Source organism: Entelurus aequoreus, linkage group LG11 (assembly GCF_033978785.1).
Source record: "Entelurus aequoreus isolate RoL-2023_Sb linkage group LG11, RoL_Eaeq_v1.1, whole genome shotgun sequence".
Taxonomy (NCBI): domain Eukaryota; kingdom Metazoa; phylum Chordata; class Actinopteri; order Syngnathiformes; family Syngnathidae; genus Entelurus; species Entelurus aequoreus.
In genome coordinates this window covers 45,906,658-45,978,746 of record NC_084741.1, presented here as the reverse complement: position 1 = coordinate 45,978,746, position 72,089 = coordinate 45,906,658, and the positions used below count along the sequence as shown (strand labels likewise).

Here is a 72,089-nt window from a genome sequence, read left to right as displayed (position 1 = left end):
TTCTTTGCCCTGATGTGGGATCTGAACCGAGTATGTCGTTGTGGCTTGTGTAGCCCTTTGAGACACTTGTGATTAGGGCTATATAAATAAACATTGATTGATTGATTGATTGATAAACCTGAATATGATCTGCTAAACAGTATTTCCACTCACCTTTGAGTCTATGTATGTGAGTTTTATGACGCTTCAGCACATCACCCTAGTGAAAATGTGTCACTTGTCAATGTCTACACCATCTATTTGTGTTTGTGTTTGATGATTTAGTTTTTTGTTTTTCCGAATAACATTATTTTGGTTATATTTATATAGATGGATGGCGAGAGGGTGCTTGTGTTCCTGTCCTGGTTCACACCATGAAATATATGGGCCCTCCTATGCACATGCATGGATAAAAAAGACAACACCAAGTCATAAAAGTTGTGTCTGGAGTGATTAATGGTCTCGCTCACCTGTTCAACAGCAGAACGTCCTCCATTGTATCTGTTTTTAAATAATTTATTTGGAAACATAATCATTACTGGTGCTATTGTTTATCAATGTTAACATACTGCAAGTGTGGGTCATGTCAGGTCAATTGTTAATAATTAGTACATTGACACAATACATGTATTTGTTATGATATTGAAGAAAATGTCGCTTTGGACGAAAGAAACTTTGAGAACCTTTGACGTAGAGGATGAACGGCATCACATTTAGGTAGTTAACATACCAACAGTCATGTTTTAATCAATGTTTGTCCAACTCTGCCGTTTCCACTCTACAGCTGCTGTGAGAGATATTGCAGATGTTTCTGCTAATGGCTCAAATGAAAAATGGGTCTTTAAAAGGGATCAGCACTCCACAGGCGGAGAGTGTCTTTGGGAGATAATTGGATGATAAATTCCAAGTGTGATGATTTTTATCATATGTTATTCGTATTAATCCCGAAGCCGAGGCACTCTGTTACTGTTGCAATTACAAAGTGTATCACATTACACATATACATCATGTTCACAATGACATTTTATGCAGTACTGATGTTACATCAATTCCTGCAAATCATTTTGCAACAAAACAGAAGTTGTTATTAAATAGTCCGTTGGTTTTGTGTTAGGCGAGGCTTGGTTTCCAACTGGAAACAAATGCTTATACTTCATTTGTATGTGTTGTTTAAAACAGTAAAAGAAAACGACTTTAAACAATAAAATAAAACATTTTAATTTGATGAGTAAACTAAAATACATTCTTGCACACTGCACTGTAAAACCACAGTACAGTGTGCTGCACTGTGGTATCATAGATTTCAAGAGACCATCACTGAAAAAACAACTACAAATAATTTGTCAAACATTATAAATGACTCGCCAATTTGCATGTGCACTATAATTAAGCATTCACGGGTGAATGCAACCGATAGGCGCATTGTTTCCCCCGTCCTAAATCGAATCAACACTGATAACATCAATGGCATCCCTCTTTTTTCCTGCACTTATTCATTCTGCTCTTTTTTTTTGTGATTTTTGCAGTATGCTGGTATTCCCCTTGGTTATCAAACTATCACCCAAATTTGCTTTCCTGTAACACTGTTGAAAATGGAAGGGAGTAGAGTAGAGAAGGAGAGAGGAAAGAGCCTAATTGCTTTAGGCGGTTCTAGTGTCAGGTCATTAATAAAGCCTAGTTATCATCCTGTGACGCCGAGCCAGGAGACCCCCCTCCCCACCTCTCTTATCGCCTATCTACGATAAAAAAAATTTAAATGTTTTCTTCCTCGAAAAATAATTTCGTCCCGGCATCTCGATATTAAGAAATAGTGTTCATGCAGGAGATATTCACAGCATATTGGAAAAGTCACACCAGTGTATATGTGTGTTGATGCATGTTGATGTGCACATTGGTGTGTGTGTGTGTGTGTGTGTGTGTGTGTGTGTGTGTGTGTGTGTGTGTGTGTGTGTGTGTGTGTGTGTGTGTGTGTGTGTGTGTGTGTGTGTGTGTGTGTGTGTGTGTGTGTGTGTGTGTGTGTGTGTGTGTGTGTGTGTGTGTTCCAGTTGGATAAATGTGCTGGAATTACACTGGCCCCTGCTTCATAAACATTGATGGATCTGGGCAACCTGCAAATGCAGATAAGCACTGAGAGGGTAAAAAAAATCACTGGGGAAGTGTTTAACTTCTTCCCTGCTGTATATTTGAATAGGAATATATACACACACACACATATATATATATATATATATATATATATATATATATATATATATATATATATATATATATATATATATATATATATATATATATATATATATATATATATATATATATATATATAGTAAAACCCCATATATATATATGTAAGTTGCATAAAACAAAAATATTCCCTTGTCCGTATCCATGACACGCTGGTAAAAATGAATAACAAAAGTTCTGTGGTGGGGTTGTACCAGGCATGGACTGCAGTTTTGCATAATTTCACACCTATCTGTATCAAAAGGAAACAGTTACATGATATTGACTTCATTTTGCAGTGGTGTAACCTCTTTGGCCACCTTTCCTTGCAGGTAGGCAGCTTTTAAAATCAATTTGGAAACTTGATCCACAATAAAGTCTACATGTTCTACAAGCTTACAGAAATGCTCACTAGTTTTCTATTTAAAATTGTATTTTTTTTATATCTGTAATAATAAAACTAAGTAAGTCCCTCTAAAAATCCAGGTGTTCTGTAGGTAGCTCCAATGTGTGCACAATGTGTACACACGTGTTGTGTATGATGTTCCTTGGCGTTCTGACATACTGTAAGTCATATTCAACCATTAACTTGCGCTTGCTCCCTTGATGACAGATCACTTCCAGCTGCTTTGAAACTGTAGCTCCGTCAGCTGCGTAGACATCTCTGGGCACACAAGGTTCCATATTCCGCAGGAAATCGAGTCACTGGATAGCTGAATATGGCCCACACAATATTTCGACCAAAGCATTCCGGTGTAACTGAACTCAGAGAGCAGGAGAGTGAGGATATGTGAAGGGTTCAAACCAAGTGTCTGGAGAAAACATGAACAGGTGTCACTGAGAAAGAATAAAAATAAAAGTAAAATAACTCCTATTCAATTTTGACTGTTGAGTCAAAATGTCACCATTAGATTGAGGGTCACTGGTTTTTTTTTCTTCTTTTTTTGTCCTTTAAATACAATCGTCCCTTGTTTATCGCTGTTAAATTGTTCTGAGTGTGACTGTGGAAAATGTATTTACGCAAGCTCTGAATTATTAAATATTAATACAATATTTTCATTTATACTGCATAAAAAGACCTGTTTACAACATTGTAAATATGTTTTTACCATTATATGAATCATAGTGACATGAAATAACACCCATATAGTCACCTTTATACTGGTTTAATCCAATATAGTAGAGTTAATGATAGAAAATAAGACCTATACTATATTGGCTTCAGGGTCCATAATCTCATTTAGGGGCCAATACTATACTGTAGTATTCACATTCTGTAGTAGAGTTCATTTAGCAATTGTTATGCTTGAAACTTAGATGTGAAAAATGTATTCACATCAAAGGAATTCCAAGACCAAGTAGGTGTTATTTTTCAAAACTATTAAACTACAAATGAAAGTTAAGCAACAACTTTACATTAACATTACAAAGTACAGTACGAGGAACCGAGCTGATGTATAATAACTATTGCAAGTTAAAGTGCAAAGCTAACATATTCCTATACAGTAGGCTTTTTACCTGGAGCAGAGGTAGAAGATGATGATGTCATTGTTATCAACACCAAATGTTAACACCATTTCTTCGCCCGTGTTGTTGGCTGCAGCCGAGTCGCTAAAGCTGCCAAATGCAGGAGTTCCAGCCGTACGTCTGCACTCTTCAGCCATAAGATAAGTATTCCTGCCACTTGCTTGATTTTTACGCCACAAATATTGCAGCGAGTGTAATCTGCATCGGCATCGCATTTGGAAATGACGAGCCACATTTTAGAGCGTATTCTATGGTTGGGTTTTTGTCATGAAACATTGATGGGTTGCAAGACCATAAGAGCATGTCCGCTTTGAAATCGCCTGTTTTCCTCTGAAGTGCTAGCAAGTACTCGCCACTGGCAAGTGCTAATTCAAACAGACGATTATTTTGTAAATGTGTTTAAACCGGATGCATAGCGTTGTGCTTTTATTTTGAAGCCGGAAAACTGTGTGATTGGTTTGATAAAGTAACTTGACATGGTTTGATGTTGGATTGACTGTTTGCTATAAAAAAGTCTCTTTTCGGATTCCTGCCGACCGTCTTTCATTTCTGTTAAGCTTTTATGTCATTTTACTTACTAAATCAGTCACAGTAACAATCTAAATGTTATGTTATCACTGCACCTTAACCGTAATCTGAACACAGAAGTGAAGCACCACGCGCAGCAGGCGTTTGCTGCAGGGATGTCGCCTTTTGTTTCTTGCCATGGCTTTGAACCTGATATTTCCATTAGGTAGCCTTTCCTTTGTCCATTTCTGCTTGCTTGTGGCTCATCAGTAGCAAGTGAACTGCAGCCAAGTTACCCCGCTACGGCACGGCCCAAGAGTCAAAAAGGACGGGTGTGAGTTATTGCCTGTTAAAAGGAGGTGAGCATCCCGAACAATAATCAGAGGCAGGTGAAACGAATCAGCACCCATGGAAACCAAAACTCAAACCCAGGGGTGCTGAAAACAGAACTGAAGTAGTCAAACTAACAGAACAAAATATGATCCGAGCAACAGATCATAACATGAGTGCTGTTAATGGAATTTAAAGTTAACGTGTTACTACGTTAACATATATATGTGTTTTTATATACTGTATATATATATATATATATATATATATATATATATATATATATATGTATATATTTATATACACACACACATACATTGGGCCTGTCCAATACTTTTTAAACAAATTCATCAGTTTGGAATTTGGAATTATCATGATTAATCACACGTGATTACTAGCTTGCATTTTGTTAATTTGCTTAAGAAAAGACCCCAATATTTGCACTCAAGATGTAATGTTTACGTATTTTGCTCATTTTAAGCATTTGTGGGCCTGGCATGCCTGCGTGGGGCCGGTGATCTCTTGTTCCCTGGGTACCTGCTGTTTTTGGTTGGGCTTTCTGGGTGGCTGGGGCCGTATTTTGGCTCCCGTACATACTGGGAGACAAATTGATTGTACATGCAAACACACATGCATACATACAAACACAAGCAAAGGCTTACGATTATTCATACATACACAAAGACATACATATGTTCATACCAGGGTTGTACGGTACACCGGTACTGATAAAGTACAGCAATACTAATTAATTGAAATTGGTACTATTCCACCTTTCAAAAGTGCCGGTACCGTTCTTTCATCCAAATGCCGCTGTGCGGCGGTGACTCCAGAGCCGAGGCGCATGAGGCTGATTGTGTCAAAACACACACACAAAGGGCATACAAGCAGTAACATCGTGGAGTGGAAGAATGGCAAAAAACGACAATTCTACTGGTTAATAAAGAGGGTGCATGAAACGCAATATGGAGGTATTTGGGCTTAAGAACTATCGATAAAAGTGGCACTTTAAACAGGGAGGCGCCACGCAACGGGGCAATTAGTATTATTAACTTTGCTTCAAACTTAGGTCAACATTTAAATAATAAGCACTCAGATCTGCACAAGGAGTTATAAAGAGTGACAGGCAATAATGTAGTTGTTACACCTGTCCTGCTGTTCGGCTCCTGTGCAGACCTTAGTCGAGGAGTGCAGGGCATACGTTCCCTCCAGGGTGGATGTTTTCATCGAGGGTAACACCCCTGACTTTACGGCAATGGGTCTGCTAAGCTCCGCTTTACGGTCAGAATTTGAGGCCACCTATTCGTGACAATATGGTTGCTTTATTAATAGTTTTGCAGGACACAACCGGGCCCGTTCAACTTTCTACTGCACACTGCACGTGCTCCCTCTCTCGGCTCCCTCTCTCTCTCTTTACTCGCCCACTCACTCACTGACATCACTCAGCCAACACATTACCATTCTTGCAACTACTCTCATAAGTTAAATAGCTCCCCTGTTGTGTAGATACATAGACGCGCACACAGCTGCATGGCTTGATGCCAAATATTAGCTGAGTTAAACTTGCCCAATTAGCATCAACTAATGCAAGTGATATGACAAAATTTTGGAACACATTGCTACAATTAGTTTTTTTATCTTTAACAATGTGTGTTTTACCTGCTACATGGCTTATCTATGTAGCTTTATCCATAGTTTTGTTTTTAGTACTTACTAATAATTGTATTTTTTTAAAAGCACAGACCAGGAATGCCAACCATGAATCATTATGCATTTACTATCATGTCAGTAAATCTTTCTGTTCTATTCAAACCTAATCCTTGATTATGGCAGATATGTAATATGGAAAATTGTAAATTGTTCTTTGAGTGCAACAAGAAAAGCCCAATGTGTTTAATGCCTTTTAATTTATATTTTAACCTTCTAACATTGTTCTTTGAGTGCAATAGGGAACATATGTTTAATGTTTTGTAAGATTTTCTGTTAAAATAAAGCCAATTTTGACATTTTTCGTAGCTCCTTTTATTTGGAAAAGTATCGAAAAGTATCGAAAAATGTCAATATACATTTTGGTACCGGTACCAAATTATTGGTATCGGACAACTGTAGTACATACATACATATGCACACACATAGGTGCATTCACACATGTATAGGTACATAAGCACGCACATACATACAGGAATGCATACAAACGCACATGCGGTACATACATCATCACACATTCCCTGTACAAACATACATACATACTGTACATAAACTTCTGCTCGCATTTATTTATGAGTTAGAATGTATTAAAATAATATACATCTGTCAGCTTTTCTTTAATAATGATTGTGAATGGTAGGCAGAATTCCAAAAAAAAGTGCAGCTCCCCTTTCGGCAAATCAACAACTTGCAATTAAGTAAAACATTTTAACATTTTCACAGCTGGTTACACCAGGCTGTGCCTTTATTTGAGTTTGTTAGTGTTCTCTTGTGTTTAGTGTTCTAGTTCATAACCTGCGCTCTTATTTTGGTGGCACTTCCTGTTGTGTTTGTATGATCATCATTCATGGACAGATGCTGTATCCGTTGTGGACGCCGTCTCTGCTTCAAATTATTTATAAGTAAGGACCGACCTTCCAACAGAAAACGAAAATGGCGTGTTGCAAGATAGAGTGCCAACAACTCTCGGTCAAATACACTGTACTTCTGCTCGTTATCTTGCAGTTTACGACTGAAGAACGCAAGGGGCTGCCATACATTCGCCACCCGCTGCTCCACCACAGCGCCCACGGCGACATCAGACGCGTCCGTTGTCAAAGCCACGGGCGCCGCGGAAACAGGGTGGGCGAGGAGAGCAGCCTCTGCGAGCGCGGATTTAGCCCTATGAAAAACTTGGACTCGCTGAGGAGACCATTCGAGGGAATCGCTTGCCTTTTTGTTCCGTAGGGCACCATAAAGAGACTGCAGGAGGTGGGCAGCGCGAGGAAGGAACCGAATATAAAAATTAATCATGCCCAAAAATTCCTGCAGAGCTTTGACAGTGGAGGGGCGAGGAAAATCTGCCACCACTTGCACTTTTGAAGGCAAAGGGATCGCACCCAGCGACGAAATACAGTGACCTAAAAAATCAATCTCTGACAGCCCAAACTAACATTTAGAAGGATTGACGATCAGGCCGTGCTCGTCAAGACGTGTGAACACCTGTGTTAGGTGTGACTGGTGCTCCTCGGCTGAAGGACTTGCCACCAAAATGTCGTCCAGATAAACAAACACAAAATTGAGGCCGCGCAAAACTCCATTAATCTCTGAAAGGTTTGTGCTGCCCCTTTCAGGCCAAAAGGCATACGCAGGAACTCAAAAAGCCCAAACGGGGTTATTACTGCGGTCTTGGGCACGTCCTCGGCACGCACCGGCACCTGGTGATAACCACAAACTAAGTCTACCTTCGAGAAAATGCCACCACTTGTACTTTTGAAGGCAAAGGGATCGCACCCAGCGACAAAATACAGTGACCTAAAAAATCAATCTCTGACAGCCCAAACTAACATTTAGAAGGATTGACGATCAGGCCGTGCTCGTCAAGACGTGTGAACACCTGTGTTAGGTGTGACTGGTGCTCCTCGGCTGAAGGACTCGCCACCAAAATGTCGTCCAGATAAACAAACACAAAATTGAGGCCGCGCAAAACTGAGTCCATTAATCTCTGAAAGGTTTGTGCTGCCCCTTTCAGGCCAAAAGGCATACGCAGGAACTCAAAAAGCCCAAACGGGGTTATTACTGCGGTCTTGGGCACGTCCTCGGCACGCACCGGCACCTGGTGATAACCACGAACTAAGTCTACCTTCGAGAAAATGGCGGCGCCAGCCAGGCGTGCCGAAAAGTCCTGGATGTGCGGAATAGGGTAGCGATCGTGCGTTGTGATGTTGTTAAGGCGGCGAAAATCCCCACAAGGCCGCCAGGAACCGTCTGACTTGGGCACCATGTGCAAGGGCGAGGCCCACGGGCTATTAGAACGCCTAACGATGCCTAAACGCTCCATAGTAGCAAACTCCTCTTTAGCAATGGTCGATTTAGCTGCGTCAAGACGGCGCGCACGCGCAAAAACTGGCGGGCCCACCGTGGGAATGAAATGTTCAACACCGTGCTTAGTGTCCGCGGTGGAAAAAGCGGGAGTGATTAATGACGGAAAATCCGCCAGCAAACGCTGAAAAACGTCACCATATACCAAATAATTAGCGTGTGTTAACGGTCCAAGTCCCCCCGCCTTACATGTAAAAGTTGAAAAAGACACAGCATCAATCAATCAGCGGTTAGCAACATCAACAAGCAGTCCATTAGCACACAGAAAATCCGCGCCAATAATGGGAACCGTGATGGCGGCGATGATAAAGTCCCACTGGAATTTGCGTCCATGAAAGCACACAGTCACCAACCTGGAGCCGAAAGTGTCGATCGACGAGCCGTTGGCGGCATTCAGCAGCGGCCCGCAGCCACCTGTCGCCCTGTCCGCGTCCGTGGCAGGTAACAGGCTGACTTGCGAACCGGAGTCCACCAGGAAACGTCTCCTTGACGACGAGTCAGCGATGAAGCGCGGCTCGCTTGCTTCGCCGGCGCCCACAGCTGCTACTGAACGCTGGCGTTGGAGTTTCCCGGGGCCGTGAAGGAGCATGGAGGGACACACCGTCGAGCTTTGGCGCCAAAAAGTTGATGGAAGAAGCACTGGCTCGCTTCGCGCCTTTTCCGGCTAGCGACTCCCGCCACTACCGTTGGGTCCGCGTTCTCCATCGTCTGCAAGGGGGGCGCTTCTACGCTCTGCACGGCAAACCGTCTGGAAGCCAGAAGCAACCGGTCAGCTTCTTCAGCCAAGCCCCGGTAGTCGCCGGAGGCCAGAGAAGCGGAGTTAGCCAACACCGCACGGGCCGCAGGTGGTAGCTGCCGCAAGAAAAGATGCGGGAAAATGAACCCGCCCTCCTCGGAGCCCAGCAGCGACAGCATACTGTCCATTAGATCCAAGGCGGTGCTATCGCCCAAACCGGGCAGGGAAATAAGTCTATCTGCCCTCTCAGCGTCAGTTAGAGTAAATCTCCGAAGCAGAAGATTCTTGAGTGCAACGTACTTGCCGCGCTGTGGAGGCGTTCGCAACAGCTGCATGGCGCGGCGAGTGGTCGCCTGGTCGAGGGCTGTTACGACCAAGTAATACCGGGGAGTGGTCGCCTGGTCGAGGGCTGTTACGACCAAGTAATACCGGGAGTCGTCGCTGGCGATTCCTCGCAGGTGGAAAAGTGCCTCGATGTGCTGGAACCATGATGCCGGGTCGCTCTGCCAGAACTCCGGAAGCTTTGTCCCCGCGGGGGATGCAGGTTGCTGGAGTTGGGGCGACATGGCCGATGAAGACACAGCTTCCTCTTCTGCGTGAAACATTGTCGGGGTCACCAATGTGGCAAATGCAAGAAACACAGCGTTGTTTCTTTGAGGTCTTTATTGTAAGACTGCCAACATAAGAATACACAATAAAACACAATATGCAATTTTATGGTGTGCCCAAGAAGGTACATAAAACCACACCCATTCTGCTGAGTGTGAGGATGGTCCTAGTGCCCGCCACAACATATCAATTATAACAAAACATTACATATGGCCTAGAATTTATGTTTTGGCCAGTCCAATGGATTAAGTTAACACCACAGCTGATGTCGTGGGTTTGATTAAATCACTCTTCTCTCATCTAATAACACCCTCACCCCAATGCTTGCAGATAATTCAGCCCCTTATGATTCGCGGTCAGCCATGCCCATCTCACGCGCTCTGCATTTAGGGCTCATGAATAAGTAATGACATCTCTCATCACCTCAGAGCACTGACAGTCAGTCCAAGAGCTTTCATCTGCTCCAGCCCATGTTCCATGTTAATGTTTTTCTTCCTCCCTGATCATGTGACAGACAAGCAGCTGACCCGAAACTGCCATAAACACAACCAATCTTTAAGTACATGACGGCCATGAAATGGAAATATCTTCAAAGATTATTTGGTTTTGATTTGAAGTCCTCCCTTGGCCGTACTTTGAGTTTGCAAACTTAATACAGTGTTAAAGTATGAGATGTAAATGTGGATTATTAGATGTTTATTAAGGATCCCCATTAGCTGGTTGCCACAACAACCCACTGGTCTTCCTGGGGTCCACAAGTTCAATACAATTACAAGTAAAAGCATAGCATTATAACTTCACAATACAGAAACAAATAAAAATAATCAACAAGCAAACAATGTACAGTCTCAGAATATTAGTTACCATATATGTTTGTAAATATAACTAAACAATACAAAACCAAACAAAAATCATCAACAAGCAAACTAATTTACAGACTCAGATAAAATATTAGTTTCCTTTTAAAAATCTGTTAACTTTCAATGGCGGTGAGAGACATCCTGATTATATACATTAGAATCTGTTTTTACATTACAATAACAAAGCTTTAACGTAAAAGTTGATAAAGAAAACAAAATGCGATACTGTGAATTCAATAGAAGGACATACAACAACTACTTTATCCGTGTTAATTGACTGTTTCTAAACAGTTCGGAAGCCATTGACAGAATGCTTTGTTAAAACTGCAAACATACAATTGTCATCAAAGGATCAAGTCCATAAACAGGGCAGCATGGTAACAAAGAAAGTCACCAAAAACCCAACTGCCAATATATGTTTGGTAGTCAATGTAATGTACATATACAGTAGCTTCTGTGATGATGGGGAATGTGTCCGGTTATAATATTTCCTTTAATAATGAAACAGTGAATTATCATAAACAATTACTTTACTCTGGATCATGTACCAAAGGATGCACGTTCTCCCTATCGGCATGTGCATGTGTAACTTTTTTTTATTTTATTTTATTTTTTTTTTATTATGTCCTGCCCAGGTTATTTGGGCAAATCATATAGCAGATGTAGATGCCCATATCGGCTGTTCAGATTTACTTTACAAAAGAGAAGTGTAGGATACTTCTCTTGTTGCCTTACTAGTATTTTGACTTTATTAAATTTATTCATATTATCATTTGGTGCAGCCGGGCCGGAGCAGGAGGGGATAGAAAGAGAGAAAAAGGAAGACAGAGGGGGGAATTGTGGGGACAAGAGGGGGATTAGACAGAGAGACAAAAACAACAACAGCAAACACAACAACAACAACAACAACAACAGAGCAACATCAGCAAATACGGCATGTACAAATATGATGGTAAAAGTAATAGCAAATAAGCAGTTAGCGAAAATTTAAAAAAAATACAGAAATGACAATGAGCATTATTACACTAAAAATGGAGCAATATGAATACCAATAGAAATAGTGCTATTGATAATAAACAATACCAATACTTTACCTTTATTATCAACAATACAATTGTTCAAATGCAACAATACATATACGTAATGACAACTTGAGATACGAAAGAATGCAGAAAAATGGAGGGGAAGAAAGAGAAGCAACCTACATTAACCTTGGAGATTGTTATAGTAACAATAGGTTAAGCTTTGTCAGTGTGCCATGTGTTATACCCAGTTTACCCTAGAGCAACAACGTTAATATATGTTTGATGAAACGTGATTATGTGCATGAGTGTATGTGTGCATATGTACTTGTATATGTACAGTATGTGTATATGTGTGCTTGTACAGTGAATGTATATGTACAGTGTGTGTATATGTGTGTACAGCGAATGTATATGTACAGTATGTGTATACAGTATGTGTGCATGTGTAACTAATGTTGTGAAACTATATGTCACGGCCAGGGCGCATTCCAATGCGCCCTCATTTTTGTGCTCTGCTTGCCGCGCCTCGGGACGAGCCCACGGCCGCGTCACGCCCACATGCCGGCAAGGCTGTGGCCGATCAGCATCAGCGCACCTGGACCTGATGAGAGGGAGCTGAATAAAGGACCAGTGGACCCAAGGATCCTTGCGGGAACTTAGTTTCTCAATGGTGTACCGTAAGCCTATTCTAGCTTGATGCTCTCTGTTTTCCCTCTGCGTTTTCCCTCTGTGCCTGACTTCCTTGTTTGTCCTCCCTCAGTGCCCTCCCGAGTTTTGCCCTTGGTGATTCTTCCGTTGTTTTCCCCTGTGGACTTTGGACTACCTTCCTCGATCCTTGACCCACGCCCGGACACGGACCTTGTCACTCCTCTCCTGCCCTGGACTACCTGCCTGCCCCACGGAATGCCTCGTTCCTTCGCTCTCAACACTTGGTAACACACACTTCAGCTAACTACATACTTAGCCTCACAAACACACACTCTTGGGTTTTGACACTCTCCATTGCCTTAGTTTAGTTTATTAGTTAGTATTGTTTATTATTATTATATATATTGACTATATATAAATATATATATATGATAAATTATTGAACATTACTGCTCTCTGGTGTCTGAGCCGTCATCTTCCCTCTGTTAAACCATAACACTATATACTGTTTATAAAGTTTATTTTTGACTCTGTCAGGGGAAAAAACAGCAGTGACAACTTTAAGATGCACATTAAACAGGATACATTTTCAAAAGATAAATTAGGATAATTTTGGAGAGGGTGAGGCATGGTTTCGGTTGCAATCAATGGAGCAAAGTTTACGCAAAAATTACACCAAAGCACATCCGATTCATATTACCTGGACCAGGGCTTTTTAACTATTTCCTGGCCAAGGTCCCCCCAAAAATTGGGTTTCTAAATTAAATTGGTACTTAAAATAGACATAAATTATGTCCTAAGTTACTCACATAATACACAGAACACATGTATTGATAAATGAATTAAATTGATTGTTGCTAATTTGTATTTAAATGCATTCAGATTTGTGAAAAATATAAATATGTCCAATCATTTATATAAAACAATATTTAATATTTAAAGAACAGTCTAATCTGCCAAAATGTTCACAAAACATGTAGATACAACTCTTTTGAACAAATAAATGACAAAAGAAATTGCATTTGTATAAAAATGTTGGTATATTTTATAAAGTTCATTTAAAATTTGCACGCAAGTAATTTACTGTAATTCATCGAGAATAATCAGAATGCAAAAGTGTGATTCATCTGAATACAAAATGGACTTGTTCGACAGCATAATAGATTAAACACATAAAGTTGAATACAAATGTAGTCTTTCCTCAAATTACATTAAAACATTTGAAAAAAGTTTGTAAAAATGTTTTTTTCATTAAGAAGAACATGTTACCATGTAACATGATAAAGGTTTTTACTCACATAAACTTGTTTCTCTATATTGCTTATGTTAAGAAAGCCAAACATATTTTTTTTACAGTCTTAAACCAGATCATCTCTAATGCAGGCTAAATTGGGGCCCAAAGCAAAGCAGGCTTCATTGCAAAAAGAAATGTAGACTTTTTTATTCATGAGAAATGATTGTTGTACTTTTTTTAGTGCAAAATAACAATTTTATTTAATTTAATGAACAAATTTGCACATCTTTCTTACGCTCGGACGGATCAGGACTGGATCCCAGTATACATTTTTTCAAACCCTGCACTAATGTTGTGCGCCACAGGGGAAAAAGATAAACTATAGATATACTTATCAATGACGGAGCGGGAACAGCCTAGAAACATGCTTTCAGTAAAATTTCATATGAAACACCCTGTCATTCATTACTTAATATTTTACATGCACTTATTCACTTATTCACGCAAAACTGATTCTGGGGCCCTATACACAGCGCGTAATCTTCTCTTATCGTAAGAAATTATATACTGTAGTCCAGACCTGGGCATTCTGCGGCCCGCGGGCCACATCCGGCCCTTTGTACGTCCCTGTCCGGCCCGCGTGAGGCCAATCATAAATTACAAAATACATTTTAAAAAGTATCTATCTCGAGTGTGCAATACAACGGTGCTGCTTTTGTTTTGAAAAGCGTTATTTGTATTACTTCCGTGTGGACGTATGCTCGTGCGCGATTGTGAGTGAATGTGAACAGCGGCAATCACAAATTACAAAATAAATTTAAAAAAACATCTACGTCGTGCGTGCAATACAACTGTGCTACTTTTATTTTGAAACGTGTTATTTATGTGCGTATGTCCGGGTGTAACCTGTGAGTGAAGGTGCACAGCGACAAGTGATGCCCGGTTATCCCCGAGACACTAAAAAGAGAAAAGTTGATGACGAATGGCGTGTTTTCAACAAGACATGGACTGCCAAGTATTTCTTTACATAAATTAAAGGTAAAGCCGTGTGCTTAATTAGTGGTACACAGGTTGCTGTGTTTAAAGAATATAGTGTAACGACCTGCTGAAGTTGATGTTGTGTTCTTGAGTTGTGGAAATGAGGAGTGAGGATAGACGTGCGTGTGGAAGGATCGAGATAAGTTGAGCTGTGTTAGTATAGGTTGCTCAATAAAAGTTTAAAAAGAGCGTCAGACTTGGTGTGCGCTTCTTCTGGACGCTACAATTGGTGTCAGAAGTAAAACTTTGCACATACTGCCGCTGCTTGTGTGAGCATATTGCGCTGCTTGTGTGCTCAGCCTGCTACGTCATCGGGAGGTACGTGCCACAATGTTTCCTGGCGACTTTGTCAAGATGGAACGGGAGGGAAAGGACATTGAGTGGGGACTTAAGGTGCCGGCAGCGACTGCAGATGTCTGTGTGAATCCCGGACGTGAGGAGCTTGTCGCAAAGAGAGAGAGAGAGGGAGGAAGGAGAGAGGCAGCGTCTACAGGTGCAGCGCACGCTGCTTGGCATGGGGGAATTCCGCCCTCAATGAAGACTCCCAGGTTTGATGGCAAGGCGGACTGGGAGGCATTTCATCCCACTTCTGACACCAATTGTAGCGTCCAGAAGAAGTGCACACCAAGTCTGATGCTCTTTTTAAACTTTTATTGAGCAACCTATATTAACACAGCTCAACTTATCTCGTTCTTTCCACACGCACGTCTATCCTCACTCCTCATTTCCGCAACAGCAACGCTTCCTCCTTCTTCGCCAATCACCTTACAGGCGTGCTAAGTTCACAACAAAGAGGATGCAGGATAAAGTGACAGAAATTGAAATTTTTGCATTGTATTATACATCAGGAAGTGTTGTGTAAGAAAGTGTTAAAAATAAACCATCAAAAGCCATCTGCTTTTGTATAAAAATAAGTTATGTTAAATGAAAATATTATTATTATTATTATTTATCTTACGATATATATATATATAATTGAAATATTGGCGGTGTGGCCCTCCAGCAGTGCTCGGGTTGCTCATGCGGCCCCCGGTAAAAATTAATTGCCCACCCCTGCTGTAGTCCTATACCTGAGTAATGTCCTTCCACAAAAGATACATTCATGAGTGCAACTAAATATAGCTGCAGTACATCTTAACTGTCATTTTGGAAAAGAGTGATAAGATGATTATGAATTTTAGAACTTGTAATTAATTCCGAATACCCCGCTGTATTTGTCCTACTCTTCAGTCACCGTTGCCTCGAACATGCCAGCTAGACCCGTTCTCACTGCTGCATATTCATGTCATGTTAAATTGATGGATTAAGTTATCCCTGGCTCAAAATCAATCGTGGCTCACGTTCCCTTATTCTTTTACACTGGACCACAATTCCAGAGAGAGGGTGAGAGAATGAGGGAGAGGGAGGAAGCACTGAGACGCTGATAAGGCCCAGTCCCATTATATGTCATTTTAAACAAAGAGGCAAAGCAGCCTGTGGAGACTCCCTATCAGCTATTAAACAGAGACGTGGCATGCAGCCTGAGATTGATGATTAGCATTTCCCCTCCTAGAATAAAGATGCTGGCCTGGAATGGCGATAAACACCAAGTAAGAAATGTACTCTCGTTCCTCCTTATTTTCCTTCTTTTAGTATGTTGTCTCTGTCTGTGGGACCATCAGCACCCATACGTATAGAATGTGTACCCCCCCCCCCCCCCCCCCCCTCACCTATCTGTCTCTTTTTACAGAAGCAAATAAATGCACAGGCCAAGTGGATGTCCCTTTGTCTCATGTCCTTGTGTAATCTGTTAGAAATGGACAACATGAAATCCCTTATGTCACAGCCAAAGACTTGTAAGTCCCTTCCAGATAGAAGGCAGAATGACACCGAATGAAAGCGGAGTAAAAGAGGGGATTTAAGGAAGGGTTTGATAGGAGCATGTAGGGCCATTGTTTTTTTGTTTTGTTTGGTCTTGGGGTAGGAAAAAACTAATGTCAAGCATTGTGCTGTGACAGTTTTAACACCATGTCAGAGCTGTTCTACAGCTGGGTTCTATGTGAGAAAAAAGGATGTTACCACAATGTCAGTTGTCGAATAGCGACCAGAGTGGAAAATGAAACCTACAAAAAGTAACTTTCCAACTCTCTTCATTTTATGCATACACCTGATTTATTTATGGCATCCACTAGAAGAGATGTGCCAGCAATAGCAAAATATTATTCTCTGAGATATTCTACATTCAGTTAACTCAATGTATTTTTGTTTTTGTTTGTTTGCCTTGAATCTGCGCTGCATTAACAGTGTTCTGATAATGTTTTGCAGGTGTGCTTAAAGTGATGACTGGAGAATTTCAATACAGACACATTTTTCTATTATATATTACGGTTCCCACTTTACATGCCCTATATGTGTTTACAGTAGTTTAGTAGGGCTCGGTGCAGAGGCTATTTAATATTAATTTGTGTATACGTACAGTGAATAAAAAAGCAACGTCTGGATAAAAATAACGAGGATGGAATAATAAAAAAAAACAATTAATTAACAGAACATCAATCATTTGTCTGTAATGTACTATAGCAGGGGTCACCAACCTTTTTGAAACCAAGAGCTACTGCTTGGGTACTGATTAATGCGAAGGGCTACCAGTTTGATACACACTTAAATAAATTGCCAGAAATAGCCAATTTGCTCAATTTACCTTTAACTCTATGTTATTATTAATAATTAATTATATTTATCTTTGTGGAAACACTGATCATCTTAATGATTTCTCACAATAAATATATATAGAAACAGATAAATATCAATATGCAACACTTTATTTTTATATTTTTTCTAAGTGCACATTTTTCAAATTGAACATTTTCAAATTATCACTTCTAAGACAGTCTTGTGAAATCTCAATATCCCATTTTAACTAGCTAGCCACTAACATTTTTTAACAAATCAAGAATTGCTTTGCACCATGTTTGTACAAATAATAACTCATGTAAAATACAAAAGTCAACTCTCAAATGTTTAAATAAATCATGTCACACTTTGAACTGGACACCAAATCTGTTATCTGTTTCTTTGTCCGTTAGTGAAGACCAAGTCTTTAAAATATTTTCTTGGATTTTCAAATTCTATTTGAGTTTTGTCTCTCTTAAAATTAAAAATGTCGAGCAAAGCGAGACCAGCTTGCTAGTAAATAAATAAAATTTAAAAAATAGAGGCAGCTCACTGGTAAGTGCTGCTATTTGAGCTATTTTTAGAACAGGCCAGCGGGCTACTCATCTGGTCCTTACGGGTTACCTGGTGCCCGCGGGCACCGCGTTGGTGACCCCTGTACTATAGTAACACAATCAGTACTGGTATAGTAGGCCTACAATTACAAATGTGTACGTTGGAACATGCATACAAGCTGAATGATGTTCCCCAATTACATGAACACGTGTGTGCAGTCGTTTACATCCTGCAAATGCAGTAACACACATTCTGTAACTCGGAGGCTTCATCACACACACAAAAATGTTGTCACACACAATCACTGCTTTCGTTGCTGGTCTTCCCATGTGGTCAAAAAAGCATCACAAGAGCGCCTCTATTCGTTCACTGTTGGTACTGCAGGACTGAGTGGCAGTTCACTGCTGAGAACGACAAATAATGGTAAACTATTTAGTAAATAGGATTCTATTTAAAAAAAAATGTATGAGCAATACGCAGTGATATTTTGATAAAAAAAACAAAAAAAAGATTTAACTTTTAAAAATTATGAAACAAAACCAAAATTGATGCATTTGGTTTTGTTTAGATGTATTATATGTTATCATTTAGTATGTATATATTTATTCAATTATGTAGTGGTTCATTACCATGGAAAAACATGTGTTGGTATTACTTTTCAGAGACTATGAAAATGTATTACAATTAGCAAACCAACGTTTGAACTAATACTATTAATAATGAAAATGAAAAAAAAGTGTTCCTTGCATGGGAACTAAAGCACTGCGGAGTAGGAAAGGCCAGAGAGATTGTTAGTGCACATTTCTAATTTCCCTGGTCTCATTACTGGAATTGGCCCACATGTAGTCATAATATACCTCCAAGTTGTCACCGCTGACATAAGGACCAGGTGCCCTGTGGAAGAATGGGTGTGGGATTACCCAGATGACAGGAAATGAGAGCACAAAAGAAAAATCACATTGCTTTGATCATCATTATAGTTGCTCAATTAGACTTAATAGTCTTTGCCTAACAGATGAGGACATGCTGACAATGGGAGTCTGGGAGAAAGAAGGAAACAAGACACATGTTGTAATGCTGACAGATATGCAGACATTGAGGGACATTGTTCCCTTAGAAATCGTACTCGGAGCATTTCATTAAAAACACCGGCTGTCAAAATATGTGGCGATGTATTTCAGCACATTAACATGTTTTTGGCAGCAAAAGTAACACTTAATGTTGTTTCTTTCCTTTGAAACTGAAAGTTACTCACATGTGAGTTAAAGCGATGGCTGGCCCTTTTAGTGAGATGCATTTTAGTCAAATGATATGCATAATGGATTATTCCTACTAAATTATGAAGCATAACACCTGCCATTCTATGATGTTAGCGGTGTTGTTTCATATAGTACTTCGGGAACCTCGGAGCAAAGCTTGTTCAGTGGTCCATGTATTGTGATTGTCTGGCACAGGATCATTGTTACAAATATTTGATAAAATAAATAATTGTTATTACATGATGAGGATACATGCGCATTACATGGTATGGAGACTTTAAGTCGTGACACTTGACACAAATACTAAAGGTCACCTGAGTCCTTGTTTCCTATCCTGCTTTTAGCACTCGTGTCCCTGGTTTCTGTTCACTAACACTCAATACATGTGTAGTGCAACATGGTACTTTTGTGTGTTTGTGTGGACACAGAAAGCATATGAGAGTTATTTTTTCATCTTCTTGTCCTATATCATTCCATCACAATTGTACTATATACTGTAATATATATATATATATATATATATATATATATATATATATATATATATATATATATATATATATATATATATATATATATATATATATATATATATATATATATATATATATACATATATATATATATATATATATATATATATATATATATATATATATATATATATATAGTGGAGGTTTCTGTGGTTTATATGACGTTAGGTCATATATACAAGCCTGTTTCGGGAAACCTGCGAAACAGGCTTGTAGGCATGATATAGCCTCTGTGTTTTTTCCTGACCTAACGTGTATATATATATATATATATATATATATATATATATATATATATATATATATATATATATATATATATATATATATATATATATATATATATATATATGTTTCCAGTTATCAAAATTGTGTCTGTGTACACAACTTATGCTTTAAGAACAAATGAATATGTTTTTTCATGCTAAACTAAAAAGTGTGTCTCAAAATATCTCGATATCTCAAAATTACCCTATATACCATTTGCATTGAATGGCAAAATCTACTGTATCACGGGAAAACAAATCATTTTAACCTCCTTACGGCCAGTGTCCACTGCAGCGGACACTTTGCAAAACAGGGCATTTTAATTCTAAAAATGTGTAACCAAAAACAAATGTCCACTACATGGGATGCAGGTTTGCAAAATAAGATTAATAGTGAAGTCTGGAAATGTGCCACCAGAAAAGAGTTGAATAGCCCTGCATTTGAGTGTTCCAGTGGTAATCATCATTATGTTGCGGACATAGAACACTTGACATGCTTGTCCAGTATATTGTCCTCACCTCTTATTGGTGATTGGCAAAAAAGAAGGATCACATTAAAGCTTTGCTCTCAGGAAAAAAATATACTCCAAAAAAAAACAAAAAACATATCAGGCTTGACAATCCCTCTTCACACATCGCCTGACTCCGTAGGTTGTTTGTGTTTGCAATGTGGAATATTACAGTTGTACAGTTGCCCAAGTCCAGCAAAGCAGTGGTGAGAGACGGGCATGCACTAGGACAGCTAAGCACTTGTGTTTGCCACAAAGATCTTTCTTGTCTTACAACTGACTGTGTCCTGCCCAACATGTGGCTTTGGTTACAAAAGCAGCTCTCTAAGCAGGAGCCCCTTCATCTCCCTCGGAACACCGTGGACAAGGCAGGGTGCCTTCCAAACATGATCTGAAAAGGGGCTTCCTCTTTCAAAGGACCGTGGATGTACAGGGCTCACAGATTCCTGCGTTAGCTGCGATATTGAGAAGCACATGGACAGGCCAGACAAGAAGAAAGGACAAGGACAAGAGGAGCAGAAGCCGCTTAGATTTGATTTCAACAAAGAGACGGGCAGCTTTCTCAGATTTCAAACTTTCATTTGAAAATTTGGAATGGAACACTAACGAGCACATCCCAATCACTAACCCTAATCTTGCCCTCATCATAACAAGCATGCATTTACAGGAGTACTGTTCCTCAATTTACTGTGACAAAGCTCTTAACTCAAAACACTTGTATTTGAAATTAACATCTCACATTGAAATGAAATTAGGTCAATTTAATTGGTGCTTAACAAGCTTTTTAAAAAGAAAAACTATTTTAGATTTTGACATATTGCCAATGAATACATTAAAATGTACTGCATTACTAACAACTACAGTACCTTTATGAAGTAATGTAATAGTAATGTACAGCATTTATCCTGGAGAGCGGACTTTTACGGCATTTCTTTTAGCTGCTTCTGCATCAAACACCATCAGCAGTTTCTCCATATTTTCATGGATAAATGTCAGCCAATTATATATTATTTTAACTTTATTGGCTGGCATTAAACCCATTATGCTTCAGCATTGTGCAGACTAACATTGCTAAGCTCAAATTGCTTTGCCAAATTGGTAACACACTGTCATGTTTTTCGTGATTTCTGTTTTTGATTCAATAAAAATCACCCACTTCCTTTTCTCAACACTGTCCGTCACACTCACTTTCTTCCTTCCAAGCATGGAAAAACAAAGTTGTGTCCATCTCTAGCTATAAGTTAATGCCAGCGAGTAAGAACAGATGTTTTGGATGGTGTGTACTGCAGTGTTTAAAAAATGCATTACATAATAACGGCCTGAGTCCTCCCGTCTTCTTCTATGGTGTTTACCTGCAAGCCCAAGTCTAGTAAAACTGCTTCCAGGTAAACTTGTTGCAAGCCCCGCCCACAGGCACCTGCCCCCCATTTCAAATTACTGCCATTTATTTGAATCCGTTAAAAAGAAAGCGATGTGAAAAAAAAGGAATGAAACTGTAAAAAAGACAACCAAATGTGAAAACAATCCAACACAAAAACAAAAGTGTAGAAAAATATGAACATTGCCATCGAAAACATGTCACGATACAAAAATATCCACAAAAAATGTTTTGTCAATGTTTGTATTTATTTGTTGCCAAAACTTGTTTCGGTGCCAATACAACTTTTTTAACAGTGTCATTTTTTTTTCCGATGCCAAATCTTACTGGCAGCGTTTTGGCTCCATACTTAATAACCTATCACTGAAAACATTCCAAAGGCGCTGCAGTCAACAAACTCCTTCCACTGCGCTGACTACCAATGCTGAGCTAAAACAGCTAATGAGCGCGCATGCTTTCGCTGACGTCACGCTTCACTTGGCAACAGGCACCACCTTTAAAGGCACAAACTCAAGCACTCTTCTCTCATGAAACATCTCTCAACTGCATACGCAAGATATCCATCTATCTATCCATTTTTTACCGCTTGTCCCTCTCTGAGTCGCGGGGGGGGCTGGAGCATATCCTATATGAAAGTTAAAAAAGTAACATGTTAATTGTTTTCCCTAATAATTAATTACATCTATTAATGAATAATTCCAATAGTAGTATACTTTTTTTTATGGGAAAGTAACGAGTAACTAATTACTTATTTTTTCTAAGTAATTTCCTAACACTGATGTACTGTGACATTTGCTCCGCCAACTAATGAAGAGGATAGTGGTAACTCAAATTTTTGCTTGTAACTTTAAACATAACAATTAGCCGAGAGACAACTCTTAGCTCAAAACATTATTAACATGAGGTACCACTGTAATGTACAAAAGAGCCACTAAGGTTGAATACAAACATATTTGTTTGCATTTTTAGACACATTTTTTCATAGTAAATAATGAAAATTCAGATACTTTGTTTTAAGGTGAAACTATCAACATAGTTTAACCGTTATTTACTTTAATAGCAAAAGTGTATACATAATTTAAAACTGAGAGGCCACACTGTTTTCTAAATGCTACGAATTCGCCTTTGAGCATGACAATTAATCCCCCAAAACGATGTGACATACTACTGGTATTAACTAGAGATGACATGTATTGCTCTCTAGAGGGAGCAAGATAGGAGCGACATGGCTTCTTGGTAGAGCGGACATGCCAGCAACTTGAAGGTCCCAGGTTTGATTCCAGCTTCCACCATGCTAGTCACTGCCATTGTGTCCTTGGGCAAGACACTTTACCCCATGCTCCCAGTGCCACCCACACTGGTTTAAATGTCGCTTAAAGATGTAGATAATGGGTTTCACTATGTAAAGCGCTTTGAGTTTCTCAAGAAAAAGCCCTATATAAATATAATTCACTTAACTTGAAGAGCCATTGAATTAAAAGAGCCGTTCAAAAGACTGACTCGTTGTTATATTTGTTATATTTCTTTTTTCAGAAGTTACTAATTTTTATGAAGGAAATAATCATCATGTTTCTATGTTTCTTTTAACTTTGGTTTCTTTTGTGGATGTTTTCAGACAGTGTGACTCTAGTCCAGTCGAGTCCTCTACATCTATATAAACGGCTCGCAAACGAATGGCTCGCAAATGCAAATCGGTCTCTTTGTTTACTTGAAAGAGCTGTTCAAAAGTCTGACTCATTGTTATATTTCTTTTTTCAGAAGTTACTAATTTTTATGAAGGAAATAATCACTGGTATTGCATCATGTTTCTATGTTTCTTTTAACTTTGGTTCCTTTTGTGGATATTTTCAAACAGTGTAGCGCTAGTCCAGTCGGGTCGTCTACATCTATATAAACGGCTCGCAAACAAATGGCTCGCAAAAGAACGGCTCGCAACTGCGAATCGGTTCACTAATTCGCTAGCATCACATCTCTAGTATCAACACTTTTATCACACTAAAACTGAAATATGCAAATGTTATTGTTTGGTTTAAAGAGGCAAACAAAAAGCAAACCCCTTTGACTCTAAGGCTTGGAACACGAGTAAAAACAAAGGGCTTTAGTTGATTGACCTATCCACCGAGTCACCTGTCAATCATGCGTACAATCCATTTCCTCGAGCTTAAGTGTTTTTTCTTTGTGTGTTGAATATGTTTTGGAACACGGTGGCCATTGATTGACATGGGCGCGGAGGCTAGTAAAACACTACGGTGGTATGAAGCAAACAACGGTCCAGTCTGTCACCCAGCCTCAGATGTTTGGCCTGAGGGGTGATCCTGCTTTAATAGTGTTTTAAAAACCCTGACGTTCACTCTCGGTTTAATCTTTTCTCGCACATTCTTTCTTTGTTTCATCCATGGCTGCACTGAATACATATATTAAACACATAATTGTACATACGCCAAACATTTATTTCTCTTAAACATAACAAGACATATTGGTTCATTTAAATCTTTAAGCCACCTTAACCATTGTCTTTCTAAGGCATATTCATGTTTCAAGCAAATGTGCTCTTTTCTGACATTTATGAAAGAAACAATTTACCTAATTAAAAAAAAAAAAAGCTAATTATGCTAACATGGCCTCTCTTCAGTGCATTACTCACAGTTTTAATACAAACAATCATTACAGTGACATATTTAAACTTGTCTAGGATATTGAGACTTGCCTTTCCCCCACGTTTAAATAGTTAGAAGGCATAGTATGGCAACGTATAGTGTGAGTCACCACTTTGGACCTTTCTGCTACCGAATGAAAACAATAAAGAGAAAACGCTGCATGTATAAAATGTCCTGACACTTGTGTATTTCCAAAATGTCATATGGATTGATTCAACACTGGCAATACAATTTTAATCAGCGGCTATAAACTCAGGTGTTAAAGCGCGGCAGCAGCCCTCCAGGCCATAAGAAATTGGACAAGGCACCAGGAAATTGTGTCTCCCCCAGAAACAAGTGTTTTGTGATTGTTTACCCCATGTCTTTAAATTGCATTTCTTCCTTTTTAATTTAAGCACCTCAGCTATCGGACATACGAGAAAAGGGAGGGGTGAGAAGGTAGAGTGGGGGAATGCTTTTCTGCTCCATTTACCTCCCCTTCCACCCACCTCAACATTAACCAAATCTGATGTCACCCCTGTCAAAGGCAAATGTCACGACCTGATACGATCAGTCTACAGGACACTCTGACTACAAAAAAGTAGGAAAAGACAGTTTGTGGATGTTAGGTTTATGTTGCTCCAGACTCGTAATTACAAAATCTCTATAAAAATAAAAACATGATGACAGAGAGAAAACAATAATGGTACAGTTTTCTAAATGAGGTAAATTTGTCATGCAGGGCCTTTCTTTATGAGCTGCTGATTACACTCTGATAGTAATTAAGCAGTGTGTTTTACTATAGTATAGTACAGTTAATAGATCTGGGCAAAATATGGCCTGTTAAGATATTTGAGCCGGCACGCTAGACATTTCAAAATATTTTTTTAGACCTTTAACATCGAAACTGTAACCACCATTATGATATGCAGCGCAAACTATAGACAGTATTTCAATGTTTGGAATCTGCACTTTTCAGTGATATAAGAGTTATTACGGTTATCTAAGTCATAGCCGCTGCAGACAGACGAGGCACCAAGCAGAGTCGGCGGGTTTTGTTTACATAGCAGCCAGCTCGGAACACGGGTGTCATTCACACTCACATTCACACACTACGACCAATTTAGTGTTGCCAATCAACTTATCCCCAGGTGCATATCTTTGGAGGTGGGAGGAAGCCGGAGTTCCCTGAGGGAACCCACACAGTCACGGGGAGAACATGCAAACACATTGAAAGACCCCGAGCCCGGGAATCGGCGATCGAACCCAAGACATTTGTATTGTGAGGCACATGCACTAACCCCTGCATTTTTTACTGCTTGTCCATTTCGGGGTTGCAGAGGTGCTGGAGCCTATCCCAGGTGCACTCGGGCGGCAAGCGGGGTACACCTTGGACAAGTCGCCACCTCATTGCAGGGCCAACACAGATAGACAGACAACATTCACACTCACATTCACACACTTGGGCCAATTTAGTGTTGCCAATCAACCTAAGCAGGTTCATGTCTTTGGAATTGAGGAGAAGCCGGAGTACCCGGAGGGAACCCACACAGTCACTGGGAGAACAACCACACTCCACACATAAAGACCCAGAGCCCAGGGATCGAACCCAGGACATTCTTATTGTGATGCACACAGACTAGCCCCTGCACCACATTTGTTTTTCTACGAATGGGCCCACTCTTGCCTCCCCCCCAGTCAAAATAATTGCCCAGGTGTAGAACAGATAGATAGATAGATTGATAGATTGATGTTTATCTACTGGATGACTTTATTGGAAACTATTAGCTTTGTCCACAAGAGGACGCCTTTTCATCCCTTCTTTAAATGGGCCTGACTGTAATCTGAGTTTATAACCACTAGATGACAGCACATGATTTGTTATGAAGAGCATCTCTTCTGCAGTCATTGACTACATTTCTTGACTATAGAGACAGGTCAAAATCCCAAACATTAAGGCAGTGGTTCTCAACCTGGGTTCGATCGAACCCTAGGGGTTTGGTGAGTCGGCTTCAGGGATTCAGCGGAGCCTCCGCCGCGGAGGTCAAAATACACCCGACTCATTGTGTTAATAAAAACTTCTCCCTATCGGCGTATTATGGATACCCTCAAACAATGTTCCCTCTAATTTTCCATATGCGTGAGCAAACGCAAAAACTCCTTGAGCATTCAGTTGAGCACATGTGAGCACACCTGTCCCAAACCTAACTAAATAACAAATTAAATGTTTTATTATTATAATCAAATCACAGCTGTCATATCCATGAGATTATTTCATAATATAAGTGTTTTGGCCCACTTACAATGACAATAACAAAAAATATTGTTTTTTATGAGCTGTGTACTAGTATTGTATGTCTGGGTGGAAAACGAAGAAAAGGAACAGACTTTGCTGTGAAAATAAATAAATCATTTTATTTTATCGTTTAAAATGACATGAGAGTGGCACTTGCCAAGTTGAAGCCAAGTATATCTGAACTGGTCTCTCAAAGCAGAACAGCAGAAGTCACACTGATTTGCAGGTGTGTAATTTGTTGTGAGTTCATGCACTGTGTTGGTTTTGTTCTTTGAACAAGGTGATGTTCATGCATGGTTCATTTTGTGCACAAGTAAAAAAACATAACTTTGCCTTGAATTTGAAAAAAAATAAATATTTTTTTCACTGAAGAAGGGTTCGGTGAATGCGCATATGAAACTGGTGGGGTTCAGTACCTCCAACAAGGTTAAGAACCACTGCTTTAAGGTATGTGATGTGGTACAAAATTGACATAATGTGGTATTCCTATCATATATCATGTTTCTCACGAATATCTACAACCACAGGGTTGTGGGCAATCAGTTTGGATTGTGCAGCACCAGGCAGTCCAAAAAAATACAATCCTGGTTCAGATGCTTATAGAGGGTCATATTAAGATGATCTGTTAGGATTATAGTGCAGTTTAGGTTCATCCTAAAATGTCATCTAAAAGCTGTGATTATCCTTAACTTTTTGTAAATATATAGTGTAAAATATGGTGTCAGAATAAATTTAGAAAGAAATAAAGATGGCCAGATTGGAAAAAACACAGATTGATACCAACATTTATCACCCACCTGTAATCAGGGGCGTAGCACTTAATTCTGAGATTCCATGCACAAGACTACAAAGGGCCCCCCATCCCACCCTGAAATCAATGTTGCCTCATACATGCACAGTTGGTATGTTTACATGCACTAAAAAAACGAATGCAAGAAACCTAATTTGGTTTCTAACATTTTAAAGATGGGAATAACCTACTTAGACTAGAATTTATATAAACAGCCACAATGTTTTGGGTTTTGTTTGAAAAAATAAATAAAAGTTAGGTTTTTTGTGACAAAAAGGTGTCAATTAATTCAATATAAAGTTTTGATAATATGAATTTAAATAATCATGTAACCTTAACGTAATTGGGGGTTAAATCACCAAAAATGATTCCCGGGCGCAGCCACCGCTGCTGCCCACTGCTGCCCACTGCTCCCCTCACCTCCCAGGGGGTGATCAAGGGTGATGGGTCAAATGCAGAAAATAATTTCGCCACACAATGTGTGTGTGACAATCATTGGTACTTTAACTATATGGTATTTTTTTGGTCATAAAGAAATACAATCATGTGTGCTTACGGACTGTATCCCTGCAGACTATATTGATCTATATTGATATATAATGTATATATTGTGTTTTTTATGTTGATTTAATAAAAAATAAAAAATAAAAATAATAATAATATTTTTTTATTTATTTTTATTTGTTGTGCGGCCCGGTACCAATCGGTCCACGCCCCGGTACTGGGCCACGGCCCGGTGGTTGGGGACCACTGTATATATATATATATATATATATATATATATATATATATTTTTTTTTTTACATACCGGTATGTATATATTTTTTAATGTGCTTATATCTGTCGCTGTGGAGCATGCCCGGTCGTGTGGAGGATTGTACGCATGCGCACAAATAAGACAGCCGAATCGTGGCTCCTTTAGCATCTTGAGCTAAAAAGGCTGCTTGGGGTGGGGGGGCGGGGGGGACGGCGCCCTGCGTAAAGATAGCAAGCTAACTTCAAATAACCCCCGCTAATCCCGGAGCTAGCCATCATCCCTCCATGGTGTCCAAGAAAGGCAGATAGCGTTTATAACCCCGCGCTGCCAGCATAATTAGCCGCCTTGCACGACACTGATTGGGGTGCAACTGGAGAGCCTCCCTTTGTGGGGGCATTATTATCATCACTGTTGTGATTTTTTTTAATTTTTTTTATTTTTATTAAAGTAAAGTCGACCATAATTTGTTGTCAAGATGAGGTTACCAACTCACAGGCAATGTACGATGAAGGGAGATGGGAAGAAGATGGACCAAGCGCCGCCGTTCAGAAATCCTTTTGTACACGTTATGAAATTCTCCCCAATGGAAAAGGCAAAGGTAAATATCAGGCTTGTGTTCAACGCTATCACGGTTATTTACATTCGCCATTGCGTGTGTCCTAGTCAGCTGTGTGCGTGCTAGCAAGCCGGCTAACATTAGCTACATACATGTTGCATTCTCTGCCCTTTTTCTTGGCTTACAGATGAAGGGACTACGTCATATAGTGTTTGCATTTACCTAACTTGTGCTACACAGAAGTGGATAAACAAAACCGTAATAAAACCCGGTGTAATAATTACGCCAAACAAAATCGTTACCGTGACAGTTAAAAGGAGCATGGCCGTCCATCCACTGTGGGCCTAGCTTGTTGCTCCGAAACAAACAGTCATTTTAATACACATTTGGGTGATGCCTTCCAGAAACGACACTGTCAATTACTCACTTCTGAGATAATATTGCTTTGTATATTCCCATGTTACTTCATTGCACTGTTGATGTATGCATCCCGTTCAACACGTGTAACGTAAGGATAGGTGACAGTTCACATTATGCGCCACTTAAAACCATGCGTATTGTTTTAAAACACCTCTATGTTTAAATAATACATTTCATTTCCATTTAGCAGAAGACCGTTACAAAGTTGCTTTTGTTTTCTGTTACCATATGGAGCTTCAACTGTTTCCAGCTACCTGTATTTAGAATAACATCTTGGGGTGTAACAATTCTTTTTAACAATGATTTGAGTCAGAACTCATCGCCGATACGATTCATGGGCAACATTATTTTTTTAAGAACAAAATGATCTGAAATTTTCAGTAACTTTTTACAGGGTTCGTACTGGTGCCTAAAAACCTTGAATATGCTTGGATTTTAATGTTGTGTTTTCAAGGTTTAAAAAATGCTTCAATTTTGGGTGAAGTACTTCTAAATGCTTGGAAATGTTCATCATATTTCTCGGCAGTCCGACTCAATAGGCTAATTATAGAATGGAATAAACTAAAATAAGTTTACTTAAAAATGAAAGCTACACGCTTGATCTGTTGGCTTTGCACGAGCCCTTACATTAGGTTGCTGTCATACGGCTCTGTGTCGCCCCCGAGTGGACAGTGGCGCATCGGTCCATCATGCCGGGAGTTTGTCGTTTTAATGAACAATGGAAAATGACAAATGCAAACTTTGGATAAAATGTGGACAAAATCCACGTGTAGTCTGCTGCAGAGTATGCAAAAAGAAAATCCAGCTTTTCGCAATGTCATATGAAAGGTAAGCCACAGAGATTACTAGCCCTACAAGTTAACTAATGTTAGCTAAAGTTTTGTCTTCTAACCTGTTGGTACATGCTAGACCTAAACTGTGAGATCAGCGATAGATTACATGTTTATTACGGACAGTTATTACGAGCTATGAAAGGAAAAAAGCAAGCGTTTGTCAATGATAAATTATAATGTTAAGAACTTCCCTCGACTAAAAATCGATTTGTTATCATAGCCACAGTTATATGGCTAGATATGTTTAATGAAAGGTGACTGAGGTGTTGTGAAACAAACAAAATATTTTCCTTTAATTTATTATCCTTATATTAATGTGGAACAGTTTTGTTAATAAATGAGTGAAATTGACATTTTGAGGGTGCGTGTATTTATATCGCATTATGCAGTTTACAAGCACAAATACGGTGTGAATCAATCCGTGCTGTTTGATGTCATTGAGTGCTGTAAGTAAGAAAAAGAACAATACATTTGAAAAACAACACAAATGGAGAACTGTTCGCAAACACCAATAACATTGAATAGTCTACAGAAACACTGCTTCATTTTCTATGCTCCATTCAGTTAATGATAACTGCTGGTTCAATGTTAGGCTTAGATTTTAGCAGATTTTCCGTATTTTTCCTACAAACAGCATTTGGTGACCTCAAACAACAAGTCTATGGGTTGATTCACTCAGGTTTTCGCCTTTTGAAAGGTACTGGAAAAAACTGATCTTGAAAGTCCTTAAAAAGTGCTTGAATTTGGCCATGGAAAAGGAGTACGAACCCTGTTTTAGCAAAAAAAATCAACCAATGTGACTGAAATAAATACTGGGTATAAACACTAAAGGTGAAATTTCCGATATACTGGTTATACCTTGTTAGGCAATTAGGTATGGATGAATTATGGATACAATCAAGCAGGTAAACATTTAATTGCCAATGTATTGTTATTTGAATCATACTTTAGGTTGAATAAACATGAGGAAACCTTTTCTGCTTACATTTTTAACATTCAAGCAATTTTCAAAATAACTACAGCAACCAACATTTTAACAGTAGATTTACCTGCTAAATAAAGTTCCCCGACCCAGCCATATCTGTTCTCTGCCTTGACGTTGCAGATAACGGAGAGGGCGCCCCAGGTGTGTGAAAACATTCCTAATTTCCATAGCCTCCTTTAGCCATTTCTTGTATTTATTTGTTTCAAATGATGGGTGCCAGTAGTTGTGTTCTGGAAGTCGGTCCATCGCTATAACTAGCTCTGCTGTCACTTTCATTGTGTCGTTCACATCCTTTGTGACTTAAGTTCTGTTGCGGCTTTATATTGTTGTATTGACAGGGTTTCCGCGGGCATTCAAATTAATTAAAAGACTTGGATTTTGCAAAAATTAAGGCCCTAAATGGCATTAAAAACATTATATACGGTGTCCAGAGGCATTAAAAAATAATACATTTGTAGGACTGAGCAGATACTAAATATGTCAATCAATCACAAGATAAATCAAAAGGCTTTTCCATTCTTTTGTCACTAGGCGTGTTGTCTTCTAAAATTATGTCATGTTACTTCTGGAGCTTAGCTTGTTTCATACACCATTCCTTTATTTCAGCCTCCAGTTCAACATACGTGGGCTAACTTGTCTAACATTAGCAACGCTCGTGACACAGGCACCTCGCGTTACCTACGGTGGCCCAGGATGGACAACCTAGGCAATTCTCACAACAGATCTTTCACTGACATTCCCACAGTAAATGAATTAGAGTTATTTCAGCTGTCTGACACTCAATAAATAACTTATCTACTGTACCGATTTTAAACTGAGGGTGTAAAATACAATCTATTCAGGATGTTTAATTGACTCAGCCTATTTCTAATGCATCTAAAGGGCTTCTATTGGTGGGGATGTAACAGTAATATGGGGGCGCGGTATGAATCAAGCGGGAAGTGAAGTGTGTTCGTAGTCAATGAGAGGAATTGTTTTTTGGAAATTTCCTGGAACATGTCAACATCTATCTATAAACTATTTGAGTTATGTAGCTAGCTAACAAACGGATACCCTGGCGAAAACATAACCTCTAAGAGAGTGGGTGGAGCCTGTTAAGCTGCACTCGGCGGAAGGCTGCGTACACCCTGGACAAGTCGCCACCTCATAAACTGTCATACAGAAAATATATTTGAAGCCAGTGAAGCCAAACGTCAGTTTGTGAGTTATTTACATTATTAAAAGTTACATTTTTAACTTTTCTGAGAAACAGCATATTCCAGACTAATATAAACACGTTCACTGTAGAGGACACTGCTTCTCGGCAAGTAAAAGTTAAAAGACACTAAAGTGAACATTGTTTTACACTTGTCTCACTGGATGTTTACATCGTCACTTTAAAGACACGCAACTGTAAGTTTAAATTTTTTAAATTTTTGCTGTAAACAGTGGATGTCCCTGCACAATTTGTTACACTTAAAAATCATGTGTGCAGTAATAAATATGATTAGAACATTTGAGCATTATGTTTGTGTTCAATTACAGCAAGTGTGTTTATCCTAAACATCCCTGCCACTTTGTTGCACACTATAACATGTTTAAGTCTTTTTCAGGGGCGGACGTATACCACAATAATATTGTACCGTGGCCTTGATACTGTGATATCGTACCATGAGTTTTTGATACCGTTACATTTCTATCTATTAGCAATTTACCAAATACCAAATATCATTCCATCACATGACATGCATTTTTCTAAAATGTTTAATCATCCATTTCCAAACACATGCATCATTTGCATTCCTAGTATGACGTTCATTTATTATTCGGAAGAAGCTTTTAATTTGTTTTATTTTTTTTAAATTGTATCCTGATTAAATAGACGTATATTCCAGTTTGTGGTAATTACAAGGTTTATTTTCAGATGATATGCATTTTTACAGCATGTTTTAAAGAGATCAAATTGAAAAATGACTCCTAGGTATATTACTTTAATCAACTAATTCAGAATTGGATTATTGCAGTTCCCCTTTAATAATTTTGATTAAAGGTGCAGTGTAGTAATTGACAGGCAAAACCTTTTAATTGGCTATTGTCTAGGTATGTCATGGTATGAACATTTGTTATCATGGTTATTGTGACAAATTATCAGAGTTATCATTATTATCGCTGTATTTTTTAAATGTCCTCAAATTTTTCAAAAAGTATTCATGCTGAAATATTTTCTACTTAAAAAAAAAAACACAACACATTCAAAATTATTTCCTTTTTAGGAGAAACATTACCTCAAGTAGACATTGAATGTGCATATGAAAGCAACAAAAGCATTGTAAACTAAGTAATATGCCCCCCCCCCCCCCCCCCCCCCCCTCCAAAAAAAGTGAAAGATGGCACTTTATGGACATTAGAGATTCAAAAATAAAAAGCAATGTAAGAATTTTGAAAGACGGCACCTGATGGCCATAAGACGTAACTGCACTTTTTGTCCATAGAGATAAAAATTGTGTTTATCGATGAGATCTAGTCTTATAAATAGGGCTGCCAATTATGGCCAAAATAATAGTTTAGATTATTTTTTATCAATATTGAAATCATGATGACTGATTGTTAGGTAAAGCAGTGTTGGGGGTAAGGTGTGAACGTAATACCATCATGTAATGTCTAATAAAAAGGCAAAAAATAAATGTTATCATATTTAATAACGATTATTTGTTTATTTTTATTATTAATATCAGCGTGTCAGCTTTTTCTCATTACGTGATGTTTTTATATCTATTTTTACATTTTGTTAGAGGGCGGTATTTGTTTATTATTGATTTATTTTTTTTAAGTTATGTACATTCATATGTCCTCCAATGGGCTCATCACTCATGGCATGGGCCATAGAGGTCTGGTGCATTGTGAGCTGGGCGGCAGCCAAAGGCAGGGCACTTGGCGGTCTGATCCTCGGCTACATAAGCTCGCTCTTATTACGTTGACCATCACCTCGGTGGGGGGGAAGGAGCCCGAGCTAGTGCGCGAGGTGGAGAAGTTCCGGCTCTATATAGTCGGATTCACTTCTACGCACAGCAAGGGCTCTGGAACCAGTTCTCTCGAGAGGGGCTGGACTCTCTTCCACTCTGGTGTTGCACTCAGTGAGAGGCGACGGGCTGGGGTAGCAATTCGTGTTTCCCCCGGCTCAAAGTCTGCGCGTTGGAGTTCAACCCAGTGGACGAGAGGGTAGCTTCCCTCCGCCTTCGGGTGGTGGGGACGGGTCCTGACTGTTTGTGCTTACGCACCAAACAGCAGCTCAGAATACCCACCCTTTTTGTATTCACTCGAGGGAGTACTGGAGAGAGGTCCCCCGGGTGATTTCCTTTTTCTACTGGGGGACTTCAAAGCTCATATTGGCAACGACAGTGAAACCTGGAGAGGCGTGTTTTTTTATAGGACTTTTGTGCTTGTCACAGATTGTCCATAACAAACACAATGTTCAAACATAAGGGTGTCCATATGTGCACCTGGACACCCTAGGCCGCAGTTCCATGATCGACACTGTACTTGTGTCATCGGATTTACGATCACCACCTGGTTCAGAGTTGGCTGCAATGGTGGGGGAAGATGCCGGACAGACCTAGCAGGCCCAAATGCATTGTGAGGGTCTGCTGGGAACGTCGAGCAGAGTCTCCTGTCAGAGACCGTTTCAATTCCCACCTCCAGAAGAACTTTGAACATGTCACGAGGGAGGCGCTGGACATTTAGTCCAAGTGAACCATGTTCCGTACCTCTATTGTCGAGGTGGCTGATTGGAGCTGTGGCCGCAAGGTGGTTGGTGCCTGTCGTGGCGGTAATCCTAATGAGCCTGATGCCGTCAAGCTGAAGAAAGAGTCCTATCAGGTCTTTCTGGCTCAAGGGACTCCGGAGGCAAGCGGACAGGTACCGACAGGCCAAGCGGTGTGCGTCTTCAGCGGTCACTTAGACAAAACTCGGACATGGGAGGAGTTCGAGGAAGCCATGGAAAACGACTTCCGGACGGCTTTGAAGCGATTCTGGATAACCATCCGCCGCTTCAGGAATGAGAAGCAATGCACTGTCAACACCGTGTATGGTGAGGATGGTGTTCTGCTGACCTGTTGTGGATTGGTGGAGGGAATACTTCGTAGACCTCCTCAATCCCACCAACACGTCTTCCTATGAGGAAGCAGTTCCTGGGGAATTCTGTGGTGGGCTCTCCTATTTCCGGGGCTGAGGTTGCCGAGGTAGTTAAAAAGCTCCTCGGTGCAAGGCCCCGGGAGTGGATGAGATCTGCCCGGAGTTCCTTAAGGCACTGGATGCTGTGGGGATATCTTGGTTGACATAACTCTGCAACATCATGTGGACATCAAGGGCAGTGGTTTCTCTCTTTAAGAAGGTGAGCCTGAGGGTGTGTTCCAACTATCGTGGAATCACACTCCTCAGCCTTCCCGGTAAGGTCTATTCAGGTGTACTGGAGAGGAGGCTACGCCGGATAGTCAAACCTCGGATTCAGGAGGAATAGTGTGATTTTCGTCCTGGTCGTGGAACTGTGGACCAGCTCTATACTCTCGGCAGGGTCCTTGAGGGTGCATGGGAGTTTGCCCAACCAGTCTACATGTGCTTTGTGGACTTGGAGAAGGCATTCGGCCGTGTCCCTCGGGAAGTCCTGTGGGGAGTGCTCAGAGAGTATGGGGTATCGGACTGTCTGATTGTGGCAGTCCGCTCCCTGTATGATCAGTGTCATTGCTGGGTCTGCATTGCCGGCAGTAAGTCGGACCCGTTTCCAGTGAGGGTTGGACTCCGCCAAGGCTGCCCTTTGTCACCGATTCGGTTCATAACTTTTATGGACAGAATTTCCAAGCGCAGTCAGGGTGTTGAAGGGATCCAGTTTGGTGGCTGCAGGATTAGGTATCTGCTTTTTGCAGATGATGTGCTCCTGATGGCTTCATCTGGCCAGGATCTTCAGCTCTCACTGGATCGGTTCGCAGCCGAGTGTGAAGCGACTGGGTTTGGAATCAGCACCTCCAAGACCATGGTTCTCGCCCGGAAAAGGGTGGAGTGCCATCTCCGGGTTGGAGACGAGACCTTGCCCCAAGTGGAGGAGTTCAAGTACCTCAGAGTCTTGTTCACGAGTGAGGGAAGAGTGAATCGTGAGATCAACAGGCGAATCGGTGCGGCGTCCTCAGTCCTGTATCAATCTGTTGTGGTGAAGAAGGAGATGATCCGGAAGGCAAAGCTCTCAATTTACCGTTCGATCTACGTTCCCATCCTCACCTATGGTCTTGAGCTTTGGGTTATGACCGAAGGAACAAGATCACCGGTACAAGCGGCCAAAATGAGTTTCCTCTGCCGGGTGGCGGGGCTCTTCCTTATAGGTAGGGTGAGAAGCTCTGTCATCCGGGAGGAGCTCATAGTAAAGCCGCTCCTCCTCCACATCGAGAGGAGCCAGATGAGGTGGTTTGGGCATCTGGTCAGGATGCCACCCGAACGTCTCCCTAGGGAGGTGTTTAGGGCACCCAAACGCCTCCCTAGGGAGTTGTTTAGGGCACGTCCGACCGGCAGGAGGCCACGGGGAAGACCCAGCAAGGTTGTCACTTCAATCATTGATTTGTTGTTAAATATTCCCTCTGTTGTAATTGTATTGCATGTTCGAAATAAACTAAAACTAATTTACTAACTAATCCTTGTAGTTACTAGCGCGCAGCGCAGTCAAGTTTTAAGGTGGTGAAAAAAACTGTCTTTTATTGATCAGTTCTTCCAACTAAGACTTTCTTTATTCCGTGTTTAAGACATTTGTGAGCTACTGGAGCTCCGTTCCCCTCTGTGCACGGAGGAGGAGGAGGGGGACACAGCTCTGCAGCGTACAAAGTGACACTTCAGCGTGAGTCACATTGTCCATTTGGTTATGGTTTATGTTTATTTTAAACATACTATACTTTGGATGGATTTATTTTGGGAGCAAAATGCGATGAAAGGATTAAAGTCGGTATTTGCACGTGTGCTACTTTTTTTAGACCTATTTTTAATGCTCGCACTATACAGTTTTGTTACGTCCTCAACATCCGGTTTTGGCAATGCTGTTTCAGTGATCAAAGTCTTTTTTTTTGGCGGCCGAACTTTCGGTGCATTACTTGTCAATAGTGCGCATATGATAGGCAACATATATCCATTCATACATTATATTACTTTAATTTGCGTTCACGCAAAAAAAAACACACTTTTAAAGTGTGGCAGCTTTTAATTTTTATCTGTGGCTGGCCGCCACGATCAATTACGTTAAGGGGAAACCCTCAATGTATTTAATTAAACCATCTAAAATAATAATAATAATGTTTAAATTAAATAAAAAGTGTTGGTGTGAATTTTAAGTTTTTTTATTGTAATATTTTTCTGCAGCCCTCTTTTGCAGTATAACTAAAACATATAAAGCAGTTAATTATATTTGTTCTACATTATTTTTGTTGAAAATGATAACTTGTTTATACTGTCAGATAAGAACTGCCGTCAGATAAGATAGCGCTCTCCTACTAGTGTGTACTATCAAGACAAATATTGACAGAAGATAAGCATTGGCATTAGACGTGGTCTAAGTACATTTTTAAATTGCTATTTTTGTATTTGAATGGAGACTTACAATGTGTACCCAAAAACCTATATATTTGTGTTTTTGCTTATGTACATGTTTAGATATAGTTGTTTGATTTACAAATTCTACTTTATCTATTACTTGTTAAATGTCTAATGTCATGGTATTACTTCACCTCAGCTGGATAGCTAATTTAATGCCAGACAATGTGCTTTTATCCTCCTATTGTGTTGAACTGATTAGATACTCGATAAGTACGAGATGGTCAAAACTTGGGAAATATATTTCAGTCAGTCAGCTTTTGGCCAGACTAATCTTTAAAAAACTACTACACCGAGACTTGAGGCAATTATGTCCTTCCACTTAATGGGAATGTTTTGTTTTAGCATGACTACACCCTGAACTTCACCAGTGACAAAACATGAATTAATTGAATTTCATTTAATTGAAAAATGAATACAATAGGATCAGTTGTATATGTATTTAATGTATATTTTTCCTCTTATCATTTACAGATAGCAGTAATGACAGTCACACTATTCCCCATCCGTCTACTCATAGCTGCATTTATGATGCTGCTGGCTTGGCCCTTTGCCTTTCTGGCCTCAGTGGGACGCTCAGAAACAACCATTGAACCCCAGTGCCTCTGGAGGAGGTGGGTACCCAGCTGAATGTGCATGTTTGAAGTGAAAATTCTATTTCTGTACTGTTCACAGTGGGTTTTGACACATAATTATCAGGAACCGCAAGGGAACTGTGGCACAATAGCCAAAAATGCAATCTTGCTTTCATCACTGACATAAATCAGATATAAATACCACTTCAATTAGACGCAAAATGACTTAACAAAAAAAGTCAAATGAGGGTGGTTTGATTTGAATTATATGTAGTCAGATTCTTAAGGTATGTTCTACAAAATGTGTTCTTTTGACATTCTATGGATAAGTGTTTTATATATTTACATTTACAATTTTAATAAATGAGACACTCAAACCAAATCCTCTCATTTTCAGATTGGTTGACATTATTCTGAAGATCATCATGCGGGTCATGTGGTTTGCGGGTGGTTTCCATTGGATGACTGTAAAGGGGCGAAGGGCATTACCTGCCGAAGCACCCATTATCACCCTGGCACCCCACTCTTCTTACTTTGATGCCATCCCTGTCACCATGACAATGGCCTCCATTGTCATGAAAGCCGAGAGCAAGGATATACCCCTGTGGGGCAGTGAGTAACCATACACACACATACATCTTTTTTTTAAATGTAAAAAAACAGGTACTAAATATTTTTTTACATAGTAACTGTTTGTAAATACATGCCAATGAATTGGAAAATGTTATGCGAAAGGATATGGCTTTCTGTCTTTCATATGCATTTTAAAAAGCAATTGATTGATTATCGGAAGTGATGTCAACATACGTTAGAGATGTGTGAACACATAATAATTAAGTCCTATCTGAAATATTTTTCTTAAAATAAGCCTTTTTTTTTGTTACTTTCTAAAATAGTTTTTAGTGTAATACGGTACATGTCTGTATAACTTGAGTCCAACTTTATTCTGACAGATTTATGGGAGGACACAAATGCTTTAGTTGAACAAGTTGAATCCAGAATAGGCATTAAGACCTGATCAGCCACAGTGACGTGTGTAGTGTCTCTCAGGGTTGTAGTTGCAGTCCTAATCTCTTTCCGTCAGCTCACAGTTGGAATCAATTACCGTACTACTTTTCATCAAGCCCCATGCCTCATTTACTTTTCCTAAGTTACCCTTTTCACGACTCATGGCTATTGTAAACATTTTCTCCTTTTGTGGGTCAACTTTGTTTAGGTCTCAAAGGCAGGTTATGAATTATTATACACCATGGAAACTATAATTTCTGCTCTGTGCTGATTAATTGTGATACTCTTTTTTTTTTTTTTTACCGCTCAAACGTGTTCTTGTTGTCGTATGTTTACCGGTGTTTGTTCCAGTGTGTTAATTATATGAACAATCAGTCAGATGAGAGATATTGGTATAAAGACAAAAAACAATTATTGCATCTTGAAAATAATCAGAATAATTGTTTTAGTCAATGTGATTTGGTGTTTAGTGTACGACATTGGTAATTGCGTTCTCAATTCTTTCTGTCTTTTCCTCCAGCTTTAATAAAGTACATCAGGCCAGTGTTTGTATCACGGTCAGACCAGGATTCAAGAAAGAAGACTGTGGAAGAGATTAAACGGAGAGCCCACTCTGGAGGAGAATGGCCTCAGGTAAATGTATGAAATGATCAAAAAAGTCTGCACTTTTCAGTTCGAAATGATGATTGAGAATGTTTTGAACTGAACATTCATTCAAGGGCTGCTAATTATATGGGCCAATGTAAAGAATCATGACATCACACTGATAAATTCGATAGCGGTTTAAAAGACTATTGGGCACCTCGAACTGGGGGTTTTGACCCTCTATTTTCTACCGCTTGTCCCTTAACCAGTCCAGTAAAATCCTGTTTCAACAGTTTAATTTCTATGTACAGTCGTGGTAAAAAGTTTACATACACTTGTAAAGAACATAATGTCATGGCTGTCTAAAGTTTCCAATCATTTCTACAACTCTTATTTTTTTGTGATAGAGTGATTGGAGCACATACTTGTTGGTCACAAAAAACATTCATGAAGTTAGGTTATTTTATTAATTGATAATGGGTCTATTTAAAATGTGACCAAATCTGCTGGGTCAAAAGTATACATACAGCAATGTTAATATTTGGTTACATGTCCTTTGGCAAGTTTCACTGCAATAAGGCGCTTTTGGTAGCCATCCACAAGCTTCTGGTTGAATTGTTGATAACTCCTCTTGACAAAATTGGTGCAGTTCAGCTAAATGTGTTGGTTTTCTGACATGGACTTGTTTCTTCAGCATTGTCCACACATTTAAGTCAGGACTTCGGGAAGGCCATTTTAAAACCTTAATTCTAGCCTGATTTAGCCATTCCTTTACCACTTTTGACGTGTGTTTGGGGTCATTGTCCTGTTGGAACACCCAACCTCCGGGCTGATGATTTTAGGTTGTCCTGAAGAATTTGGCGGTAATCCTCCTTTTTCATTGTCCCATTTACTCTGTAAAGCACCAGTTCCATCACCAGTCTTAGGCGCAGTTGGGTGTTCCAACAGGACAATGACCCCAAACACACATCAAAAGTGGTAAAGGAATGGCTAAATCAGGCTAGAATTAAGGTTTTAGAATGGCCTTCCCAAAGTCCTGACTTAAACGTGTGGACAATGCTGAAGAAACAAGTCCATGTCAGAAAACCAACAAATTTTGCTGAACTGCACCAATTTTGTCAAGAGGAGTTGTCAAAAATGTCTAATCCCCCTCTTGTCCCCACAATTCCCCCCTCTGTCTTCCTTTTTCTCTCTTTCTATCCCCTCCTGCTCCGGCCCGGCTGCACCAAATGATAATATAAATACATTTAGTAAAGTCAAAATACAAGTAAGGCAACAAGAGAAGTATCCTACACTTCTCTTTTGTAAAGTAAATCTGAACAGCCGATATGGGCATCTACATCTACTATATCAGGGGTGGGCAATTAATTTTTACCGGGGGCCGCATGAGCTACCCGAGCACTGCTGGAGGGCCACATTGACAATATTTCAATTAAATTTTGCTCAATAATATTTTTGATATATACCGTAAGATAAATAATAATAATAATAATAATTAATAATAATAGTAATACTTCAACATAGTGTGTGTAACAGCATTCCATGACTAATATAAATAAATTAACATTAATAATAAATGACAGTAAAATAAGCACACGTATGACTGAGGAGTCATAGTGTAACTTTGTGTGGTGTTTGAGTTGTCCGACTTTTTGTGTGGCCGTAAACGCACCAGTGGTTTAGTCTGCGTGTTGGTGACAGATGACAAGTTGGTTTTGGCCTGGTTTGTACGGCAGAAAATGACTAGTTTTTCGAGATAGAAGTGTTTTACTCATGTTTTTGGTGTGGTTATGTCCGAATATAAACAGTTTTGCTCAATAAAGTGATCGATATAATTCCTGTCCTCGAAGCATCTCGATAGACGTTACAATAATTGAACGGTGTTCAATTGAACGGTGTTGACGAACACCGTTAAAGCCGCTTGTGGTCACTGTCACTCAAAGTTGCATTGCATAATTACATAGAATAAATATGTTTATTTTGTTTAGAATTCAGATGGGATTTGATTTGGTGCGCGGCATATATTTGCTGCGCGCAGCAGACGCTTGAGCAGTGCGCATTTGCGCAGGCACGCACCTTAGAGGGGACGTTGCTTTGCAGTCCCTGTCTTTTTGAAAACACGCCATTCCTCATCAACTTTTCTCTTTTTAGCGTCTCGGGTGTAAACCGTGCATAGCTTGTCGCTGCATGTGCACCTTCACTCGCAGGTTACACACGGACACACGCCCATAAATAATACTTTTCAAAATAAAAGCAGCACAGTTGTATTGCGCGCACGACATAGATGTTTTTTCAACTTTATTTTGTAATTTGTGATTGCAGCTGTTCACATTCACACACAATCACGCACACGCATACGTCCACACGGAAGTAATACAAATAACGATTTTCAAAACAAAAGCAGCACCGTTGTATTGCACGCTCGACATAGATACTTTTTAAAATGTATTTTGTAATTTATAATTGGCCTCACGCGGGCCGGACAGGGACGCACAAAGGGCCGGATGCGGCCCGCGGGCCGCAGAATGCCCAGGTCTGTACTATATGATTTGCCCGAGAAGCTGGGCAGGACATTATAAAAAAAAAAAAAAAAAAAAAATGTAACCAGAAGCTTATGGATGGCTAATACTTTTGACCATGACTTAATCTGACCCTCGTTTACTCTTGTTGTATAATTGTACACTGAGAGGATCATTTGTAGTCCTAACCCATTCGACATGTTATACTTGTTTTTCATGCAGATAATGATTTTTCCAGAGGGAACATGCACTAATAGATCCTGCCTCATCACTTTTAAGCCAGGTAAATGTTCTTTATTTGGTCATTGTTTCTTTTTTAGCTTTATTTTCTTTCTTCAGTTTTTCAGTTGTTGTGGTTTAAGATGTACCATATCTGAGCACTAGAAACAAATGGTGCTTTTATAAAAGAAAGCACAGTATACAGTAGGTCAGGGATCACTCTATGGTTAGAGTCCAAACCCAGATGCTGTCCAATACGGACCTGGACCTATAATGTAGAACTGTAGGAATTTACGTTTTGATGGAGTGCCTCCATTTTCACCTCCATTTTTTACAGACTTTTTGGTACTGGTAGATCAGATCAGAAATTCCACTGACCAATTACTGCATGCGAGTTAAGCCATACCACATGATACTACTCAGCCAATCCAATTGTTCACGCCAGACACTAAACATGGCGACTCTAAATACAAAACAGATGAAAGACTAACAAAGAGAAGCAAAGCGAGTGACAAGAAAGAACGAGTGATATATAGTATTTGCGTGTATTCCCGCAAAGGGCTTCTTCCCGGAAGTTAAAGCAGTGGCGGTCAACCAAGCCAAGATGGCTGTTGTACAGCAAGCAGCGTGCGAAATATCGAAGTACAAAAGAGGCTTCATTCTTCCTGCAAAAAGCTGATACGAGCAAAAAATGTAACTATACAATGGAATAGATTTGTTGAGTGATACCATACCATACCAACTTTATTTATAAAGCCATTTAAAAACAAGCACAGTTGAACAAAGGGCTGTACACCACAAAGAAATAGAGGCAAAGGACAGACTAAAAAATAGCATTTAAAACAGAAATAAAAATACACATTGAAAAAACAAATGCAAATTACCCTAAGAACAATTTGTTAGATAAAAAACAGTTTAAAAAGTTAAAAACAGTAACAAAGTTAAAAGCTAAAAACAGTCTAAAGTCTCATGCTGGGTTAAAAGCCAGTGAATAAAAATGGGTTTTAAGAAGGGTCTTAAAAGTAGCCAAAGAAGGGGCCTGTCTCACAGGGAGAGGGAGATCGTTCCAGAGTTTGGGACCCGTGACAGAAAACACCAAGAGACTATACGTCGGTAGTGTTCCCAGACAAATTTAACTATTGTGCTCCAGGCCCCATTCTACACAACAAAACCAATGAAAACTTGGAAAACCATGAACGTCTACAACTTTGTGTGTGGCTGTGTCAAAGAAATCTGTATCAATGCTCTCCTGGAAAAAACATGCATTGTTTTTGCTTGAGTAAGGTTGCATTTCATGATTTTAACTCTGTGTCTACTGCAGTGTTTGTTGCGGTTGCACATGTCGTTTACGAGTAGCGCGTTTTTCTCCGTCTTTATCAAAATATAACTATGGATGTCAACATCGTGTATGTGCTGAAAGCTTTGTTTATAATTACTGCCTTTGGTAAAAGCTTGGGTTTTGCTCACGTTTGCTTTCTTTTATATAGGCCCAATCCCAATACACCCCAGTGCCCTACTATTTTAATCTATCCCTACATTTTGCGCATTCCCGTGAAGGTAGTGGTGTCCCACTGACTCTTTGCATGTTGGGGTAGTGGGCATAACGAGGGGTAGGGGGTATGCATCGAGCCCTTCAGAGTGAGGCATTTCCGATGCTGACTTGCTCAGGTAGGGGCGTAGGGCCAGAGAAAAATACACAATTTTTGCATAAGTTATATAATATATTACTTGTTAGTTTGGAACATTCGTTTGTAATTTTAGCCTGCTAGCCACGCTGGCAAGCTAAAATACTAAATAATACTAAAATACTAAAACTTTAAAGCTTGCGAATGTGAAAACATTAACGTTACATACCTTAAAAAAATTAACAAGAGACAACAGTCGTACATGGCGGCTTCTTCTCCGTATAGTTATTCGTTTAATCGTCAACCGAAGCATGATGAATGTAAAAAAAAAACGATCTCGGCCGTTAACTCCATTGTTGTCGGGTTTGTTGTGTAATGGTGGGACTAGAAAGTTGTACAGTACACAGCTACTGATAAAGTACTGTGATATTGATAAATTAAGAAAGGTACTACTGCCTTTGGAAAACACCCGTAGTTATATTTCAACCACATGTGCTGCCGTGTGGCGGTGACGTTGCTGAGGCGCATACAATCATAATAATTGTCCAAAGGAATAATGACAAAATAACAGCAATTCTACTGGTTAATAAAAAAGCGTGCATGAAAAGCAATATGAATTTGGGCTTCAGAACTGTCAATAAAGATGACGCTTTAAACACAGAAGTACCGCGCTGCTTTAAAACATGCCTCGCCAATGGTGTCAATACAGCATTAAAGTTAAAGTACCCATGATTGTCACACACACACTAGGTGTGGCGAAATTATTCTCTGCATTACCACCGTTGCTTCAAATTTAGGTTTAAATAACAAACATTCAGACCTGCACAAGGAGTTTAAAGCGTGGCAGGTAATATTGTTAACGGCTTCCTCCGTGCACATATACAGTAGATAGGAGACTTGCGTACACCAGGTTGGCTCGTGAAAAATTATTAATGCAAGTGAATTGACTGAGTTTCGTAACAAATTCCCACTTTTTCATTTGTGTTTTATCTTTAACATTGTGTGTTTTACATGCTACGTGTCTTATCTGTATATTTTTAGCCTTGTTTTCAGTGTTTACTAATTATTGCGATGAGGTGGGGATTTGTCCAGTGTGTACCATGCCTTCCGCGTTTGTGCAGCTGGGTTAGGCTCCAGCACCCCCCGCGACCACGTAAGGGACAAGCGGTAGAAAATGGATGGATGGATGGATGGATGTATTTGACTGAAAGCACAGGTCAACATTGGCAACCATAAATCATGAAGCATAATACAATATCAAAGCTTTCTATTCTATTCTAACCCAATACTTGATTATGGCAGGCTTTATCTAATATGTAAAATCATTGTAAACTGTTATTTGAGTGCAATAAAAAAACCCACCAAAAAAAACCTGTGTTTTAATGCCTATTTAACTTTTAATTCTAATATTGTTCTTTGGGTGCAATAAGAAACATGTTTAATCATAAGTTTTATCATAAATGTTTTGTTAAAATGAAGCCAATAATGACCTTTTTTGTGTTCTCCTTTATTTTGGAATGTATCAAAAATTATTTAAATACATAATGATATACATTTTGGTACCAAAATATTGGTCTTGGTACAACTCGAGGTGGGACGTATGTGCAAACGTAACTATGTAGTTGCTTATGTGCCTGAACATAAACTATGCAGTGACGTAGCAAGTGGTGTCCCAAATCCTTGGGAAGATTACAAAGCTCTAACCCTTTTTACTTCATTTCGAGGGTGTAGTGGTAGTGGGTGTGGGCTAGTGGTAGTGAGTGTGGGCTAGTGGTAGTGAGTGTGGGCTAGTGGTAGTGAGTGTGGGCTCGGGGTAGTGAGTGTGGGCTCGGGGTAGTGAGTGTGGGCTCGGGGTAGTGAGTGTGGGCTCGGGGTAGTGAGTGAGGGGGTGTATTGGGATTGGGCTTTAGACTCACCAATTTTGTGCTTTTTGAAACACTTGTAGCAAACCTATACTGTACATATCAAGGTAATACTTAAATGGGAAATAATACACATTAAAAGTTCAAAACCCAAAACCAATGAAGTTGGCACGTTGTGTAAATCGTAAATAAAACTTTCATTCAATTGAATACACTGCAAAGACAAGATATTTAATGTTGGAACTGAGGAACTTAATTTTTTTTTCCGCAAATAATCATTAACTTAGAATTTAATGGCAGCAACACATTGCAAAAAAAATTGGCCGAGCTGCATTTTTACCACTATGTTACATGGCCTTTCCTTTTGACAACACTCAGTAAACGTTTGGGAACTGAGGAGACCAATTTTTGAAGTTTTTAAGGTGGAATTATTTCCAATTCTTGTGTGATGTACAGCTTAAGTTGTACAACAGTCCGGGGTCTCCGTTGTCGTATTTTACGCTTCATAATACGCTACATATTTTCAATGGGAGACAGGTCTGGACTACAGGCAGGCCAGTCTAGTACCCGCACTCTTTTACTACGAAGCCACACTGTTGTAACATGTGCAGAATGTGGCTTGGCGTTGTCTTGCTGAAATAAGCAGGGGTGTCCATGAAAATGACGTTGCTTGGATGGCAACATAGGTTGCTCGAAAACCTGTATGTACCTTTCAGCATTATTGATGCCTTCACAGATGTGTAAGTTACCCATGCCTTGGGCACTAATACACCCCCATACCATCACAGATGCTGGCTTTTGAACTTTGCGCCTATAACAGTTCGGATGGTTACTTTTCCTCTTTGGTCCGAAGGATATGACGTACACAGTTTCCAAAAACAATTTGAAATGGAACTCGTCAGACCACAGAACACTTTTCCACTTTGCATCAGTCCATCTTAGATGAGCTCGGGCCCACGAAGCTGATGGCGTTGTTGATAAATGTATTTCGCTTTGCATAGTAGTTTTAACTTGCACTTACAAATGTAGCGACGAACTGTAGTTACTGACGGTGTTTTTTTTAAGTGTTCCTGAGCCCATGTGGGGATATGCTTCACACACTGATGTCGCTTTTTAATGCAGTACCGCCTAAGGGATCGAAGGTCACGGTCATTCCAATGTTGGTTTTCGGCCTTGCTGCTTACGTGCAGTGATTTCTCCAGATTCTCTGAAACTTTTGATGATATTACGGACCGTAGATGGTGAAATCCCTAAATTCCTTGCAATAGCTAGTTGAGAAATGTTGTTCTTAAACTGTTCGACAATTTGCTCATTCATTTGTTCACTAAGTGGTGACCCTCGCCCCATCCTTGTTTGTGAATGACTGAGCATTTCATGGAAGCTGCTTTTATACCCAATATTGGCACCCACCTGTTCCCAGTTAGCCTGGTCACCTGTGGGATGTTCCAAATAAGTGTTGGATGAGCATTCCTCAACTTTCTTAGTCTTTTTTGCCACTTGTGCTAGCTTTTTTGAAACATGTTGCAGGCATCAAATTCCAAATTAGATAATATTTGCAAAAAATAAGAACCTTTTCCAGTTCGCACGTTAAGTATCTTGTCTTTGCAGTGTATTCAATTGAATATAGGTTGAAAAGGATTTGCAAATCATTGTATCCTTTTTTTTATGTATGATTTACACAACGTGCCAACTTCACTGGTTTTGGGTTTAACATGTCAAACAAACCTTTATTGAAGTGATCACTGCAAACACATGCATTTTTCGACTCTGCTCTCTTGGACCATAGTGTGAGCTGCATGCTTTCCTCGTCGTCGTTTCGTAAAATCTTGCACTCTTCCGCCCTTTTTGATTACGTCTCGAGGAACTCTGAAGAAACGTTTATCTTTTTTGCGATGTGAACGATTTGTACAGCCGAAAAAAACAAGCATAGAGCATTTTTTCTTCGAGAAAGGTTAAATGGCGTGAGTACCCATTGAAAACAGAGCTAGCTTGACCACCACCAGTATTCATTGGGCGGGACGTGAGCCAGAGGTGACGTCAGTAACATCCCAGCCATAGGAAAAGAAGAGGGAAACAAGCAAGATCTACTTAGAGACACAACCGAGGCAAGTCGGCTACAGAAAAAGGTTCCCTCTCGCCCCTGCACCTGTCGTGGTGGAGAGAAAGAACTCAGACAAGCCAGAGACCGCACACAACTACATCCTCTTAGGGGAGTAAAGTGCCCAGCGAAAATAGAACTTTAATGGACTGATACATTTTTGTTCATCCCTAAGCACAAAAAGCACAAAATCAATTAATCTCATATGTTCATAGACTGTGGCACTAGTAAAACATGGCAATGTAAAAACACAAAGTATTAGACCAAATGGACTCACTCATGTCTGAACCAGGCACACAAAAATGTCAACAATTAAAATGTGTGTACTCTTGGTTTTTATACCATCTTTGTACTTTGTGTACTGTTTTCTAATCAAAGTATACTGTCTTTGTCTTTTAGGGGCATTCATCCCCGCTGTACCTGTGCAGCCTGTTGTGATGCGGTACCCAAATAAACTGGTATGATTCTTCATATCTTAATATTAGTTGGCGCTGCAGTTAAGAAAACACCCTTTTAATAATACCGGACTAATGTAGATACTAAGGCTGACTTTGACTAAGGATTTTCAAAGTCAAATTGGATTTGTTAGATTTTGGCCATAATCAACGATCACTCGTGTTTGCTTTCTTTTTTTTAAGAAAGAAAGAAAATTATTGTGATGGTATGTAATACTGTATACTGAATGTTCACTAGATGTCAGTAATGTCACATGGATGTAGAGCTGTAGAGCATTAGGTAGTTCTTCCAATGTTTATTCAATATATGTATACAAATATTAGTCTTTCAATAATTTGAACAAAACAGAGATCTCATTGGTTAGATCACTTTTTTTCAACTCGTAAAGGCTAATTCACTCTGATAAACAAACATGGTAGAGATTGGATAGTTCAGTGAGATCCTCAGCTGGTAAAGCAGAAGACATCAAACCTAATTTGAGGAAGTTGGCTCGTTCTTTGTGGCTAGAAATGCAGCTAATGGGAGCAAGCAATTCTAACTCTAAATTACTTTAAAAATGCATTAAAAAACAGTCAAAAATACTGTACTTCATTAACGTTCCGTAACCTGTATAATATTCAAGCTGTAGCGACATTGTTACTGTAAGCGTAGTAACAGTTTGGGATGCTTCGGTATTAGCCGTAAAAACTAGCTTCGGAAAGAGATAAGCTAGCTTTTACGTTAACAAAAAACACGTTTAAGTTTGTAATGGACAACACAATGCGATAAGACACCAATCTTACTGACTGAAATACGTGACCAATCATTACGGTATCTGTAAAGTATTAGCCCGCATTTCATGTTTTGTTTGTACACAGCTAGCCAGACAGCGTATGTAGTTTTCATAACACGCATGACATACTGCGATCGATATTAAAGTAACTCACTTGATGGACAGTTGTCTGTCTGGCCCAGCTGGACGGAGACATTTTTCCGGTTTATTTGAGTAAACACTCCATATCGAAATAGCTTGGCTTTTTTTTTATTTTTTAAAAGGAGTCATTTTATGATTTTTTTTTCTACATTTAAAACACTTCTCTCTGGTCTCCATAACATGTAATGGTGGTTCTTTAGTCAACATTTTGCATTGATTATGTTTTATAGACCGTCTTCAAGCTGCTTTTCTAACCGTCTCTTTGGGATGCGCCGTTTTGTTGGCGGTCTTCTTTACATGGCTCCACTTCGACAACGTTTTCTCCCCACCAGCAATGTTGTAGTTTTAAGCGCTTCCATATTGAGTCTACTGACAGATATAAGTTTGAACTATAAGCTACTTTGTATTAGAAATGGAAACAGTGGTAGATGCATGTGCATATACAAACCAGTCTTTGGAGAAAGTATGAAGGAAGTCAAGATTGTTTTATAAATATCTCGCCATGCCTCAATGGTTTGATTTTAAATGTACGGCTCTTATGCAGATCCCGAATACACAAAAACAGGTACCAATATTAAACAATATTTGAGTTAGTACATGCACGTAACCATTTTTCTCACTAAATATATTTGCAAAGGTACTATTGACATTTCACGCGATGTTGGTAACAACCCAAGTAATGCATACATATAAGGAATGTAGAGCCAATAAGATCAGAAATTAAGTTGCGTGTAATAATGTCAAATGACACTGGGAAAAAGTATAAACACACCAGCTAGTATTTATTAATTATGTTGTACAAAAGCATGTGTTTGCAATGACAGCTTCTCGATGCCTCCTCTATAGAGAAACTAGTCACATGCATTGCTATGGTGTAATTTTGGACCGTTCCTCCACACAAGCAGTCTTCAAATGTTGAAGGTTCAGTGGGCTTCTTTTATGGACCTTGAGTTTCAGTTATTTCCATAGATTTGTGATGGGATTCAAGTCAGTTCACTGGCTGGGCCATTGTAGCAGCTTTATTTTTAATTGTGTACACCAATTGAGAGTTTCCTTGGCAATGTGTTTAGGATCATTATCCTGCTGAAATGTCCACCCTCGTTTAATTTTTATCATCCTCGTAGATGGCAACACATTTTTGTTAAGAATGTCTTGATACCCATTCATCCTTGCTTCAATAATGTGAAGTTTACCAGTACCATTTGCTAAAAATCAGCCCACACTATCATGTTCCCAACCCCGAACTTCGCTGTTTGTATGTTGTTTTTAGGGTGATGTGCAGTGCCATTTGTCCTCCAAATGTGGTGTGCATTATGGCATCCAAACAGCTCAATTTTGCTCTCATTAGACCTGACCATATTCTCCAAGTATTTAACTGACTTGTCCAAATGTTGTTCGGCACACTATAAACAAGGTTTAACAATGTAAATGGTAAACAAATACAATCAAAAGTTTGTTACAATGGAGCATATTGGAGTCGCTCTATTCTGCCTATAAAGCCCTTAAAACAACATTCAAACACCTCCATTAAGGTTTTATATACATGATGTGAGGAAATATGTAATGTATTAACAAGCACATTTATAATAGCATTCAATATTTACGTATTTTGATAATTTTAAGCATATGCTGCACATTAATTTAAAAAACGCATTACGATGTTTTTTTTTTTTTAACATCACTTATTGCTGCTCACTGCTGAAGACTTGGAGAGCCAAAAAACATAATAAAACATCACTTACTGTGCAAGGTCTGCTGTCATTTGGATGCCGACTGCTAGGATGTTCACATATTCCCATTTAAATGAAGAATGGCTCGTAATCCTCGCAAAGAAAAGGGGGGTGGAACCAAGTGTCTTTTTATGTCGTTCTCACCATTCCAGTCCGAGGCGTTATTTATGATCTAGAATAAAGTTTGACGAGCAAGGAAACGAGGAAGCAGCTGATCAGTCGACTATGTCAACATTGCACACATCTCGCACACTGAAAATAGTTTGTCTGTGTTAGTGCTTATAATAACAATATCACTAATAGTTTAACATTCAAGTCACGAAATGTAAATGAAGATTTGTTGGGGTTTTTTGGATGGTTATTTATTGGGTTTTATGGGCAAAATAGAGGACCTTCCATTGGCTCCGCTGTAAGCAGACTTTTATGTACGTTTATTTACAAGTTAGAATGCATAGAATAAATATGCATCTGCTGTCACGTCTTTCATGATAATTGTGAACGATAGGCAACATTCCTTTAATTTCTGAGCTTATTTGTTATACTTTCTTTTGTATGTATGGACTACTTGGATTGTTCCCAACATTAGGTGATTTTTTTATGCCAACAGCACCTTTGAAAATATATTTAGTGAGAAAAATGGTGACTTGTTAAATACTTATATTCAGAGGCTGTATATCTTAGTGAAGGGATGTTATGTACTTTCCTGTATTGGCCTGTAACGCAATTTAGAAAAGACTGTTCAAAATGTACTTGAAGTGGATGTTGATGTATTTCTATTTTTTTCAAGGACACAATCACATGGACTTGGCAAGGGCCTGGAGCGTAAGTCATTTTCTTTGAATGTACAATGCCACAGTCTATGGCATTTTTCAATACAGCCACAGTTATGTACACATAACCAACAATCTTAATTTTTTGTTACAAGAACATTGTTTATCCGAAAAATATTACTTACTGCCTTTACTGCTGTATATTTAGTTTCTTTACTCGGTTACCTCACAATCTAAGCTTTGCATTTGTTTTTATTCATTACTTCTTTTAATCCAGGTTTGAGATCTTGTGGCTGACACTCTGCCAGCTACACAATGAGTTTGAAATAGAGGTAAGTGTAAAACCATTTGTTTGTATATACACTACCTTACAAGAGTAAGTACTCCCCTCACATTTCTGCAAAATATACTGTAAGTCACCACATAGCTTGTATGTCTCAACCACTGGCAATACAAAAGAAGAAGAGTACACTCCTAACTGAAAATGTCAAATTGTTCCCAAAGTGACATTATTTCCAGCACAGCCTTATCTCTTGGACATTGTGTTCTATAGAATTTCAAGGGGAACTGCACTTTTTTGGGGAATTTTGCCAATTGTTCACAATAATTATGACAAGAAGACAAAAGTTTTTCGCTTTCTAACTTGTAAAAATCGGCTCGTTCTTGGTGGCTAACAATGCAGCTAATGGGAGCAATACATTCTACCTCTAAATCCATTTAAAATGCATTCAAAAGCCGTCAACAATACTGCATTCACTTTACGTAACCTGTATAATAACCAAGCTGTAGCAACATTGTAAAAGCCAACACTGAGGAACTCTTTTACTAGCGTAGTAACACATCGGCATGCTTCGGTATTTCCGTAAAAGCTAGCTATGGCAAGAGATAAGATGGATTATATGTCAACACAAAACGCATTTGAGCTTGCGATAAGACACCAATTTATACTGACTGAAAAACATTAACAATCATATTATAGTATCTGTAAAGTATTAGCCCACATTTCATGTTTTGTTTGTACACAGCTTGCCAGACAGCGTATGTACTGTAGTAGTAATAACACGCATGACGTGCTGCGTGTATCATATTTAATATTTAAAGTGTGACCCACTCGATGGACAGTTGTGCGTTGGTTCCAGTTGGCAGGGGAGTTTTTTTCCCGTTTATTTGAGTAAGCACTTCTTTGTCGAAATAGCTTGGCTTCAAGTTCCACATTTACAGCTTCAAATCAAGCCAACCTCATTCTCTCAACTTCCGTGTGCTCCAATGTCTCACCCTTCCTTCGTGCTCGCTTCTATAAGCAGCAGTTCATCCTCCGTTTATTTTAGTTTCAAAAAGACAAGATTTTGAATCCTCATTTGACCAAAAATAGTCGTTTTCGTTGTCAATTACAAAGTCTGCCATGATTAGAAAACACACTTGTTTTTTCCCGGAAGTAGGAACACACAATGTTGTTGCCTGAAGTCGGAAGTGCGCTGCTATGAAAATGGAAATCAGTGCGTGGAAGAAATCTGTTCCCGCAATGATTAAAATGACCAAAATACTGTAAATATTGTATACATTACATTTTGTTATGAACATGTCTGCTACTATATTATATATAGACTTTCAGTGTGTATATAAAACATTGATGGAGGGTTTCGAAGTCGCTTTGAAGGCTACAATGCATTAGGCGCATTTTACAAGCGTTTATCATCTTTAAAAGCCTGAAAAAAAAGATGTGTTCTTGTCTGTCATAATGATTGTGAATAGGCAAAATTCAAAAAAAAAAAAGTGCAGTTCCCCTTTAACGCGTTTCCTCTGAAATGTGCTTCCTCTCCTCACTCTTTGTGCTATTGGATGTTATGCCCTGTACGTTCTAGCTTCCAATCTACCAAAGGTGCTAAATGGGAAAACAAAGAAAAGATCCTGGATAACCTCTATTAAAAATGTAGTTCATTCCTCTGTCTTCTACTTTTGTTTACCTGCAAGGGTCAACGTACTGTGCATCCAGAAAATATTCATAGTGCATCACTTTTTCCCCATTTTGCTATGTTACAGCTTTACTCCAAAATGGACTACCGTACGTTCATTTTAGTCCTCAAACTTTTACACACAAAACGCTATAATGTCAATGTGACATACTTTTTTTTTTTGCAAACGCATTAAAAATCAAAAACTAATATATCACATGTACATAAGTAATCACAGCCTTAGCTCAGTACCTTGTTGATGCACCGTTGACAGAAATTACATCCTCAATTCATTTTGAATATATTGCCCCAAGCTTGGCACACCTAATTTTTGGACAGTCTCGTCTATTCGTTTTTGCAGCACCTCTAAAGCTCCATCAAGTTTGATGGGAAGCTTCAGTGCGCAGCCATTGTCAAATCTCTCCAGAGATTAAAGTCTGGGCTCTGACTGGGCGATTCAAGGCCTTTTGCAGAGTTGTCCTAAAACCATTCCTTTTGGCAATTGTGTTTTCAGTACAACCCGCTTCATATGTTATTTTTAAGGAGTAGTACATTTACACACAAACGATGTACACTGCTTTACATAATATCACTGTGTAATTTATTTAGTGTTGTTCTCTGAAAAAAGTATTCACAGAAAATATAAGCGTACTAGCTTATGAGGCACTTTATGCATCTCACACAGCAACCACTTTTTTGCTGTACAAATTTGTAATTCCTGAAGTAAGTGCAGTTGTCAGTTTTCCTTTTCCGTAATTACAGGTGTATTTCTGGATTAGTCTGCATCTCATAGTTCCTCACATATAAGATATGTCTATTCCTGTTAATTTCCCTGCATTAATTTCAGATCTTTTAAAGGGGATAACAGTGTTTGACATTACATTATAATATATTAAAATAATTTATTGAGCATTCTCTTTCCTCAGTTTCTTCCAATTTATACACCCTCTGAGGAGGAGAAAAGAAATCCTGCTCTCTTTGCTATCAATGTGAGGCGTGTCATGGCTGAGTAAGTACTTAGTGTTGTGTATTTTTATTTTTAACTATTGTTTATAAAGGTGGCAGGAAGTGTTAATTCAAGTAAGTTGTAAATTCAGAAAACAATCATGTATACATCTACTTTAAGGTTTTACAGCTAACCAGTCTACACCAAATGCTACACTTGACCTAAGTTTTACAGCAAAGGTATTTGCATGCGTTAACCCTTTTATGATCAAAGCAATGGATTTTATTAATGTATCTGTCGCTCCATTTTTTGACCCTTTTTGCTGTTTTTTAAAATTATTTAGTTAGATTTTTACAACATAAATAAAAATAAAAATAAACTTTTGCAGTACTTTAGACACCATAGCTTTTTGTCAGTAGTGGGCTTGTGAGGTAACTGCAACTTTTTGAGAAATCACATTTTATAATATTACAACAGTTGGAGGAGAAGGTGTTCGTAAAGGTAGGCTGTCTGGCCTCTATTACTCTTATGTAGACAGGAAATAATGTACAGCACTACAAGCCGATAAGAAAGAAAGAGATAAGCTAGCTTCTACGTTAACAAGAAACACGTTTAAGTTTGTAATGGACAACACAATGCGATAAGACACCAATCGTACTGACTGAAATACGTGACCAATCATTACGGTATCTGTAAAGTATTAGCCCGCATTTCATGTTTTGTTTGTACACAGCTAGCCAGACAGCGTATGTAGTACTGTGTGTATCATGATCGATAATAAAGTAACTCACTTGATGGACAGTTGTCTGTCTGGTCCAGCTGGACGGAGACATTTTTCCGGTTTATTTGAGTAAACACTCCATATCGAAATAGCTTGGCTTTTTTTTATTTTTTAGGAGTCATTTTATGATTTTTTTTTCTACATTTAAAACACTTTCCTCTGGCCTCCATAACATGTAATGGTGGTTCTTTAGTCAATGTTTTGCATTGATTATGTTTTATAGACAGTCTTCAAGCTGCTTTTCTAACCGTCTCTTTGGGATACGCCGTTTTGTTGGCGGTCTTATTTACATGGCTCCACTTCAACAACGTTTTCTCCCCACCAGCAATGTTGTAGTTTCAAACACAGCCTTTCCGGTCCACAACTGAAATTGGAAGTAAAACCAGTGAAAGGCAACATGATTAGCGGTCAATGAATACATTTTAGCAGGTCTAGATATTGTATATTGAAGATTTGTTATTGTCTTTATTTTGCACAGAGCCTTAGGAGTCCCCATTACAGATTATTCATTTGAGGACTGCCAGCTTGCCATGGCAGACGGCCAGCTGAGACTACCAGTTGACACCTGCCTGTTGGAGTTTGCTAAACTTGTTAGGAGATTGGGGTAAGATATCCCAAATTCACGGTACTGGAAACTGAGTTTGATTTTACCATCGTATAAAGAAAGTGTTTCTACATATTGATTACACGTCCCGATATGGTGGCCTCTTAAATAAATCAAATTCCCGGAAAACTAATGAGTCATTGAAACAACTGTGTTGGAAGCAATACATGGATTTATAAAGGTTGTTAAGGAAGTTAAACAATTGACCGATGGGCTAAGATTCTTATTTCTAAATGTTTTGTTTTTCTGAATGATGCATAGTATTGATTGAACTGTATGTCCCATTACAGGCTTAAACCCCAAAACACTGAAAAGGTTCTGCAGGAGTATGGGAACTGTTCCAGAAAGCTGGAAGAACAGAAGCTCTGCTTGGATGACTTGGCTCAGTTCTTGGATGTGCCTGTTTCAGACATGCTACGAGATATGTTTGCCCTTTTTGATGAGGTCAGAGCTTACTGTCCTAGGCTAATTGTCTTATAAGTTTGAGAAATTGTATTTATTACATATTTTATGTAATTCAGTTTTTTCAGTGAAATGATTGCCAGAAAAGTCTTTTTGTGTGCCCTGTTTCCATTATCATCTGTTTGCCTGCAAATAATTTAGCTGAACAGACTGCCCAAACAAAGACTTCCACACATTGGGGACTCAGTCTCTGTGTATAATGGATTTTGAGTATTGTAGAGTTGGAACGCGGTATACAGATTACAGCCAGGGATTTCTTGAATCATTATTATGTTGTGTGTGCGAGTGGTTTATTTGTTATAAACCACGTACAGATCGATGAACAACGCCATATATGTAAGTACATTTAAATACGTACATTTTTGTATATCACCTTTAACAGACAAAAATCCACAAAGTGCTTTCCTGCACAATTGATATATAAGAAAACACGTGCAAGAAAAAAGGCCAATATAAAAACACACTATAACACAATATAAAAAACAACATAAAAATCATAGCAGCCCAAGAGAAGCTAATTAAAAGCCGGAACAGTCTTTAAGTTTGCTTTTAAAGATGTCAACTGAGCGCAATGGGGGCGAAAAATCATTCCAAAGCATTGGAGCAACCGCCTGAAAAGATTGATGACCTTTAGTCCAAGAACAAGTGGGTGGAACCTTCAGCAGATTCTCATCCAAAGACCTCAGAGGCTGGATCAGATCACTGATAAAGGAAGGAGCCTGACTAATGTCTCCTTTCTTCATCCTATCAAACACTGCATAATTCTGTGAGTGTTTGGCAAATTTTCTTTAAGACAGTCTGCATTTTTGTTACATACGTTTTTATTGAGTCCAGCTGCAAAATAGCCCACAACGGGTCAAAAGAAAGTTGATAAAAGGAATGTGTTGTGTAGTGAAGCGCTCGTCTCACACATACATCTACCGTATTTTTTGGATTATAAATCGCTCCGGAGTATAAATCGCACCGGCCGAAAATGCATAATAAAGAAGGAAAAAAACATAAGTCGCACTAGAGCAGGGGTCACCAACCTTTTTGAAACCAAGGGCTACTTCTTCGGTACTGATTAATGCGAAGGGCTACCAGTTAGATACACACTTAAATAAATTGCCAGAAGTAGCCAATTTGCTCAATTTACCTTTAACTCTGTTATTATTAATAATTAATGATATTTATCTTTGTGGAAACACTGATCATCTTAATGATTTCTCACAATAAATATATATAGAAACAGATAAATATCAATATGCAACACTTTATTTTTATATTTTCTCTAAGTGCACATTTTTCAAATTGAACATTTTCAAATGATCAGTTCTAAGACAGTCTTGTGAAATCACAATATCCCATTTTAACTAGCTAGCCACTAACATTTTTTAACAAATCATGAATTACTTTGCACCATGTTTGTACAAATAATAACTCATGTAAAATACAAAAGTAAACTCTCAAATTTTTAAATCATGTCACACTTTGAACTGGACACCAAATCTGTTATCTGTTTCTTTGTCAGTTAGTGGGAAGCCTGGCATTGCATGCTGTTAACTAGTGTGTTGTACTCTGGTGTGTAACTTGACACTGCAACTCTGAGTGAGTCTTGCAGATGTGCATCAGTGAGGCGTGTTCTGTGTTTGTTCTTGATGAAGTTCATGTCAGAAAAGGCTGATTCACAAAGATAAGATTTTTCCTCATTGTTTGCGGAACCTTCTTAATCTTTTGGACATATTTTCACAGCAATCTGGCCTCAAGCTTAATTATAATAAATGTAAAATGTTAAGGATCGGAAATCTAAAGGGAACGTCCTTTCGAATGGAATGCAAAGTGCCTTTTTTGTGGACAGATGGACCAGTTAACATACTTGGTGTTGTTGTCCCAGAGAATCTGGAAGTTCTAGGCTCAGTAAATTATGATAATCGACTAAGAAAGCTGGACAAAATTATGCAATTATGGAAAGGGAAATCCCTAACCTTGCATGGTAAAATGTCTATTGCCAACTCGTTAATTATTCCTCAATTTATTTATTTGTTTTTGTCATTACCAGCTCCATCACAAAACTTTTTTAAGATTCATGAGCGGAGGGTCTTCGATTTTGTCTGGAACGGCAAACCAGAAAAGATTAAAAGAAAGGTTTTGTACAAAGAGTATGAATATGGGGGCCTGAAACTTCTCAACCTTGAAGCTATGTGTCTGTCTTTAAAAGCATCAATTGTTCCAAAGATGTATTTAAACATTGAGTGGTACACAAATGTCCTTTTGGACAAAAAACATGTACTGTATCAATAGAAATTGTATCCTTTTTTACAAGTGATCCCCTCCCAGAGAGTCTGCTGGGTAACATGGCGGGGTTCATAAAGGAAACAATCCACTCATAGTGGTGTTTTCAATTTTATGTGCCAGAAAAAAGAGACGATATTTTGCAGCAGTTAATATGGATGAACTCTAATATTGTAATAGATGGAAAGCCTTTCTTTTGGAAAAATATGTTTGAAAGACGAATCATTTTTGTCAATGATATTATCAATGAGAATGGTAAAATTATGAAGTATGATGAATTTAGAGCTACGTATGGTGATGTTTGCTCAAGCTTTTCATTTTATCAACTAACTGGAGTAATTGGGAAAAGATGGAAACAAATAATTAATTATGGAACTACTAAATTATTAGTTTGTAAACCTAACAAGAAATTCTAGTTGGCAAAAAGGAACTAAAATAAATAGAAAAATATATAATTTTGATTTAATAAAGAAATCTTTGAAGGCTGCGTCATACAACACAAATGGAAAATGGGAGGACTTTTTTGACTGCCCGTTGCCATGGGATGCCATATTCAAACTAATCTATAAAACCACTATCGATGTGCAAAATCGTTATTTTCAAATTAAAATTATTTATAACTTCTTACCCACAGGGAAAATGTTAAAATTATGGAATATGACAGAGTCAGATGATTGCCGATTTTGTTGTCAGGAGCCTGAATCCACCATGCATTTGTTTTGGTATTGTCATATTGTGTCTTTGTTTTGGGTGGAAGTTGAAAAAATGTGTTTAAGGTTTGGTTTGTTTATGAAGCTTAATGTGGTTTCTGTTATTTTAGGAGAGTTCATTGACAATCATGATTTAGTCAATTTAATTATAGTACTCGGTAAAATGTTTATTTTTAAGGCCAAAAACAGATATTCACTTAGTATTACTTTCTTTAAAACATTTATTCAGTATTTTCTAATTTTAGAAAGTTACATGGTTGAAAACGATAATGATGCCAAAAAACATTAAAAAAAAAAGATGAGAAGTCCTCAAAGGCTTGTTTTGAAAGTATAATTATGTTTATAGATTATATGATATCTGTTGTTGTGTTCCCTAATTTGAGTGACCTGGACATAATCTGGACTGTACATAAATGCTTATTTTGAAAATTTAATTTTGTTTATAAATTATATGCAATCTGTTGTGTTCCCTAATTTTTTTCTGTGTACATGAATGAAGGTGTGTGTTGCTGAGTCCGACTTGGACATTATCTGGACTGGACCTGGTTTAAAAAAAACCTTTAAACAAATCTAATTTCATTGACAACCTGGTCTGTTGAAGATAAGGCCCTTTTTTAAAAAATAAAATAAAATAAGATAAATAAATAAAAAACATTTTCTTGGATAAAAAAGAAAGTAAAACAATATAAAAATAATTACATAAAAAATAGTAATTAATGAAAATGTTAGTGGACCAGCAGCCTATACAATCATGTGTGCTTCAGGGACTGTGTCCCTTGCAGATGTGTTGTCTATGTTGTGGGAACCAGAATATTGGTAGCAGAAAGAAATAACCCCTTTTGTGTGAGTGGGTGTGGATGAGTGTGCATGGGGGAGGTTGTTTGGGTTGATGCACTGATTGAAAGTGTATCTTGTGTTTTTTCTATGTAGATTTAATTTAAAAAAAAAAAAAAATTTTTTTTTTTTTTTTTTTTTTTTTTTTTTTTCAGAACAGGCCCGCGGGCGACTCATATGGTCCTTACGGGCGACCTGGTGCCCGCGGGCACCGCGTTGGTGACCCCTGCACTAGAGTATAAGTCACATTTTTTGGGAACATTTTTTGCCAGTCCCTTACAAGTTTCTCGCTTACTCCAAACTTTCTTTCTGCTGCTCGATTGCCGTTTTCTGCTGCATATTTCACTACTTCCAGCTTGTAACCCGCAGTATATTATTTCCTTTTCGGTGCCATTTTTGTTCAGCCCTTCTCCGTTTTTATAAATTACCGCCAATGTTGAAATGATCAATTTTCATAGGTACGGAAGTAGTAGAAGGTAGCATCTTTTTTTTCTCAATGCACTTCTGCCATGACCCGCCCCCGCCAAATTTTTATTGGTTGACGTGTGTGTGTGACGATCGCTGATATACGCCTAGTCTCTTACGTGAATGAGATAAATAATATTATTTGATATTTTACGGTAATGTGTTAATAATTTCACACATAAATCGCTCCAGAGTATAAAGCGCACCCCCGGCCAAACTATGAAAAAAAACTGCGATTTATAATCCGAAAAATACGGTAATTGTGTCATCTGATGTAAACTTAGTGTGTGCATACAGTTGTTCTTGAATATAACAAAAGTGCCACTGCCAGCACTTTGAAAAATATGGTAAAAAAAATATATATATTTCAAGAAAAACGTAACAAGGGATTTAACTATACGAACTATACAGTTATTGTGATCACAGGTATTGTTATAACAATAGTGTTAAGTGTGTTAAATAGTACTCTTAACAATTAAGTAGTTTAACTAAGTTTTATTGAAAAATTGTAACGAGACAAAGTATATACTTTCTTGCTTCCTAAGAGCCATACTATATGTGAGTGTTTATATGTTTATCTTCTGTTTTAATTTGTAAAGGGTTTTAAGTATTTTTGTAATAAAGCAAAACGAGTGTGGCATTACCAGTTTGTGATGTCACACGGGTTAATTTCCTGTTGACACATCCATGTCATATTCCTCCGATCCACCATTCTGTTCTAAGAGAACAGCTTGTAGATTCAATGTGCACAATTGAATAGCTTAGTTGCTCAGACAGCAATGTTTTTATATACTGTACGTTTTGAATGGGATATGCTGTTATTGTCTTGTATTCATGTTAGCATTTAAGATAGCTAACCGGTCATTAAAGCACTTGCTAGCTTCTCCGGTAAATAATCTGTATAACAGATGGGTAAATTTATCAAAGTGTGCTTATCAATCACAGTTTTGAGATAATTTTGATTTAAAACTGTAATCCTAACGGTCAGGAGTTTTACCACAGTTAATTACTAATACGATTTATCGTTACATCCCTAGTAGCAACGTATTAACTGGTCTGTTTGGCTTTTCCTTCCCTTGCTGCTGATTGCCCTCTTTGTCAAAAAGAGGTTTTGAAAAAGATAAAAATATTTTAAATGTTCTTTTATCCATTTCAGTAATATGCATTCTCCAAAATGTTCTGTTTGCAAAACTCTTAATTGTTCTATATTAACAATGTTTTGTTTTAACATTTTGGATGTCTGGAACGGATTCATTGGATTATTTCTTCTGGGGAAAAACGTGCCCAGTTTTTGTGCAATTAACTTTTTGGAACGGAATAATATTAAAAATTGAGGTACCTGTATATCATATGTTTATTGTGCCATCTCGTAAATGCTAATGTTAACTGACATTGTTGCCACCTAAATGAATACATTAAGGGACATGATCACTGATTTCATATTTTATATGTGCTACCTTCACTTTTCTAGCATGAAGAAAACAGCATGGATGTCAGAGAATACGTGATAGCCTTATCTGTTGTATGCAGACCTGCTAAAACTCTGGAAACAATGAAATTGGCTTTTAAGGTGAGTTTTATTTTGGTTTTAGCTAATCTAACTGCTGGTTTGAATCGTTTTCATAAACACTTCTTCAGTAGAATACCAACAATATCCACACAGCTTTTTAGGATCATTTTTGTTTTGTTTTTGGTGTAAAACAAACGGACATGTAATGTTAAAAAAAGTGATTGGTATTCAGTTTGCTTTTAAGGTAGCAGGAAGTTGCTTAAATCATGTCCGTTTTAATTCACACTTTAATGATGTCTTCAAAGTACTTTATGAATGAGGGTCTCATGAAATGTTTTAAATTCAAAGATATTACCACAATTTATAAACATCTAATGATGCTCTAATAAGTCTTTTTTAGTCTCAAAGCCAAGGTAAAGTTTGTGACCGCAACAGTCCAAAGCAATTGATATATATTATGCTTATATGATGTATTTTCCAGATGTTTGAGGCAGACGAGGATGGCGCTATCACAGAGACAGAGTTGGCAGTTATTCTGCAGTCCGCTTTGGGAGTGAGTCACCTCATTGTAACACGACTGTTTGCTGCCATTGACAGTGAAGACACGGGGAAGGTCACATTTGGTAAGAACTAACAATCTTGTATACAGTAAGGCACGGCAAGGTTATTTACAGAGTACAATTCGAACACAAGGCACATCTCAATGAATTTGAATATTTTCAAAAGCAAATTTATTTTAGTAGTTTAATTCAAAATATAAAACTCTTATACAGTGTATTAACGTTACAAGAGCAATTGGTTCCATGATCGAGGTTGTAGCTCAAAACTCGTATCTAAAATCAACGTTGCCCATTGAAAGGAATTTAAATTAATTTAAATGGTGCTTGATCCCCCTAAAACAGCAACATTTTAGCATGTAACATGCACTTCAATTCGATCCTTTTTTGTTAAAAAAAAAACCCAGTATTAATAGGAAAAAAATCTGTAAATATTTTCTTTGTTGAAAATAAAAATGTTAACATCATTAAAACTAAGTTTACACTATTCTAACTCTACTTTGTCAGTGAGTCGATCGCAGGACCACCGTCTTCTGAGACAGGTACTAACAATGTGTGCCACAGGAGTGAGACTAATCACCAGGGAACTATTGTTTTCATATTCAAATCAATGAGATAGTAAGAAGTGGATAGGAATATGTTAGATGTAAGATTCCTTTAAGTAACATTTTTGTCATTCATAAATTGACAGTTTACATATGCGCTTCTTAATGCAAAGCAGGGGGCCCTATGCACATTTGGGGGAGGTACAGAGGAGCCGAGGCATGACGTGTGTATGAGAGAGCGAGAAAGGGGCAAGACGAGGTGGCATTGATGTGCCTCTGTTATTGATTATATCATTTACACATGCACAAACAGCTGTTAAATACAGCAAATGCCAACTCGGAATAATTCCCTGCTCATTGCTTTGGTGCCCCTTCTAGTATGGCACCCCTATGTGCAGCTTATACTGCAAACCTTTTGCAACACTGACAGCATTCTATACATTTACTACACATCTATTTGAATGATCAGAAAGTTAAATACTGTAAACTACTGATCCACAGTCAAAAACTGTAGCCTTTAATTAGTACCTTTTGTTTTAATTCAATTACTGAAATAAAATGCATTTTGTGCGATATTTTCAAATTATTGAGATGTGCCTGTTTATGAAACCAAATGAAACGTTTGGATTTTTTTAAACATATTTTGGTTTAAAAGTTAAACAATGTTCAGTTGTTTAAATGACTGAAGCGTTGGTATATGAGTTTTTTCATCACAAGATAAGTCCCTTTTAAATTAGGTTGTCTGCTTATTTGTTTTTGGCGCTCTCCCATTGTGTATTTGCAGAGAATTTCAGGAGCTTTGTGGAGGAACACATTGACTTTGCAGAGGAGTACCTGTATACAGAAAATCCTGGTCTCAACAGTGGTAAAATCCAACAACAAACAAAGCCAAAACTGTCAATTCACAATGTGCGTGCCACTGCCGACAAAATTACAAATGGAATATGCCCCGACTTCAGCCCCAAAGACCATGACCGCTCAATACATGGACTCTTAAAGAAACACAACTAAAAGGAGTTGGTGGTGTTTGTAGGGGAAAACAAACATCTCTCCGAGAGAGAAGATGTTTTTGTGTGACGCATACTTGGTAGTAGTTGCATTTTTAAACTGTAAGGGACTATATTTCCGTACATACAAATCAGATGTTTACCTTACCCCTTTGCTAGTATAATGTCCAGACAAATTTCTTGGTTTGGGTTCTGCATGATGATCGCAGTTTTCTATTACTTTAGTTACTTTTGGTTTTTGTAGCAAGGGTTGTCAGAAGGCCAAGTTGGCTGTTTAGGATACAATACATACATACTTGAATTATTATAGTCTGGGTTTAGGTTTTTTTTGGGTCTTTTTTTTCACGCCGCTATTCTGTATAGGCTCTGCATGTTTATGCAAGTGGAAATCATGCCTCGACAATGAAAGGAACAAAATTGTGGGAAATCTTGTTTGTAATTTTGTTTTACCTTGTTGCAGTTTTTTTTTTTTTTTTTAAGTAGCTGCCTTTTTATTTAGCGAGTGCGGTGTGTTTGGACAGGTTTTATTTTAGGCAGTATTAAGGAATATTTATGTAACGAAGGACCACCCGAGTTGACCAGTGACAATTGCTGGATCACTTGAAGCAATTTTACTGCATCAAGCCACATTTGAGGTGAACCCGGGACACAGAGTTGAATGACATTTTTGCTATAAGCCTGTTCTCTACATATATTTATACTATATTTTTGATTTAGCTCAGGGTTCAACAAAACAAAAATGACAGACTTGTATGATGTCATCATTCTTGACTGGTTCTGCGCATGTCTTAGTTTTTTGGGTTTTTTTTTCCACTGTAAGACGTGAATACTGTTCTACCCAGTCATTCTTACACTCATTCAAGTGTCTTTTATGCTGTGACGACACAACGTGGACCAAAAATATGTTTGGTGATTAGATGTCACCTACTATGCCTGTACTGTCCCTTCAGTCAGTGGTGTAATGGCTTTAAAGGGAAATGATGGTTTGGCTGGCTAAGAAAACTTTTGCAAAAGGCATGTCATACCTAATTCCCTTTCTGCCTTACATTGCCGTACATTTGTCATCATTCCTATTCAGTTCACAGCATATTCAATCGCCAGAAAAAAGATGATCTAAGGGTCCTATTTTTTTATTAACTCAGTACACTAACATGCAACATAATAAGTAAACAAATGTTTTGATCCAGTTTGAAACTACTTACAATTTCTGCCCCAAAAAATAATTTTCTTTCTTTCACAATTGTTGTCATGTTGATTAAAATAGTAAAAGGGTAATTGGCATATCTTAAGCAGATTAACCTTAAATGGGTTGTTTCTCAAAGAAATGTATTTGTATCTTGTTAGTTAATTACACTGTTTGATTTATTCCATTCTTGCATGTATTTCTGTTCTGGCTTTCAGTGAAGCAATAGTTCACTTTTCTTAAGCCTTCTCAAATATTGTACTTTTAAAGAGTTCTAATATGTATTTTGAATATTCCAAATGCAGGACATTTTGTGAATTTTTGATATACGTATATGAATTATTTTTTATTGTCTTTATTTTCACTGCCATTACAGAAATCTGTGATCTCTGCAAAGTGTCGGTGGGGGGAAATGAGCCACATTCCGTTTCTTTTCTTTGTATAATACTGAAGTGCTGTATTTCTCCACCGCAGTGTAAAGTTCTATCGTTAAAATATTCCCATTTCTGCTAATAGTTGACTGTTCCAAAACTAAATGCAGATTTTGTAGGGAAAACCGATAGCCTTGAATCTATATAGTTTCTATGCTTACAATAAGAGAATGTATAGACAATCTTGTCACAATCAAGCTACTTAAAGCAAAATAAAGATTTGTTTGTAAAATGTACACTTCTTAAACCCTTTCTTTAAGGTTTTTTGTTTGTTTAGGGCGTACATGTTGAGCTAAGCGTACTGCGAGTACAAACGTGTCAGGCCTTGAGGTGACCTGAGCATCAAATGACGGGCCACATTGCTTAAAGCTCCAGATTGTACACACATTTAAAAAAAATAAACAATGAATCAGTTAAGTATTCATTTTCATTGAGCCTTTGCTCTCTCAAGTTTGTATTTGTCCTTGCACTTTAGTCTTCTTTATTTTATAAAGAAAGGTCACATGAAGCATGTTAAGTTAGTTTGCCTTTTTGTTAGGAATAGTTATATCTATTATACGCTACACTAATAGGATTAGGCAATTAGAAAGAATTGCACCTCACGTTTATTCAGAGTTTTATTCAATTGTATGCCTAAGATTCACTTTTTAGGCCGACTCTTAGGCTTTGTCTTGGACTGTTGAACATTTACAGCATGGAAATTAATGACTTTGCAAACTCGGCAACTTGTATTCGATTTAAATGAGTAGAAAAAAGCTTGACCCGCAGAGTGGAAAATGTATTCAAATGTTTAAATGGATATTTTCCATGTTGATGTAAAACACCACCATTCAGATTTTGTAAATCTGGACAGGAAACCGACTGTGAAGTACTACTCAAACAAGGGTTTTACCTTAAATGAAATGTTTTGAATCACATTAAATCCTCCCTGTGCTTTATTTTCTTTGTGTACTTCAAAAGTTTAAATGATCAAGTGAAACATATAGCTTATGTCTATTTACACCTGCAAAATGTCCTTATTGGGGAGAAAACTTTTATTTTTTCCTTACCGTAATTCGGAAACTTGTATTTATGCTGCCTGCTAAAAACTATTTGTCCAACATTGAGCCTAAGAAGAAAAATGTTGTGTACTCTTTACAGAGCGAATGTCTTTCTGATGGCTCACTGCTTTCGGACTAAAACTGTTTATTGTGTAGCTTTTCTTCGCCTGTTTTGTTTTAGCCATGCATTTTAAAGAAGAGTCATTGTGGCAAGCTACTTTAAATGTGTCTATTAAGGACTGCGATGATGTAACTTGTTAATGTGACTCTTGGATTTAATTAAAAAACACAAGCAAACAGCAGGTGTAATTCCTTTTTGTGCCTGGTGGGGGCTATGTATGTATATATATATATTATTGCTGTCAAATATATTTTGAATCAGAAACAAATCACTTTAAAATGTTGATTAATTACAGTTTATTACCATTTTCCGTAATTTTAATTAACCAAAAAAACAAATATCAGAATGTCACATAGGAATATTTTTATTAATGTGTTAATTGAATAAACGTCATTTGCACTGCCTTTTTAATTTGTACATTCAAAATAAATTGTGTGACTAGTCTGTGTATACATGATTGTGATAAGTTGTGTGGTTAATCATATGAGTTAACTCTTTATTTTTGACTGATTATGTCAGCCATACTTGCCAACCTTGAGACTGTCAAGACCTCTGATTTCGGGTAGTGATGGGATCGGCAGTTCTTTTGACTACTGAATCACTAGAATCAGTTCCTTAAATTGATTCGTTCAAAAAATTCGTTCACCGAATCACCCCCCCCGAATCAGAATTGATCCCCAAGGAGAAATTTATTTTCGTTACAATAACTGTGTAAATAATAGCCTATGTATGTGTACATACATTAGTTAGTATTTTTATTTTAAATCTTCTCAAAACAGCCTGCCCTACACGTTACCCTCCGCCCCTCCCCCTCGCGTCGCTGCTGCTCAGCCTGCACGGATTTTCTTTAACTTTATGTGTTGAGATAATGGGGACGTGTGTTTGTTTTCATGTGGCTTGAGTCAACATTAGCCGTTAGCTTGGAGAATGAATGGAGAACGGATGCCAATGGCATAAAACATATCCCCGCGACGGGGGGAGAATCACTCGCGGCATTGGGGCAAGCAGAGCAGAGAGCGAGAGCGTTGACGTTCACTGAGTGATTCATGTCGTTAATCCGCGGTGAACGAATCGTTCGCTCAGTCCCTCCCCCCGCCCTCTCATTGGCTGCGTCGTTCGCCGACGTCGAAGGTTCAGTGAGTCACAGAATGCGCCAGTTCCACTCATACCGGCATGGTCGCGGCGGAGCTCAACTGAACTGAGAAAGGAACGAATCAGTTCATGAAGTGATTCGGTTCAGTACGTTCACTCAAAAGATTCGTTCTTTCGAACGAATCTTTCGCGAACGACAACACTAATTTCGGGGGGTGGGGGTGGGGGGGGCGTGGTTAAGAGGGGAGGAGTATATTTACAGCTAGAATTCACCAAGTCAAGTATTTCATATATATATATATATATATATATATATATATATATATATATATATATATATATATATATATATATATATATATATAAGAAATACTTGACTTTCAGTGAATTTTAGCTATATACAGTATATTTTATTATATATATATATATATATAAAAATAAAAGAAATACTTGAATTTTAGTGTTCATTTATTTACACATATACACACACATAACACTCATCTACTCATTGTTGAGTTAAGGGTTGCATTGTCCATCCTTGTTCTATTCTCTGTGACTATTTTTGTAACCATGCTGAACACCCTCTCTGATGATGCATTGCTGTGTGGCACGCACAAAAGTGCTTTCATCAAATGCACTAGAATCTGGAATCTTCCATCTCTCCCTAGCATGGCCCAAAACCGGTCAATCTTTGCTTCCTGAGGAAGATCTTCACTGCCAAGCACTTGGTACTCCACTATTTCTTCCCGGAGGTTATCCAGGTCCAAACGCAGCTGCGGCTTGGAACTTACAAGCGTATTTCTTCATCTTACTCGTCGTCGGCGTCGCCACGGCTGTATCTTCCTCGTTCTTCTGCTTCATCTCCTTGTTGTGTGCGCAGTTGTGCACTCTCTAAAAGCCGTAGATGTTATTGTCACATATGTACAGTAGATGGCAGTATTGTCCTGTTTAAGAGTGTCACAACATTGCTGTTTACGGCAGACGAACTGCTTTACGGTAGACTAAAACGTGACTGCTGTTGTTGTGTTGTTACCGCGCTGGGAGGACGTTAATGAAACTGCCTAACAATAAACCCACATAAGAAACCAAGAACTCGCCCTCGATCATTCTACAGTTATAATGTGATTGGGCAGGCACGCTGTTTATATTGAGGGAAAGCGGACGTGAAAACAGGCTGTCCTCACTCAGGTCCGCCTGAATTTTGGGAGATTTTCGGGAAAAAACAATATCGATTCTTGGGGTCATGATTTGATTAAAAATCGATTTTTTTCGATTCAACGCGATTCTCGATTCAAAAACGATATTTTCCCGATTCAAAACGATTCTCTATTCATTCAATACATAGGATTTCAGCAGGATCTACCCCAGTCTGCTGACATGCAAGCAGAGTAGTAGATTTTTGTTAAAAGCTTTTATAATTGTAAAGGACCATGTTTTATCAACTGATTGCAATAATGTACATTTGTTTTAACTACAAACCCCGTTTCCATATGAGTTGGGAAATTGTGTTAGATGTAAATATAAACGAAATACAATGATTTGCAAATCATTTTCAACCCATATTCAGTTGAATATGCTACAAAGACAACATATTTGATGTTCAAACTGATAAACTTTTTTTTTTTGCAAATAATCATTAACTTTAGAATTTGATGCCAGCAACACGTGACAAAGAAGTTGGGAAAGGTGGCAATGAATACTGATAAAGTTGAGGAATGCTCATCAAACACTCATTTGGAACATCCCACAGGTGAACAGGCAAATTGGGAACAGGTGGGTGCCATGATTGGGTATAAAAGTAGTTTCCATGAAATGCTCAGTCATTCACAAACAAGGATAGGGCGAGGGTCACCACTTTGTCAACAAATGCGTAAGCAAATTGTTGAACAGTTTACGAAAAACCTTTCTCAACCAGCTATTGCAAGGAATTTAGGGATTTCACCATCTACGGTCCGTAATATCATCAAAGGGTTCAGAGAATCTGTAGAAATCACTGCACGTAAACAGCTAAGCCCGTGACCTTCGATCTCTCAGGCTGTACTGCATCAACAAGCGACATCAGTGTGTAAAGGATATCACCACATGGGCTCAGGAACACTTCAGAAACCCACTGTCAGTAACTACAGTTGGTCACTACACCTGTAAGTACAAGTTAAAACTCTCCTATGCAAGGCGAAAACCGTTTATCAACAACACCCAGAAACGCCGTCGGCTTCGCTGGGCCTGAGCTCATCTGAGATGGACTGAAACAAAGGGGGAAAGTGTTCTGTGGTCTGACAAGTCCACCTTTCCAATTGTTTTTGGAAACTGTGGACGTCGTGTCCTCCGGACCAAAGAGGAAAAGAACAATCGGGATTGTTATAGGCGCAAAGTTGAAAAGCCAGCATCTGTGATGGTATGGGGGTGTATTTGTGCCCAAGACATGGGTAACTTACACATCTGTGAAGGCGCCATTTATGCTGAAAGGTACATACAGGTTTTGGAGCAACATATGTTGCCATCCAAGCAACGTTACCGTGGACGCCCCTGCTTATTTCAGCAAGACAATGCCAAGCCACGTGTTACATCAACATGGCTTCATAGTAAAAGAGTGCGGGTACTAGACTGGCCTGCCTGTAGTCCAGACCTGTCTCCCATTGAAAATGTGTGGCGCATTATGAAGCCTAAAATACCACAACGGAGACCCCCGGACTGTTGAACAACTTAAGCTGTACATCAAGCAAGAATGGGAAATAATTCCACCAGAGAAGCTTAAAAAATATGTCTCCTCAGTTCCCAAACGTTGTTAAAAGGAAAGGCCATGTAACACAGTGGTGAACATGCCCTTTCCCAACTACTTTGGCACGTGTTGCAGCCATGAAATTCTAAGTTAATTATTATTTGCAAAAAAAAAAAATGTTTATGAGTTTGAACATCAAATATCTTGTCTTTGTAGTGCATTCAATTGAATATGGGTTGAAAAGGATTTGCAAATCATTGTATTCCGTTTATATTTACATCTAACACAATTTCCCAACTCATGGAAACGGGGTTTGTATTAAATGAACCAAAAATATGACTTATTTTATCTTTTTGAAAATATTGGACACAGTGTGTTGTCAAGCTTGTGAGATGCGATGCAAGTGTAAGCCACTGTGACACTATTGTTCTTTTTTTTATTTTTTATAAATGTCTAATGATAATGTCAATGAGGGATTTTTAATCACTGCTATGTTGAAATTGTAACTAATATTGATACTGTTGTTGATAATATTCATTTTTGTTTCACTACTTTTGGTTTGTTCTGTGTCGTGTTTGTGTCTCCTCTCAATTGCTCTGTTTATTGCAGTTCTGAGTGTTGCTGCATGGGTCGGGTTTGGTTTTGGAATTGGATTGCATTGTTATGGTATTGCTGTGTATTGTTTTGTTG

At 38.5% G+C, this 72,089-nt stretch overlaps 1 protein-coding gene across 1 annotated transcript; it reads left to right on the top strand.

Annotated features, from left to right (window-relative positions):
- Positions 1–28,543: 28,543 nt before the first annotated feature.
- LOC133660178 (lysophosphatidylcholine acyltransferase 1) lies at positions 28,544–67,764 on the top strand. The gene is made up of 14 exons (XM_062063413.1): positions 28,544–29,013; positions 38,284–38,423; positions 38,782–38,996; positions 39,913–40,025; positions 42,719–42,779; positions 48,700–48,758; positions 52,187–52,221; positions 52,447–52,501; positions 55,048–55,130; positions 56,327–56,452; positions 56,743–56,896; positions 62,666–62,764; positions 63,186–63,327; positions 64,591–67,764. The coding sequence occupies exons 1-14, from the start codon at positions 28,891–28,893 to the stop codon at positions 64,815–64,817; spliced, it is 1,632 nt and encodes a 543-aa protein (XP_061919397.1). The 5' UTR covers positions 28,544–28,890; the 3' UTR covers positions 64,818–67,764.
- The last annotated feature ends 4,325 nt before the right edge of the window (positions 67,765–72,089 follow it).

Coding starts and splice junctions, on each gene's coding strand:
- LOC133660178 (XM_062063413.1), top strand. CDS start 28,891: ATGAGGTTACCAACTCACAGGCAATGTACGATGAAGGGAGATGGGAAG. Junction 55,131..56,326: donor GTGAGGCGTGTCATGGCTGA/GTAAGTACTTAG, acceptor TATTTTGCACAG/AGCCTTAGGAGTCCCCATTA. Junction 56,453..56,742: donor AAACTTGTTAGGAGATTGGG/GTAAGATATCCC, acceptor GTCCCATTACAG/GCTTAAACCCCAAAACACTG.